General features: G+C 47.4%; 1 long non-coding RNA gene across 3 annotated transcripts; it reads right to left on the bottom strand.

Annotated features, from left to right (window-relative positions):
* Positions 1 to 20,137: 20,137 nt before the first annotated feature.
* On the bottom strand, positions 20,138 to 54,077 carry LOC119955941. Of its 3 annotated transcripts, none has more exons than XR_005458554.1 (4): positions 53,884 to 54,077; positions 46,277 to 46,344; positions 42,737 to 42,916; positions 20,138 to 21,502 (listed from the first exon to the last, which is right to left on the bottom strand). It is a non-coding gene; the product is annotated as an uncharacterized LOC119955941 (long non-coding RNA). The 3 variants fall into 3 exon arrangements; XR_005458552.1 differs by lacking the exon at positions 53,884 to 54,077 and adding an exon at positions 52,540 to 52,652; XR_005458553.1 differs by lacking the exons at positions 46,277 to 46,344; positions 53,884 to 54,077 and adding an exon at positions 52,540 to 52,645.
* Between the last annotated feature and the right edge of the window lie 18,012 nt (positions 54,078 to 72,089).

Here is a 72,089-nt window from a genome sequence, read left to right as displayed (position 1 = left end):
TCTACTTTTACTTTATCAATCCCTTTTGGTATTTCATATACCCCGATCAGATCCAATCTCATTCTTTTAAACTCCAGCGAGTATAAGCCCAAAGTGTTCAATCACTCCTCATATGTCAGCCTTTTCATTCCCGGAATCAATCTGGTGAACCTTCTCGAGACTTCCTCCTCCAATTCCACCACATTCTTCGTCAAATAAGGAGACCAAAACTGGACACCATTCTCCAGATGTTGTCTAACCAACGATTGCTACAACACCTCTCTACTTTTATACTCCAGCCCTTTTGCAATAAACGCTACCATTCCATTTCTCTTTTTAATTACCTGCAGGAGCAGGGACTATCTCAATGGGCAATCCCGTTGGCTGAAATGCTGGTTTGCGACTCCCGTTGTACTCTCCACCCCGTTTGGTTTCCCCGGGCCCTGAAAACCAGGTTGGAAAATCTTCCCCCCCTCCGGCATTTTCCATTTGTTCCCCTCATGGGCTTAAGCTGTTAGCTTTTTTTGTGCACCAAGTTGATGATAACATCTGTCGGAAAATATATACTCCCTTGTCTGTTTAACATGAGCTGGTGAATTGACCTGATTTTCTGTATCTGAGAAAAATTGATATCTGCAATGTTAAATCTTGGCAAATTTATTAAATGTATGGGGCGGCATTCTCCTTTTGCCGACGCCTAAATCGCGAAACGCGATTGGGTGGAGAATCGCTTCTGACACCGAAATAACGGTAGGCGCTGGTTTGGCGCCAAATCAGAATACTCCAGCAACCCGAAAATGGTGTAAATGTGTAGCTCGTCGCACAGGGTAAAAGTACAGTCGGCGTTTCATGGGCTGGTTTAGCTCACTGAGCTAAACCGTTGGCTTTTAAAGCAGACCAAGCAGGCCAGCAGCATGGTTTGATTCCCGTACCAGCCTCCCCGGACAGGCGCCGGAATGTGGCGACTAGGGGCTTTTCACAGTAACTTCATTGAAGCCTACTCGTGACAATAAGCGATTTTCATTTTTCATTTCATTTCACTAGCGGGCCTAATACCCGATGCTCTGGGACTTCCGTGATTCACCGTCTCCGATGGGCCATGTTCCCGATGGCGCGGTTCACTTGTTGTTATAAAAATCCTGAACCTGGCGTCCTGGTTGCTGAGCGAGAGAGAGGAGGTTAGGATGTGGTGTGGAGTGACTGCGGGCTGCTGGCCCAGACACCGGCCGTGCTGGCTGCTGTGGGGGGGGCCCCCTGGCATGGCCCGGGGGAGGGGAGGGGGAGGAGGAGGGTATGGCGGATCAGGCGGGGTGCTCCCCCCGTGGGATTGGGGTGGTGCCACTGACCACCACCACTGACCGCCAGGAGGGTGTCCGGCTCAGCGTCCCTGAACCTTGGCGCTCCTCTCCTTCCAGCCATCTTGTTGACTGGGACGGGGTGTGTTCGGAGAAGGATCGTTTAAGTGCGGCTGGGGCGTGTGAGCCTGATGTACGCCAATCACGGACCCGCCGAATCCTGCGCCGTTTCGCATGGAACTGGTTGCGTTCCACATGCCAATGGTGCTAGCCCATTTAGAGATGCTGAATCGGTGCAGCTGTTGCGCCATTTTCCTATCGTAAAACACCATGGGTGGGATTCTCCCGCAATCGGCGGGATGACCTGAGGCTGGCGCCAAGAACGGCATTAACCACTCCGGCATTGGGCTACCCGGAAGTTGCAGAATCCTCCCCACTTCCGGGGGCTAGGCCGGCGGCGGAGGGGTTGGTGCCACGCCAACCGGCGCCGATGGGCTGCCATGGTCCCGCGCATGTGCAGAACCGCCGGCGTGTTCTTGCGCATGTGCAGGGGGTGTCATCTCCACGCCGGCCATGGCGGAGGCCTACAGAGGCGGGCACGGAGGGAAAGAGTGCTCCCCGCAGATCGGTGGGCCCCAATCGCGGGCCAGTCCACCGTGGGGACCCACCCCCAGAGCCGGATCCCCGGGTGCCCCCCTCCTCCGGGGACCTTGCTAGACGGCCGACAAGCCACGCCCCGCCGTGATGGACCATGTCCATTTCATGCCGGCAGGACTGACCAAAAACGGGTGGCGCTCGGCCCATGGGGCCCGGAAAATTGCTGGGCGGGCCGCTGCCAACGGCACCCGACCGGCGCGGCGTGAACCCTGCATTTGCCCAAAAACCGACGTCGAAGAATTCGGCAGCCGACATCGGAGCGGTGGGGTGGGATTCACGGCGCTCTCCCGGCGATTCTCCGACTGGCGGGGAGTCAGAGAATCCCGCCCCACGGTTCCCACGTCGGCGTCAGCACTTAGTCTCAAAATCGGAGAATCCAGCTCATGGTAAATTAACTTTTGTCAAAGCTACGAATCCTTTTGAAGAGGAAAACAAACAAACTAATATAATCATGTAAGCAGCGTTGTTAATGCAAGCGTTAAAGGTGCAAAAGAATTATAACATAGAACAATAAGGAGAAGTTAAAGGTCAGCAGACACTGAGCAGTTAGAACTACTCAATGAGACAATTACTACAGATCTGGTAAAATTGCCAATGGGAGGGTTAGGCCATGCCCCAGCAAGTAACCTACTGATTAGATTGTCTGACTTTGAAGGAATACCAGCTTTAATGCTTAAACCTTATTCTAAGCTTAAGACTTTGTCTGCATCAAGCTGTTGAAATTAAGCTGATACCTGTGTAATAAGACATTTTGACAAAAGAGATGAAACCACAATGGTGTTTAAAACACTTAAAGATTTGTGTGCAGAACAAAGGGGTATAAGAACATTAAAACTAAAATCATCATTTGGACTTTATCCCAATGTAGAATTTTGGTTTAGAATCTTCAAACAGCTTTGAAATTCACACTCAAAATCAAGATCTCTTTGTCCTACATTCTTGATAGCTCAACATACATAAAATAATATATTACACACAACTCTCATTAAACAGCATATTTCTTCGCAGAGACACCGAGTGAGTGGGATGACCTAATCGATGTTGGCTCTTCTTCATCAATGTCAGTTTTTTTACTACGATTCTGTGGGTTTGTGCAATCTTTGCCTCTAAATTCTCTTCTCCAAGCATCCTGTTGTGGTTTGTCCAATCCTTCCTTGACTTGTAAATTATCCCCTGGTTTTCAGTCTGATTGGTTTGTGTCTCCTTACATATTACAGTGAAGGAAACAGGGCATCTGTGCCTTGAGTCAACCTGCAACTGGCTAGCTCCTTTACCAGAAGAACTGCAGGGAGGAGGGGGGAGGAGGGGGCGTGTGGGGGGGGGGGGGGGGGGAGCGGAGCGTGTTCACCATCTCCCAGGGATTGTGAACCTACATTGCGGCTGGGGTTTTCTGAAACCCCCTTGGAACTTTCAACCACTCCCTTGCTTACTTGACTGTCTTTTCTTGCACCTTCCCACTTCATAAGTTCAGAAGGTATTGGAGTAGAATTAGGCCATTTGGCCCATCATGTCTGCTCCACCATTCGATCATAGCTGATATGTTCCTCTCTGCTACCACCAATGTTACAGGCCAAGAGTTGGATTGCAAAGTCAGCCACTTTCCATCTTTCTCCAATTAAGTGTGTTGAGAAAAAGGCTTTGACATTTGAACCAATTCAGAGTCATCCGCAAGCTTGTCTCTCAGTTTTAACTTTTCATTCTTCCACATGAGTAATCATTGCTGCAGTTAATAAGTCCTTGAATTCTTCTAACAGAATGACTCCTCTGAGAGCCTCATAGGTTTCTTCTATTTTTAATGCTCCCACCCACCTATCACAATTACTTTGTTTAACCCTTTCAAGTTCAATGTAAGAGTGTCCAGGCTGTTTTCTTCCAATTCAAAACTTTTGTCTAAATGTTGTAGTGATCTGCATCACTGTATGCACACAAGGGGTTAATGTAAATACACTACAACTAAGTAACCACTGGAGGGAGCACTAGATATGTTTATAACAGACAGAAAGTCAGAAGGCCCCTCTTCACAGGAATGGCAGCCAGTGAGCAGGACACAGATAGACAGCTCTCATGTAACATCTAGTTTCAGCTCTGGAGAGAGAACAAACTGACATAATAAAGCATCTACTTCAACTGTAAGACTATGAGCTTTATTCAGACATAAGAAATAATATAAACGCATCTGGTTCTAACTCATAATCATTCGCTATAGATTTCTTCCTTGCATCATAACTTCTCAGACCATTCCCCTGACAAAGATGTATAGTTTTCACGGGCCCTGCTTGCAGGTTTACTCTCAGACCAGCATCCAAATAACTTGCGACTATTTAATTTGTCTTGCTACTTTCTCAAACAAATTTAAAAATGTCTCAATTCTTTTCAGGAAACCTTAGAAGCACCTGTGCAGACATAAGCATCTCCCCACTGGCTTCATATCTAGAACTGCTTCCTCCCTCACCTTGCTCTAGATTTTCTCATTTAGCGTCCAACATTTTAAGTTGAACTGATCTATTTTTCTCCCGTTCCTTTACTGCCGTTGCTGACTTCTCCTTTTCCAATTCCCTTTGAAAAGCTTTCTCTTTGTGTCTTTCTTCCCTGCGTCTCGAGTTCACGTAGTTTCATTTCTGTTTATTTTTACTTTTACTTTTCCTGCATCTCTAAATTCTTCATTTCTATTTCTTTCTGAAATTGGCTTTTAGCCAATTCAATTGCCTCACTTTTCTGAGAACATGGCTGATCAGGCCGAGATGTTTCAGCTGTTGCCGACGGTTCTTTTAGCCGACCTGTCAGAGGTTGGTTTCACCGGTAAGCTTGAAGCTGGGACCAGGTAGTGGGGGGGAGAGTGGAAGTTTTTTAACTTTGCTTTCAAGGAACTGCAGTGTGGCCCTCCCTGAGCTTGGTTGATTGCCGGAGTTTGATGGCTGTGTTTGTAGGTCCCTCTCTCCCTGTGTGATAATATTCTGTGTTAGGAGTTCTGTCTAGGAATTCTGATTTGGTCTGTCGCAGTTCAGTATTAATCAATAGGGATTACAGGTGGCCAATGTGACCCTGTGGCAAATGCCAAGTCATCTTTCAAATAAGCTTTCACTGAGCTGCTTAGTTTAGCTAGGTGGACTTCCCCAGTGACTCTCTGACAACAAAGACCCTCCCTCTTTAACTGTTTGCACCATAAGTTCAACTGGTTCAGATTCCTGTGGGACAGCCTGCTACATTTATCAGGCCTCCATCTCTCCTCCTGCTCGCCTCTGGCTTGCATTGCTGTTTAAGACAGTAATAGGTGCTGTTATGCTGTTAAATTCACCCCGCACTTTCCAAATCCTGTGCCCACTGTCACTAATTGGCCTTCAAACCCACCCTACAGCCAATTGGTAGCCGATCTCAGAGAGAATTGGGGCTGTGACCATCTCCACATACCCCTGAACCACTCCCACCTCTCCCATCCCCCTGCCCTCTCGCACCTCCCCTCCGCTGTCTCTCAACCCCTCTTATCCCTCTCGCACCCCCCTCCTCCCTCTCATATCCCCCTCCTGCCTCTCACAGGCCCCTCCTCTCGCAATCCTCCTCCTCCCTCTCGCACCCCCCCCTCACGCTCCTCCTCCTCCCTCTCTCACCTCCTCCTCCCTCTCTCACCCCACTTCTTGCACCCCCTCCTGCCTCTCGCATCCCTCCTCCTCCCTCTCGCACCCTCTCCTTCCTCTCGCACCCTCCTCTCCTCCCTCTCCAACCCCCTCCTCCCTCCACCCCTCTCCTCCATCTCCACTCCCCTCCTCCCGCTCGCACCCCCTCCCTCTCACATCCCCTCCTCCTTCTCCAACCCCCTCCTCCCTCTCCAACCCCCTCTTCCCTCGCACCCCTCCTTTCTCTCCCACCCCTCCTCCTTCTCAACCGACCCTCACTCTCACAGCCCCTCCACCCTCTCATTCCCCTCCACTCTCTCACACCCCTGACCTGCCTCTCGCATCACCTCCTCACACTCACACCCCCTGCCTCCTGTTGCACCCCCCTGCCTCTCGCACCCTCCTCCCTCTCGCACCCCCCCCGTCTTCCTCTCACACCCCCTCCTACTCACACAACCTCCTCCCTCTCACACCCCCCCTTTTCTCACCCCTCCACCCTCTCACACACCCCTCCACCGTCTCTCACCCCCTCCACCCTCTCACACCCCCTCCTCCCTCTCACACCCCCATGCTCCATCTTGGACTCCCCTCCTCCCTCCCCCCTCTCACACGCCTCCCTTCCTCTCACACCCCCTCCCTCTCTCGCACCCCCCCTCTTCCCTCTCTCGCACCCCCTCCTTCTTCTCACACCCCCATCCACCCTCTCACAACCCCCTCCTCCCTTTCGCACCTCCCTTTTTCGCACCCCCCTCCTCCCTGTCACACCCCCCCAACTTCCTCTCGCATTACTTCCTCCCACTAGCACCCCCTCCACCCTTTCGCACCCCTCCTCCCTCTTGCACCCCCTCCACCCTCTCGCAGCCCTCCTCTCTATTGCACCCCCTCCACCCTCTCGCACCCCCTCCTCCCTCTTTCACCCCACTCCCTCTAGCACCCCTTATCCCCCTCCTCCCACGTCGCCAATTACAATGCCTGCCTTCCGATAGATATAAAAATTGCCAGAGACATTGCATGAAGACTACCCCTTTAAGGATCTTTATGGACACATCAAATATATGCAGCACAATCATGTTGCAGCTTTGTAAAAGAAAATGCCCCTTTAAAGTCAGTTACAAATAACTACAATTCCATTGATTTTCAAGACAGTTACGACCGCTCAGATCAATAATACAACCAAGAAAGCACACAGATGCATAGCCGGTGTTAAATTTCAGAAAATAACATTCAGCAGTTTATATTCATCATCTCAGCTTCCAAGATTGAATCACGATCATGAGATAATAAACTCGAAGAAATATGAGCAGGAGTCGGCCATTTGGTTCATTGCAACTGCTTCACCATTCAGTAAGATCATGGTTGATCTGATTGTAGCCTTAACTCCACTTTCCTGCCCCCAATGACCCTTGGCTCCTTTGTCTATCAAGAATCTGCCTAAGTCGGCATGATTATATTCAATGGCCCAACCGACCCTCTGAGAAAATAAATCACTCCTCATCGCAGTCTTAAATGGAAGAATTCTTATTTTAAAATGGTGCCCTTTACTTCTCGATAACCCCACAAGGGGAAATATCCATATAGTTTCAACAGTCTCAATCTTCTAAACTCCAATGAGTATAGGGCCAAAACTTCTCAACCCTTCCTCAGAAGGCAAAACCTTCTCCCCAATAAACAGCCTAGTAAATGTACTCTGAGCTGTTTCCTGGGCAAATATGTCCCTCAAGGAAGGAGGCGAGGAGTGAGATCTTCTGGCTGTTCACGCCAGCGGGATCTGCCAATGGAGAATTCAAGCTGCAGATTTCCCGGTGGCATGGAGTGGATGTAATGAGAGAGCCCATTGACAGGGGCAAGATCTTCCGATCGCACCGCCGGCCAATAGTAGGCCACCTCCCGCAGGCAGGAGACATGCCATGGCGAGGCCGGAGAATCACATCCCAGAACTGTACACGGTACCGTTGGTGTGATCTCACCAATACACTGTACATAGAACATACAATGTAAAAGGAGGCCATTCGGCCCATCGAGTCTGCACCGACCCACTTAAGCCCTCACTTCCACCCTATCCCCATAACCCAATAACCCCTCCTAACCTTTTTGGTCACGTAGGACAATTTATCATGGCCAATCCACCTAACCTGCACGTCTTTGGACTGTGGGAGGAAACCGGAGCACACCGGAGGAAACCCACGCAGACACGGGGAGAACGTGCAGACTCCGCACAGACAGTGACCCAGCGGGGAATTGAACGTGGGACCCTGGCGCTGTGAAGACACAGTGCTATTCACTTGTGCTACCGTGCTGTATGGTTCGTAGAAAAACTTCCCTACTTGTATACTCCTTCCCCTTTAAAATAAAGGTTAACATTCTATTTTTCTTCTTAATTACTTGCTATACCTGCTTGTTAACTTTTAGTGATTCACATCCAGGGACACCTAGATCCCTCTGTTGCAACATTCTGCAGTCTCTTTCCGTTTAAAAATCTTCTGCTTTTCAAATAATTCTGCCAAAGTGGCAACTTCACATTTCCTACATTATACTCCATCTGCCAGATTTTGCCCACTCGCTGAATCTATCTAGAATCAGTTTACAGGGGCGGGATTTTCCGAACCCCCGCCGGGTCGGAGAATCGCCGAGGGCCGGCGCGAATCCCACCCCCGCCGTCTCCCGAAGTCTCTGGCACCAAAGATTCGGCGGGGGCGGGAATCGCGCCCCGCCTGCCGGCGCCCCCCCCCCCCCCCCCCCCCGACCCCCGGCGATTCTCCAGCCCGCGATGGGCTGAAATCCTGCTGCTGTCATGCCGGTCCCGCCGGCAGGAATCAAACCTTACTGGCGAGACCAGGCGGCGTGAGCGGGCTCCGGGGTCCTGGGGGGGAGCGCGGGGCGATCTGGTTCCGAGTGGTGCCCCCATGGTGGCCTGGCCTGCGATTGGGGTCCACCGATCAGCGGGCGGGCCTGAGCCATTGGGGCACTCTTTTCCTTCCGCATCCGCCATAGCCTGCATGATGGCAAATGCGGAAGTTGCCCCCTCCCCTGTGCATGCGCGGGGATGACGTCAGCAGCGTCTGACGCTCCGGCGCATGCGCAGACTTCCGCCGGCCGGTGAAGTTCCTTCAGCCCCGGCTGGCGTGGCACCAAAGGCCTTTCCCACCGGCCGGCGGGGCATCAACCACTCCGGCGCGGGCCTAGCCCCTCACGGTTAGGGCTTGGCCCCTAAAGGTGTGGAGAAATCCGCACCTTTGGGGCGGCCCGACGGCGGAGTGGCTCACGCCACTCCATCACGCCGGGAGCCCCCGCCCCGCAGGGTAGGGGAGAATCCCGGTCCAGGTGCTTTGGACGGAATTCTCCGTTCGAAAGACTGTAGGTGGGATTCTGCGGTTTGCTTGCCATGTTTTCCGATGTGGTGCGCCCACGCAGGCAGCGGGATTCTCTGTTCCCACAGGCAGCCATTGGGTTTTCCATTGTGGCCACCCCTTGCCATCGGGAAACCCACGAGCATGGCTGCACTCCCGGCGGACTGAAGGGTCCCGCCTACGGAGAATTCCACTGTATGTTCTCCCGCCGGAGTTAAATTGCGATTGTGAGTGGAAATCTTCCCCACATCGTGCATCAGCCCCCCCCATCCCCAGATTTTCTGCGTCCCCTCACTTCCCCCAGGTATGGTGGTGACCTGACCCACTCCCCACAGAGATCCTTTAAATAGGGTCCATTTATAGGCAGATCCCCTTGGAGAACCCGAGAGACCTCAAAAACCCCACAGGGACCCCCTCAAAAAAGGGCCCCCCACAGACCCTCCAGAATAGAGACCTCCATGGATGGAAGTTAGAGCAGTTCAGGCAGAGGCAGTGAAAAAAATCACTGCTGTCACATTCACCAGGGCATACACCTGCTGGCTCAGACAGAGGAAGCAACACATGTCAATTCCTGGAAAGAGAAAGCAGTCAGCTGTGGTTAAACTCCTCCAATCCTTGAGCTGCAAGCCATTCATTCATTTCCCATACTGGGCTGAGGTTGACAACTTCCACACAGTTGTTAGCATTGCTTCAGTCATTTTTTTCATGGTTCAGTAACCCCGAAGCGCTATGAACACAATGTTTACAAACATTAACCACTTCAAAGAGAGCGAAGTGCATTCCAATGAGGCGAGAGTGCTTTTGAAGTGCTCAGCTGGAATTGATAGCACTTAATTTTGCCCTTTGTATCTTCCTCACAGCTTGTTTCCCTACCTACATTTTTATCATCAGCAAATTTGACTACGAGACAGTTGTCCCCGTCATCCAAGTCATTCATTCGAATCGTAAATAGTTGATACCCTGACAATATTGACAATGTTCCATATTCTACTGAGCAGAGATTGGGCTGAAAGGGGGCAGTATAAGAGATCGAGGAAAGCAATATTTATTTTGGGTCAGGGTTCTCCAAGATGACATGCCTTGCAACGGAAACTGAGAACCAAATCAAACCTCAGCCAATAGATCCATATCAGTGGGCCTCATGGTAGCAGGTGGTTAGCATCAATGCTTCACAGCTCCAGGGTCCCAGGTTCGATTCCCGGCTGGGTCACTGTCTGTGTGGAGTCTGCACGTCCTCCCTGTGTGTGCGTGGGTTTCCTCCGGGTGCTCCGGTTTCCTCCCACAGTCCAAAGATGTGCGGGTTAGGTGGATTGGCCATGCTAAATTGCCCGTAGTGTAAGGTTAATGGGGGGATTGTTGGGATACGGGTTACGTGGGTTTAAGTAGGGTGATCATTGCTCGGCACAACATCGAGGGCCGAAGGGCCTGTTCTGTGCTGTACTGTTCTTCTTCTTCTATTGCTGGGTACTGTTGAAGACTGGCCAGCTAATGTTGGGATATGGAAGGGATAGATCCATTGCTGGGATTGAGATTCTTTGAGATTCGGCTTCTGATGGTCATCAAACTGTCAAAGCCAATGGTGCTCATGTGTAGCCATTGGTAATTCCCAAGTATTACCAATTCCATTTGTGCTTAAGCTCTCTTGGGTGAGTGTTCCTGAAGGGATATTGTGTACTGAATATTAAGGGCGCGATCTAACCAAAATAAATCAGAGTCCATTCTGGGCGGGATTAGGAGGGTCGTTCCCAGCACTTATAGAATCCCTACAGTGCAGATAAAGGCTATTCGGCCCATCGAGTCTGCTCCGTCCCTCTGAAAGAGCACCCCACCCAGGCCCACTCCCCCGTTCTATCCCTGCATCCTGCATATCTTTGGACACTAAGTGATAATTTTGCATCACCAGTCCACTTAATCTGCACATCTTTGGACTGTGGGAGAAAACCGGAGCACCCGGAGGAAACCCATGCACAAACTCCACAACTGGTTAGATCTCGCGAGGCGTAAAGACCGTGGGGAACCCGGGGGGAGGCATCTTCCAGATCTACTGGCCGCGTCGTACTCATATTCCAGCGGAATGCGGCGATAAATCGTGTCCCAGGTGAACAGAAACTGTAAAGATGTTTCAATACTTTGACTTCGAGAGATGATGATTTGTTTCCAAATTGTCAGACAGCTGGCTGACCAAAGAAAATGCATAGTTGCTTTTACGAGGTTTGATACGTAGTATTTTTTTAAAATCACTACTCACTGCAATTTATAAAATACCTGAATTCAAAAAATGTTCTCTCTGCTTCTGAGACTGTTTCATATTCCTTGCGTGACACTTTCCAGGAAATCAATTTTCCAGATGTACAAAACAATCATCTGCATATTTTGAATGCAGAAAACATCACTTAGCATTTAGAGGGATGAGTCAAGGATGGTGCTGTTTGCTAATATCTCCCAAAGCACTGTATCATACACAATCATGTTTCCTCAGAGCAAATGGATTGACACTAACGTAATTAGTTGACCTCTATTCAAAAATGGTCTTACAGGAAAAGATAGATCTGTGTGGGCTTGTATCCGTAATCAGTCTGATTTCCTCACTGCAGCTTGCAAGAACTTTCAATCCAGAACAATGTTATTCAGCATTGATTACTGAATTTTATATACTTGTGTTTGTATCCTTTATGGACATATCATTAACAAGGCATTTCAGCAAACAAATAGGCTCCTTCACAAAAAAATGTGTGTTGTAAATATACATGATACTCTCTATTCTTCAAGTCACAGATGACATTGCAGAGTGCTAATGGCTGCTTCTTTTGATAAATCTCGCAAAGCCTTTACCGTGCAAAACGAAATACTGCCTCAGGGGCTACCCACATCAAAATTGTTTTGATTGGTCTATCATTTTAGTAGGCTTCCATTTTGTAAGCAAATATGTGGGGAGGTTGGAGACTGGGAGGTCACGTGGATGCTGGGATGACGCGGGTACAAAAAGGGTCACGTGTCGGGAGTGCGGGAGAGCTCCCCTGGACGCATGCAGACACACACAACATGTCAGAGCTGCTCAGTATTATCAATAAACCTCTTGTTGGTGCCTGTGTGAAATACATGAATAAATAGTCAGTCAGAATTCATATGTCTTTTGGATACAGTACTTTAGAATTCAGAAAAAGGACACCTATTCATCTGTAGCCATTTTTATCTCAAAGTCCTTAAAGCATATACATGGGCAGCACTGGTTGACAGCTTTGGTTTCAACGGATGTTAAACAGATCTAGTCTGTGCCACACATAAAGTCGGGCTTTTTAAGTTTTCTTCATACTAAGGCAAGATAAGGGCCAGAATGCTCCAGTAGTTGGGATTCTCTTTTCCCGCTGGCAGCACACCCTCACCCCTGGGCTTCCCGGCGGCATGGGACGGCTTCAATGGAAAATCCCATTGACATGCAGGAGGACGAGAGAATTCCATCACCAGCGCCATCGAGAAACCTGGGGCTCGGGAACCGGAGAATCTCACCTATGTTTTTTTATCTTTTATAGTCATCAATGATACAATGTACTTATCCACTTTAAAGTGTATTACGTGTAAAATATAAAAGCAAATTACTGCGGAAGCTGGAATCTAAAACCAAAAAAGTGAAAATGCTGGAAAAGCTCAGCAGGTCTGGCAGCATCTGGAGGGAGAGAAAAGAGCGAACGTTTTGAGTTCAGATGATCCTTTGTCAAAGCTGGTTGGAGTGACAAAGGGTCATCTGAACTCGAAACGTTAGCTCTTTTCTCTCCCTACAGATGCTGCCAGACCTGCTGACATTTTCCAGCATTTTCTCTTTTGGTTACGTGTAAAATAGTTTTGTAACAAAATTGTAAATAAGTTGGTAAAGTGTAACGTTTCTTGTAGTTTTCTGCATGCAGTATATGAACCCACCTCTATTGTATTTTTTTGAATGTGGGAAGATACAATTTTTGAAGAAAGTCCCCCGGATCCTTATAATATCTGGGTCGTTATAAATTGACCAACAAATAATTTAATAGACTATCTGGGAAAAGGTAGTAGCTCTTAATAACTAGTTTCCTTGGGAGGATATGGTTCACTTTCCCATACCCCAAATAAGTTTCTGTGTGAAGTTACTGCCTTGAACTCAACTGCGGGTGTTGTTGTCATCAGTGATGTTGTCTGCAAGCAGCTTCTTTGCGAGAAAACCTAACGTTGGAATCTGCCAGCAATGAAATGAAAATGAAAATCACTTATTGTCACGAGTAGGCTTCAATGAAGTTACTGTGAAAAGCCCCTAGTCGCCACATTCCGGCGCCTGTCCGGGGAGGCTGGTACGGTAATCGAACCGTGCTGCTGGCCTGCTTGGTCTGCTTTAAAAGCCAGCGATTTAGCCGAGTGAGCTAAACCAGCCAATATCTGCATGCTGAATGAGCAATCAGAAAGAAGCAGCATAAGGTTGAGGCAGGAAACACATGTTTTCGTAGTACACATCACACGCTGCCCCAATTGCAGCGACCATCACTCACAGAACAGAACTGCAAGACATTCCCCGGAGAATCGCTCCGAATTGCACGTGCGCGGTCTACGCGGCGTGGGTAGGGGCCATTGACAGAGGCCCCGGCGGCGATTCTCTAAGGACAACTGGCCGAGTTCCCGACGGCATGATTCGAACCACGTTTTGCCTGTTGGGAACGGCCGGTGGCGACAGCGGCCGCCTGATGTGGGGGCGGAGGGATCATTTACGGGGAGGGGGGGGGCCCTCACTGATGGCCAGGCAAGCGATTGGGCGGCAGCGATCCGTGAGCCCGCGCGATCTCAGGGGGACCTACTTCGTCCATCATGGTCCGTGGTGTGAGTCCGCCACGTTACACAGGGTGGCCGCCACACACCACCACTGTGCGCATGTGCAGACTTCCGACCGGAGGTGCAGGGCCCCGCATCCGCAGCCAGAGCTGCGAGACGCACTCCGGGGCCTTGAATGCCCCCTGCAATTTGGTGAATTTTTACGCTGCGCGGGGACATAGCCCCATTGTTGGAGAATCCCTCTCCATGTGCTGGCAGCGTGTTAGTTGCCCCCCTGGGTGAGGGCAGACACATAGTATGTACAAGCTGCTCAGTAGGATCAATAAATCTTTATTGTCATTAGCCCCTGCTCCCAGTTGTTGCAACTAAACACTTCTACAAAGGTTATAAAAATATGAAGAATTTTTATCTTGTTTTTGTTTGATGGTTGTAACTTTAAATCTGTTATAATACATGCAGATTTCAAAAGATAGCTACCCAGCCTCAGCCATTGCTATGGCTTATGTTGTAAACGTTTCTGTCGGTATCGCTCCAGCAACAGGTACATAAGTGAGCAAAAGATTGGCGGAAGGGGCGTAATGTAAGAAGTTGTGAAGTTATACATGTTTGCCGCAAGAATCATGGAGCTGAATATTTTTTAACTGGAGAAAGGCTGCAGAAAGTTGCAACACAGGGGAAATTCATGGGTCCCCATGCATAAAGCACAAAAGGCTAGCATGCAAGTTCAGCAGGTAATAGGGAAGGTGATGCACTATCAACTACGACGAGAGTGGAGTAGAATCGAGGCTTTATTATACAGAGATGTGTGGCCTCCTACAGCAGCTGATGAATGGCTGCTGTTCGGAGAGCACACACATTTATACTCCCCCAACTGGGTGGAGCCAGCAGGCAAGGTTCTATCCGCGTACGTAGTACAGGGGCCTTACCGTAATACCCATATATACAATATAATACAACAATGGTGACTACCACATTCACCCCCTGTTAAAAATGAGTCCAGCGTGTGTGGTGGAAAACTATATGCATACAGATTGGTTTTAAAATTACAGAGAAGGTTACAAATTTAGACGATCGGCACCTTGATGTGTCGTTGAGAGCGCCTCAGTGCTGGTGGCAACTCAGGCATCGGCTTGGTCTTCGGTGATTCCGGGAGCGTGTCAAAATCCTCTTCATCCCCGGGTGGGAGCGAGGGGAGGACGGGTTGTCCTGGAGCGGGGGCTGTGGTGGGTTGCGCTGGGGAAGGGAGGGTGGTGCCGGGGCAGAGGGGGGGGGGGGTTGTGTAGGGGACCCAGCTGGTGCTAGGTCCCTGAGGAAGACTGTGTCTTGGCGGCCGTCGGGGTTCACTACGAAGGCGTACTGCGGGTTTGCGTGGAGTAGCTGTACGCTCTCAACCAACGCTTCCGCCTTGGCAGCCACACGTGTTTACGGAGAAGAACGGGTCCTGGAGCTACCAGCCACGTTGGGAGCGAAACCCCGGAGGTGGACTTCCTGGGGAAGGCAAAGAGACGTTCATGGGGGGTTTCGTTAGTCGCGGTGCACAGGAGTGACCGAATGGAGTGAAGTGCGTCGGGGAGGACCTCCTGCCAGTGGGAGGCTGGGAGATATCTGGACCATAGGGCCAGCTGGACGGCCCTCCAGACCGTCCCAATCTCCCGCTCCACCTGCCTATTTTCCCTGGGGTTGTAGCTGGTCGTCCTGCTCGAGGCAATGCCCCTGTTGAGCAGGTACTGGCGCAGCTCATCGCTCATAAATGAGGATCCCCGGTCGCTGTGGACGTAGGCTGGGAAACCGAACAGAGCGAAGATGGTGTTGAGGGCTTTGTTGGATGATGGTGGCAGACGTCATATCGGGGCATGGGACGGCGATGGGGAATCGGGAATACTCGTCAACCACACTAAGAAAGTACGTGTTGCAGTCGGTGGAGGGGAGGGGCTCTTTGAAGTCCACACTGAGGCGTTCAAAGGGGCTGGAGGCCTTCACCAGGTGCGCACGGGATGGCCGGTAGATATGCGGTTTACACTCTGCGCAGACTTGGCAGCCTCTGGTGATAGCCCTGACTTCCTCAATGGAGTAGGGCAGATTGCAGGCCTTAATGAAGTGGTAAAAGCAGGTGACTCCAAGGTGACAGAGATTGTCGTGCAGGGTCTGGAGTCGGTCCACTTATCGCTGGCACATGTACCTCGGGACAGGGCATGGAGGATGACAGAACCAACTGTCTATTTGTTTAACTGATGACAGTCAAGGTTAGAGAAAGGAGCAGAGGAATAATGGAGAAGGAAATAAGGGCCGGAATCCTCAGGTCGTTACGATTAAATTTTCCCGCTGAGAGCGTGGGGTAGCTACAATGGGAAATCTCGTTGACAAGCGGCAAGTGTAGAATCCCACCGGCAGCGAATGGCGCGCCGGCGAGAAACACGTGGCTGGGAGACCGGAGAATCTAGCCCAAGAAAATAAGAGTCATAAAGAGAAGTAAAGGAAAAGAAAAATTGAATCAACAGAAAAAGAGAAAGAAAAAGTAATGAAGCATTTTTAGAAATTTAAGTTTTACATTTTAAAAAACACCAGGAACAATTTACACCTTGTGCGATTGGGACTCCACAATTTCAATTGCTCCCTTTCTTGGCTGGCGAGGAACTAGAGAACTCTACATCGAGACATTAAAAAGCTCCCATATCATTCAATAGGAGTTCTTGTGACATGGCAAGTTGCGTCCCCAACTCTGAACCAGAAGCTCCGGGTTCAGTCCCACTCCAGCGCTTGTTGGCCAAGGAAGGCCATTCATAATTTGCCAGACAGGTTGAATATCAACCTACAAAATCCTTCCACATGCCAATGGCAGGCGGTAAGAGCGGAAGAGCTGGACAGCCATGCTTGATGTTCAAGACGCCCCTCCAGCGGCAAGAAAAAACAATGTTTAGCACTGTTGCTTCACAGTTCCAGGGTCCCAAGTTCGATTTCCGGCTTGGGTCACTGTCTGTGTGGAGTCTTGCACCTTCTCCTCCGTGTCTGCGTGGGTTTCTTCTGGGTGTTCCAGTTTCCTCCCACAGTCAAAAGATGTGCAGGTTAGGTCAATTGGCCATGATAAAATTGCCCTTCGTGTCCAAAAATGTTGGGTTGGATTATGGGGATAGGGTGGAAGAGTGGGATGCTCTTTACAGGGGCCGATGCAGTCGATGGGCCAAATGGCCTCCTTCTGCACTGTAAATTCTATGATATGGTCCTATAAGCCTCTGGCAATATGCTCGTGACTGGTCTCAGGCCTATGGGAACAGATGGAAGTCTTCTACTAGATGTGGGAAGGGAAACGACAGTAGTGTTAAGTACCAGCCCTACCTTTCTGAGGTTAGTTTAGTTCATTTTTACCACAAAAATGCACCACTTTCTTGATACTCATTTAAAAAAAAAATTTAGAGTACCCAATTCATTTTTTCCAATTAAGGGGCAATTTAGCATGGCCAATCCACCTACCCTGTACATCTTTGAGTTGTGGGGGCGAAACCCACGCAGACATGGGGAGAATGTGTCAACTACACATGGACAGTGACCCAGAGCCGGGATCAAACCTGGGACCTCGGCGTCGTGAGGCTGCAGTGCTAACCACTGCACCGCCGTGCTGCCCCGGTTTTCACAAAGTTGACAATGGAATTGTGCAAAACATCCAACAATTTGCAATGAATCCCAATTCATGCTGTAACCCGGCCTCATTCACACATCACCGTCCTATTACCAACTACCTTCTTACCTTGGTAAACGCAAGACTATTGTTATTCACGCCCTTCTCTGTCTGCAACACAAATGGAGATTCAGATTGTATATCGCAGCAAGGGGTTGAGGATGGGCTGAAGGGCCTTTTTTGAGTGCTGTAGACCTCTATGATTCTCTGATCAGTATGTCAGACACAAGCTGACGAGGGGCCTGATCCTGAATAAGGCGATAGTTTTTTTGAGAACCTCACCCTTAAAAGATAATTGGACCTGGTTGAAATACCTGGAGTAGAAGGAAAGTATCCATCCCCAGTCAGGAAACATCGGGCTCTGAAAGACGCTGGCATTTCAAGAGATAGAAGATGATTTGTGTGCTGAAATTTATGCTATCTTCATTCATGAAGCGTTTGGAATTTTGACTGTTCAAAGACTGCTATTTGCTCCAAGAGAATAAGACCTGTAACAGCATACATACATATGCACCCGTAAGTATTGATTCCTTTCTTTCTGCTCATCTTTCTTGCCCACTCGATATGATGGTGGCTTTTATTAATAGATGAGACACGGTGGCACAGTGGTTAGCACTGCCGCCTCACAGTGCCAGAGACCCGGGTTTGATTCTGGCCTTGGGTAACTGTCTGTGTGGAGTTTGCGCATTCTGCCCCGTCTGTGTGTGTTTCCTCCGGATGCTCCAGTTTTCTCGCACAGTCCGAAGATATGCTGGTTAGGTGGATTTGTCATGCTAAATTGGCCCTCGGTGTCCAGAGTTGTACAGTTTAGGCGTGGTTACGGTGATAGGGCAGGGGAGAGGACCTAGGTCGGATGCCCTTTGAGATGGTTGATGCAGACTCGATGGGCCAAATTGCCTCCTTATGTATTGTAGGGACTCTCTGGTCCTATGCTAAACCAAGGCCTCGGCCAGAATTCTCCAGTAATCCAAATTCTCTTTTCCTAGTGATAGCGCACCCCCCTTCTACGGGTTTCCTGACGGCGGGTAGTGGCCTCAATGGGAAATCCTATTGACAAGCAGCAGGAACGGAGAACCCGTCGCCAATGAACTGCGCACCGATAGAAAACACACAGCCAAGAGACTGGAGAATCTGTTTTCCTGTCTTCTCTCAGGTGAACCTCAAAGTTCCCATGGTATTTTATTGAAGAATTGTACGTGAATGCTATCCAGTGCCCTGGTCAATCTTTATCTCTTCAATAACATTGCTAAAAAAGGGTTATGATCTCATTGCAGGTGGGAGTAAGCTGTGCAAATATTAGCTGTACCTTTTCTTACATTACACCAACAATTATACTTGAAAAAACACTTGATGGGCTGTAAAAGATTTGGGGACATCCTGAAATCATGAATGGTGCTAAATAAATGGAAGTATTTCTGTAAGAGACAGAGGGTGGGATTTAACTAAATGGGAACAAGTCCCATAGTGAGCGTGTTTAGCCGTGTGTTCCCTGGCGTTTGCAGCACCGAGAAACACAATGCTATAATACAGCACTCACGCTAAATTGGGGGCCTCAGCGGGGAATGTGCGGCCAAAGCAGCACCTAACCCCGTTTTGTGCCGTGAGGAACTCCGCTCTTCACATATCCTCTGTATAGCGAGAGATCAGGATGCCAGCTTTAAATGGCGTCCTGATCTCTGGAGCACTCAAAGCGACCCCCGACCCGCCGTCCAGCCCCAAAGCACTATGGGAGTCTTCAGGTGGCACTGCCAGGGTGTCTGTGTGTCACTGCCAGAATAGCACCAGCAGTAACAGGGTACCACCCTGCACAAAGTGCATGCACCTGGGGACCTCCGGTCCCCTGGGAGGCCCCACAAATGCCGCTCTGTCTAGTCCCCATTTGTGAAGACGCACCTGAAGTCTCCGAGGCAAAGGGGATAGATCCCATGCCTCGAGATTCACATCGCAACTTTGTGGGCGGCACGGCACGGCAGCATCTCATAATAAAAGCCACCATCGTATCGAGTGGGCAAGAAAGATGAGCAGAAAGAAAGGAATCGATACTTACGGGTGCATATCTATGTATGCTGTTACAGGTTGCTTCACATCTCCAGAGTCCCAGGTTCAATTCCCGGCTTGGGTCACAGTCTGTGTGGAGTTTGCACATTCTCCCCGTGCCTGCGTGGGTTTCCTCCGCGTGCTCCTGTTTCCCACCACAGTCCAAAGATGTGCAGGTTAAGGTGGATAGGCCATGCTAAATTGCACTTGGTGTCCAAAAAGGTTAGTTGGGGTTACTGGATGACTGGGATAGGGTGGAGGTATGTGCTTGAATAGGGTGCTCTTTCAGAGGGTCAGTGCAGACTCGATGGGCCAAATGCCTCCTTCTGCACTGTAGGTTCTCTGATCTCACGAGATCACGCTGTATCTCGCGCAGCGTTCCGGCAGCGTAGATCCCGGGAGCGGGGTCTCCCGGTTCCGATCGGCGACACTTCGCCATGGCGAGCTGCTTTTCGGATGCAGTGTGGCCCTAAAATCGTGCCCAGAGAGACTTTTTTTGCAGAGTTTATTTTTTCTTTGCTTCTCATCATGTCAGAGCTTCTGTGAATCATTAACATGATATTTTTGAGGCTTTCATCATACAGTAATTAAAGTACAAAGCCATTAAGGAGGCTTTCCCTAAAGATCATTCTGCATTTATAGAAAGTAACATTGTAATGAAGCTTCCGATTTTCCCAGGCAATGTGCTTTATTAGAAAAACTGAATCGACATGAAAAGCAGATTTTTTTTTATTGTCACTTACTCCCCAACACTTCTAAATGCTCATTTTCTCACTTTCGAAAGTAGATCATCAGCTGTGATGATTGCAAAAGACTAATTCACTACTTTTCAGTACATATTGGAAACATGAATGGGAAAGGAATCCAGAATAAAGTCCGAGGGGCCTGATTTCAGGCTTCCTGGCCCCATTCCCGGAGCTGGCAATCTTCTCCGACACTTCATAAAGGTGCAGTTTACGAGTCTGCACCCTGCATTCCTGACCTGGCCAATTCCACTTCAAGAATAGGCGTCTCAAACACCCTGTGCAAGTTTTGACGAGATAGGCCAGTGATCAAGGACATGACATAGCTCCTCGGAGGAGATGTGAACTAAATTTGGGGATGTTTTAAAAGGTTTCCCCCCATATTTCTCATGCCCCCTCCATACTCCCATGCCCCCTCCATTACCCTGCATTCTGCATGCTACTCACCCAGTTTTCTGTACAGCAACAATGAACCATATATGATAAATGAAGTGGGAGTCTTTTAAAAAATGATTAGTTCACTTTGCTCGGTCAAAAAACAGTCACTGACTGGTACAACGCCTGACGATTTTAGGCCTGTTATTATTGAGTTTATATTGTCCAATATCAAGCCAGTTAATAGGTTTACAGCTCCATATCCCCAACATAATTTGGGCCATTGATGTGCAAGGAAAATTAGTAATGGTGGGAGATTAACAACATTTCATAAGAAGTAGATGAAAAGAACATGAATCCATTCTTATCCCTCTTCTAGATCTTCCTATGCCATGCAATATACAACAGCTGAAAAAACTTTGAGGGAATAATTTGCTCCCTGTCTTGACATTCACACATCAGGGAAGAACCTTCAAGCTTATCTGTGGTTCTCCACATCATGTCTTCTGTCACAAATGTGTAATTATATTACAGATTTTAAGGATGATAGTGTTAAAGGTACACTTCTGTATCCAAACCTTTCAAGAGAGTTTTAAAAGCCTTTTTTTAAAAATGGAAATATGGACATATAACCTGGCATCTTTCTCCATTCAAAACCTGTCAGACATTTATCTCTGGAGCGAACGACAAAGACCCATGAATCTTTAAGAGGTGACTTCTAAGGGGGCAGAAGGCAGGAAAACATATCAAAGGACCTCAGTGTAATTACTTTTCTTAGTTGTTTGAAAAAAAAATGACTTCTTCAAAATTAACACAGCAGCCATTTTTATGTTTTTGAACTGTATAAAGGAGGCTTTAAGGAGCCATTTTGTGTGACAGAATGCAGAAAACTTAAAAATACTGCAGGCTCTTCCCCAAAACAGCATGCTCGAGTTGCGTTTCCCTCTGACGCTGGGGGTCATTGAGTAAGGCTTCCAGAACAATCACTGCAGGTCTGCTGAGAAAAGAGAAACACAGCAATCTTCAAGTGTCAACAGTTTCCAGTGAGGAAAACATCCTACACCCTCTCCCGACCAATCGGGTCCACCTACAAAAGGAAATTCTGGCCTGGATTCTCTGGGTCATCGGGATTCACTTTTCACGCTGGCAGCACACCCCTGCCAGTGGGTTTCGCGGTGGCATGAGGTGGTTTCAATGGGAAATCCCATTGACAAGTGGCAGGATGATAGAATCCCACAGTCAGCGGTCGGTCCGTGGCCGAGAAACACGTGGCTGGGGGAACCGGAGAATCCCGCCTTCTGACTCTTCAATTTCACAAGCCATTATTCATAGCTCCTGGACAAAATCTCAACTTTCAATCATTTCACTTCGGAATTATTATGGGCCAGGGTTTAGAGACCACCAAGTATATCATGGAGTTTGCCTGACCCACAATTAGAATAGGTTTTGATTATGGGGAGCACAAAGGCCACTTTATAGGTGTGATGCAACAGAAAACTAAAAGTACTTTTAAACAAAAACAATGGGCGGGATTCTGTGATCCTGAGGTTAAATGTTGACGCCTTCGGAAACGGCGTCACATTTCTCGACAGCGTCAACACGGCCTCATGATCAGCAATGGGCTAGCACGGCACTGGAGCAGTTCACGTCTCTCCAGCTGCTGATCCCGGCGCCAACAAGGCGCCGTGGGATCTGCGCATGCAGAGTGGCACCGGCGCCAACGCTCGCATGCGCAGTTGCTTCCTTCAACGCGCCGGCCCTGACGCAACATGGCGCAGGACTACCAGGGGCCGGTGTGGAAGAAAAGAGGCCCCCAGCCAGAAAGGCCGGCCCGCCGATTGGTGGGCCCCAACCTCGGACCAGGCCACATCGGAAGCCCCCCCCGGGGTCGAATCCCCCCCCCCCCCCCCCCGGACAGGTCACCCCCCGACCCTTCCACGGCGAGTTCTCACAGGCTGAGAGCAGATGCGGACAGTGCCAGTGGGAGTCGGCTTTTTTACAACGCCCGCTCGGCCCATCCCTGGCTGAGAACCGGCGGGCTGGCCGCGTAGAGCGGCCCCCGATTGGCGTCATGCCAACCACACTGGAGAATCGCGCCCAATGTTTATTCTATGAATCCAGTTAACATTTTATAAACCCACAGTAAAAATCTTACCAACTACCAACATTGATAACCCTCAAAAAAGATACAGTACTCTATAGATAACTGTTAATAACTTTCCAAACAATATCCATAAATCTTTTTTAACAAAGACAGTAGGTTTGCATTCCTTTACAGAAACAGATATTACTTTGAAATCATCAAGTGATCTGGAGACATTTTTTTAGATTGCAGAGAGAGAGATCAATACACATTTGCTTGGTTTGAATGAAGCACTCCAACTGAAAGCAAAACTAAACAGAGAGCCAAAAAGAGCCTTCAGCTCCACCCACACAATGACATCACTGCAGCTATTTGATAAATCACACTTTTCTTAAAGGGACATTAACATGACAGAATGAAGGAATTCAAACAAAGGGCCCGCAATGATATTTTCACAAATGTTGAATTGAAATCTCATCCTTAAGTATCTTTTTACCTTCATCTGCATTTCAATCTTTATATCTGTATTTAGTTATTGATTTCATCACTTTTATTTAAGTAATTTTCAGTCATGGTTTTGCTGACCTTTATCTTGTTTAGGAATAGAGCTTGGCTGCTGGGTTATCTTTGAAAATGGAATCACCAGCAAATTAATAGGGGACTGCGCACGAGTTTGCACACATATGCACACACATGTGCACACACACACACGTGAACACTTGCAAACACACACACACACACACACACACGATGGGTAGGATTCTCTGATAATCGACACGATGGCTGGGTCCCGGCGCCAGAAACGGTGCAGATCATTCTAGTGTCGTGCCCCCCCAAGCGGCGCAAATTCTCCGACCTGGAATGGGCTAGTAGCGGCGTGACGCCATTCGCGATTGCGCAACAAGCCGCGGATGTGCGGCACAAATGATAGCAGGCGGCATCACAGCACAAAAGACGCCCCCTCCACCCCGCCCCCCCCCCCCAGAGATCCGACAAGATGGCCTCCTGCCGTGCAGCCCCGAGGTTCCAGGAGCGCAACATTGAGGCGCGCCTGGACGCAGTAGAACAGAGGAGGGAGGCCCTGTACCCCGGATGGCCGCAGGGTTGCCCCACGCCTCAGCCGGCGCCCATGGAGGGAGGTTCCAGAGGCCGTCAGCGCTGTGGCTGTAACACCAAGGACAGGCGCACAATGCCACGAGAAGGTGAATGACCTCGTCAGGGCAGCCAGGGTGAGTACCGCCCCCCCCAGCCCCCAGGCACACCCCCAGATGCAACCAACCCTAAACCTAACCCTAATGTGCTGTGTACCTATGCCAATATATGCACAACCGCTGGCCTGCATGTATATCACTGCCTAACACTGTTGCCCATATCCCCCATATTCCCCCTCCCCCATATCCCCCCTCCCCCATATTCCCCTCCCCATATTCCCCATAGCCCCCTCCCCATATTCCCCATATCCCCCGTACCCCATATCCCCCATATCCCCCTCCCCCATATCCCCCCTCCCCAATTTCCCCCGATCACCGCCCGCATGTCTAACCATGTATGCTGTATTGTGTATTGCAGGACCAAACGTCAAGGCACCCATCTCCGCGGATGCCGACCGCCCGCAGGACGCCCCAGGGCGGCCAAGAGAGGGACAGGCCCGGCCCCTCCGGCATGCGACGCCCACACAACGCGCCAGAGTGGCCACAAGATTGGGAAAGGCGCGGAGCAACACAGAGACAAGGCCCCCGTCTTGTGCGAGTGCAGCAACGCAGGCGTGTGACACCCAACGACGAGGGGGACAGCCACAGGACCCCGTCGCAGCCGAGCCAGGACACCACAACCCAGAACAGCCCTACCCAGGACAGCCCTACCCAGGACAGCCCTACCCAGGACAGCCCTACCCAGGACAGCCCTACCCAGGACAGCCCTACCCAGGACACCACAACCCAGGACAGCCCTACCCAGGACACCACAACCCAGGACAGCCCTACCCAGGACACCACAACCCAGGACAGCTCTACCCAGGACAGCCCTACCCAGGACACCACAACCCAGGACAGCCCTACCCAGGACAGCCCTACCCAGGACAGCCCTACCCAGGACAGCCCTACCCAGGACAGCTCTACCCAGGACAGCCCTACCCAGGACACCACAACCCAGGACAGCCCTACCCAGGACACCACAACCCAGGACAGCCCTACCCAGGACACCACAACCCAGGACAGCTCTACCCAGGACAGCCCTACCCAGGACACCACAACCCAGGACAGCCCTACCCAGGACAGCCCTACCCAGGACAGCCCTACCCAGGACACCACAACCCAGGACAGCCCTACCCAGGACAGCCCTACCCAGGACACCACTACCCAGGACACCCCTACCCATGACACCGACACACATGACACCGAAAGACAGGACAGTGACACACAGCGGACGGGTGGACACAAACCGGCACCCCAGGGGACCATGGATTCTGGGTCGGACGATGCTCATGACATAACGCCACTGCTATCTCCAACACCCTCCACCATCGCAGAGACACTCACCTCTGACATAATATACACATCAGTATATAATGGCGCAGACACACACTGACTGACACACTGCAAGGCCAATCAACACGCACAACACAGCAGCCAATCACCAGTTAGGGCACGCTCACTATAAAGCCAGAGGGCACTAGTTTTCCTGCTCATTCGGGATGCAGCCTCTGAGAAGGACAGAGCTCACAGCTTGCAGCACAGATCTTCACCATGTGCTGAGTGCACAGACTGGTCAGGATAGGTGTAGGTCTTTAGTTTAATCTAACATAGTGTCAACCCACAGTGAAAGTATGTTCTACAGTTTCCAGCTTAATAAAATAGTGTTGTACTATTACAAGTGTTGGTAGGCTGTATATGTTACTGCTAAGGTAAACACAGTCTTCAGAGATCTGGAGTACCCAAGACATCATGGTACCAGAACATGATGTTAGAACTTATTAGACCTACCATCAAGTGATCTGCCTTCCACCAGCCATCCTGCAAAAGGGACAGCGTCCACCCGCCCCTGCCGCTCCGCATCACCGGAAACCTCGGGGCCAACTGGGAAATCTTCAAACAACGATTCCAGCTCTACCTTGAAGCCACAGACCTGGAAGCTGCTTCAGACGCCAGGAAGATTGCTCTCTTCCTCTCCACGGCCGGGGACCACGCCATCCACATCTTCAACTCTCTCACTTTTGCTGATGATGAAGACAAATCAAAATTCAAGACAGTCCTCGTCAAATTTGACCGTCACTGCGACATCGAGGTAAATGAAAGTTTTGAGCGCTATGTCTTCCAACAGTGTTTGCAGGGTAAGGATGAACCTTTTCAATCCTTTCTCACCCAACTCCACACCCTTGCGCAGTCCTGTAATTACTGGTCCACCTCCGACTCCATGATACGCGACCAGATCGTTTTCGGTGTTCAGTCGGACCCCCTACGCCAGTAGCTCCTCAATGTTAAACAGCTCATCCTTGCGATTGCCATCGAGACCTGCGTTCTGTATGAACACGCCACTATATAAGGTGGTTTAATTTACACTGACGTGACCCGTGATCACGTCGCGATTCACGCCTAGCCGACTTTTGGGAGGTCAGAGAATTCGGAGGACGGCGGGGGCAGGATTCACGCTGACCCCCGACGATTCTCCAACCCGGCGGGGAGGGTCGGAGAATCCTGCCGCATGATACACAAACAAATATTATGCACACCCATAAATTCCTTGTTCATGGACCACTTTGAAGAAACGCCTTTTTCACGCTTGTGGCACTTTTGAGTGTTTCAGTGAGATCAGAACTCATTAAAAACCAATGAAGGAAATTCTTAACCTTCCACCTCATGGTGCAATACTTTGCTGAGAACACCCAACGGACCGCTGGATGATGTTTGGCGATGGTGCAAACAACATACGGTTAACTTAAATAAAACTCAATCTGCAGAATATATATTTTGGTTGCTTTCGTCTGTTTGACTATTCCATTCACAATTCTAACTGAAATTGAATTCTTCTTCACAGTACATAAATAGCCCAGAAAGATGGAGACCTTTCAGTAATGCTGAACCAGTACTTTGCTTTTCTTTTCTTCAGAGCAAAGATCATTTGTTCAGAACGTATAGAATAAATAAGTACTCGATAGGGCAGCACGGTAGCATGGTGGTTAGCAAAATGCTTCACAGCTCCAGGGTCCCAGGTTCGATTCCCGGCTGGGTCACTGTCTGTGCGGAGTCTGCACGTCCTCCCCGTGTGTGCGTGGGTTTCCTCCGGGTGCTCCGGTTTCCTCCCACAGTCCAAAGATGTGCGGGTTAGGTGGATTGGCCATGCTAAATTGCCCGTAGTGTCCTAAAAAGTAAGGTTAAGGGGGGGGGTTGTTGGGTTATGGGTATAGGGTGGATACGTGGGTTTGAGTAGGGTGATCATGGCTCGGCACAACATCGAGGGCCGAAGGGCCTGTTCTGTGCTGTACTGTTCTATGTTCTATGATAGAGGATTTTAGGAGTGGTCTCCTGCAGTGTTAAATTATTGACCCAAGAAAATTAGCATTCAGAGGTGATTTTTTTTTTGCCACGGTCTCAGCGTCTCCAACATGCTGGAAAATCAATGCCATTTTAGTTTCAGTTCAGATGGAATCGGAATGAAATTTTAAACTACTTAAAACCTTTTCATGAAAAGAGCAGAAGAATGATGCTGAAGATCAAACCTTTGAGGACAAAGAAAGATTCCAAAGCCTCATCTCTGCAAGGGCTCATATTTCTGGGGAGTCAACAATTTGCTCCTGTTGGTTTTAAGATATGTCTTTTTCAATGTAGGTGCTAAACCTGAGAGAAATTCAAAGGTTTCTTTCAGGTACGTGCAAAGAGCAGTGATGTCCTCCTCGCCACTTTGGAACAGCCAAAACATGACACAAAGTTATTGAAGAAATGAAACTCATTTTTATAATATACTTTTTTTTTGAGGATAACCAATTTTTCGCACAAGAAATGCTATATGATTTATGGTTCCACATTCTGCTTGTTAAAAGACACGATTTGCAATTCAAATAAGGGGAGGAAATTGATTTTCTTTCAACGTATCATGCAGGCATGCCATCCTCCTGAAGCAGTGTTTTGTTTTTTTTAATGTTGATGAACAGCTTCAATTTCATCCCATGAGCCAGGTTACATATTTTATCTTTTGCGGCTGACTAGAATTTAGCTCTCGTGCTTTTGTATTTAGTCCAGACAATTATTCTGACTCCTGTCTGTTACACAGAGTCGAACAGGTGATTTACACATGCACACATGTGCACAGAACAACCTCCGAAAATAAATGATGTGGGAAAGAAGGAAAAAGGTCATTCATTCGTCAGAAGCCTTTGTTAGATCGTATACAATTTTAACTGCCATGGACTTGATGTATCTAATCTTTTCTGGGAAGTGCACTCAAAGAAGAACTTACAGGATGATGGGGGTCTTCAGGAATTCCTTCTTGCTATCAGAAAGGGACTGAATAAAAATGGCAGGATATCAATACATGATGGAACATTGCCCATATATTTGAAAATCAAAACATCTGAATTCTCCAGGGTCAATTGTATGGTCTTGATACACAGGAGCCAGGGCAACACCGTAGCACAGTGGTTAGCATAGTTGATTCACAGCGCCAGAGTCCCAGGTTCAATTCCCAGTTGGGTCACTGGCTGTGTGGGGTCTGCAGATTCTCCCATGCCTGTGTGGATTTCCTCCAGCTGTTCCGATTTCTTCCCACAGTCCAAAGATGTGCAATTTAGGTGGATTGGCCATGCTAAATTGCTCTTAGTGTCCAAAAAAAGGTTAGACTGGGTTATGGGGATAGGGTGGAGGTGTGGGGCTTAAGTGGGGTGCTCTTTGCAAGGGCCGGTGCAGACTCGATAGGCCGAACGGCCTCCTTCAGGACTGTAAATTCTATGTTCTAATGTTTTATCTTTATCTTTAACATTTTATCATATTCTTAATCAATACTATTGTGTTTGCTTTTGAAAGGCTTAATTGATGCACATTTACTGATGTATGATGCGATTCCAATCCAAGTATTTGGGAGAAAAAAGTCATTCTTAAGTTCTGCAGTCACAACCTCAATTAAATAACTCGTTCACATTTCCATCACCAGCACCTATAAACATTTGAAGAACCACCGAAGTCAACACACCAGTGTTTTCTCAGGTAAGCAGAAATGCTTCAACGCTGTGCATCTAAATTCCGTGTGTATTCAAATGCTCAATCCTGAAATTATTCTCCTCAATTTGTGTTCGTCTTCTTGGGAAAAACTTCCCAGTGATTGAATGCTCTCTGTAAACGATGAATAATTGCACACAATTGTTCATTTTTTCATTTCCAGGTTTGTCAGATGCGCACATTTCCCAAATTAATGTCTGTTGCAGGGCATTTGTCGATATTAAAAGCCATCTGCTGTTCCTTAGCCCATCTGCTTACGTTCCCCAGTTACTTTGGAAGCCCAGTAATATTTTATATAGTGGTCATTAAGGTACACAGGTTCAGATCAACAAGCTTGATAATATTTGCTGGCAGTGTGTTACTCCACGTTGTGTGGAGGATAAAGCCCAGAAGAGATGCTGAAGAAACTACATCTGTCATCGGTCCCTGAGAAAGTTCTTTTTTATTTATTTTCATCTGCTTTCAAGTTGATTTTCAAATCATCTTGCGATTTGGTCCTGAAGTGGGTAACTTCGGCAAGTGACTTGCCATTCTTCCAGCCCAGCTGTGCACCCAAAGCAATGTTGATAATGCATACAGAACTATTTGCAACTTGGAGGTCCAGCAACACTGTCCATGTAAATAAAGTGGATAGCGGTGCCACAAAAATTAATGAAAATGAAGGTGAAAAAATTCTGGAAAATTTGTTGTTGTCTAATTTGAGATAACTTAGGTGTGTTGCATTAGGGGCTGGTTTAGCACACTGGGCTAAATCGCTGGCTTTTAAAGCAGACCAAGGCAGGCCGGCAGCGTGAGTTCAATTCCCATACCAGCCTCCCCGAACAGGCGCCGGAATGTGGCAACTAGGGGCTTTCACAGTAACTTCATTGAAGCCTACTCGTGACAATAAGTGATTTTCATTTCATTTTATGCTATCCTAAATGCTGCAGCTAAAGTCACAGAAGGGTGCATGATATTGTACAGATCAAGGTAGTAATGGACGTTGGGCATTGCGGTGCTGAATTGGCAGTTAAAAATTAGCCGCCCGTCAAATGCAGCACTTGATTCTATTCTATATTCAAATCAACACAATGCCGCTGAATATTGGATGTGAAGAATAGTGGACTGCAGATAATGTCAGCTTTGAACCAGAGCTCAAGATGAATTTATGCCACAATACTTCTCAAAATTTCTTCCATCATACTATATTCTCCATTATCAATATCCTGAGCAGAGATATGACCGCTTTTCAAGTGACGTGAAAAGCTTCTGTTTTTCCCAGCTGGAAATTTCCAATGGTAATTCGTCTTCCTTGCATATTGTATGATCTCATATTCTGAGGAATTACAAAGACAAAAGATCATCAGCGGAATTCTCCGTCGGCAAGATCCTCTAGTCTGCCGGCAGTGCACCCAAGTGTTGCCCGGTGGTGTGGGATGGCCATAATGGGAAACCCTATTGACCGGCTGTCTTTCGGAACTTGTGGGAGGAAACCAGAGCACCCGGAGGAAACCCACGCAGACACGGGGAGAACGTGCAGACTCCGCACAGACAGTGACCCACGCCAGAATCGAACCTGGGACCCTGGTGCTATGAAGCCATAGTGCTAACCACTATGCTACCGTGCTGCCTTGCATATTTTCCAATGGCTTTCTACATCTGTTCTAAACTCTACGCAGTAACAATCTCTTTGCAAATAAAATTGTATTCTCTCAAATGGTAGCACTTCTTCATCCATTAACAAAAGGAAAATACTTTTCTTATGAGACAGCCTACACCTGGTTGAATAAATGGTAAACAACTTTTTTTTCTCCATATGATCCTGCTGATCATTTGTTCTTTGCATTAAGTATACCCCTTGACAGTCAAATGGTCCAATGGGTACCAGATGATGTGATTAACTTGTCAGTAGGTTATTAGTGTTATTTGATAACAAACTTAGAATCAAAGAATTTACAGCGCAGAAGGAGGCCATTTAGCCCATCGAGTCTGCACCGGCCTTTGGAATGAGCACCCTCAACCCTATCCCTGTAACCCAATAACCCCACCACCTTTTTGAGCACTAAGGGGCAATTCCTTTGGATTATGGGAAGAAACCGGAGCACCCGGAGGAAACCCACAAAGGCACGGGGAGAAAGTGCAAACTCCACACAGACAGTCATCCGAGGCTGAAATTGAACCCGGGACCCTGGAGTTGTGAGTCAGCAGTGCTAACCACTGTGCCGCCATGCCACCCAAAAGCAAAACTGATCCTCTTCTCATCTCAGTAATGTCCGCAACGGTGAATATTCCAGCAACAGTTACTTTCTAATGCGGGGGTGGAGGGGGGGTGCATGGTGTTGGGTGGGTGCAGAGGGGGGGGGGGGGAAGCATGGTGTTGGGGGGTGCAGCGGGAGGGGGGCATGGTGTTGGGGGGCATGCAGAGGGAGGGGGGGGCATGGTGGTGGGGGGTGCAGCGGGAGGGGAGGGGAGTGTTAGGGTGTGAGGTGGATGTATTAACTGGAATGATTTGTGGCAACTCAACTTGTGTCTTGATAACAATGAGCCAATTACACACATGCCAAAGATGGAACCTGGGACTTATTTTTCATTGATAATTTAAATACAGGTCAATAATCAATGCCCATGAGATTACAATAGGAGCATGATAAAAATCAGGCATGAACTGTTTTTTAGAAGTATGTAAGCTCAAGGAAATGCACAAGGGGATGAAATTTTAATTAACTTTATAACAAATAGGCACTTAATTTTATCCGGGAGACGGTTCTGCTTCATTGCCCATTTCTTTGTTACAATCAGAGTTTAGAGAAATTCTGTAGAGATAGCAAGTTTCGGAGACGTTGGCTAATCTGCTTTCAGATGTCTTTTTAATACAAGTACAATTCATATTTTATGTAACAATTCCATTTATTCCCACAGATGAACTTTTTTTGTGCTTTTCTTGCTTGATTCCAACAAGTTCCTGAGAAAAGCTTGATCACCTAGTTAAATACAGGTTATTAAAAAGGTCACCAGCTTGCATATAACTAATACATCGTAATCCCTGAAGACATGTTTTGACAAAAATGATCACTGTTCTGCTCAATCTAACTATGAATAGATAGTCCCAGGCTGAAACACAGATTTGCATAACAGCGATACTTCTCCTAAATTAACAAAAAATATTCATAGCTTCTCTCTTCAACAAGGTCGGCTTTTGTCTGAACACAAGCGTTGAAAAAAATAAAAAGGAAACAAGAAAGAAAGAGAAAAAAGTAAAATTACCAAGCAAAACGAGTGAGGCAGGAGAAAAATAGAGAGATGAAGTGAAAGAGGGAACAAAGAAAGAAAAGCGAGAAAGGTCAGAAAGAGAGTAAGGACAGAAAGAGAGTAAGGACAGGGAGAAAGAGAGATGGAGGACTGGAGGGGAATAGAGGGAAAGAAAACATAAAATGAGAACACGTGCATAAGAGCAAAGCGAGACATAAAGAGAATTAGCGAGGAAGCTAAAAAGGAGCAGAGAGAAGGAAAGAGAAACAAAAAGAGGAAGGTGAAGCAGGAGACAGAGCAAAGGAATGGTAGAAAGAAGGGCAATAAGAGACTAAAAGAGAAGAAAGTTGAAAAAAGAAAACAAAGAAGAAAAGGAAAACAGTAGAAATTCCATTAAATTGCGGATTAGCCAAATACAGCAAAACCAGTGTCAGAGATGTCAGAATGTGAAGCGCAAGCCATGGTCAAGGGCAAGTCGAGGCCTGAATTTTGACAACTGGACGATCAGCCTGACTTTGGCAGGAAATAAGTGTTGCTGTCACAGATAGAGCACCTTCCGTCTAAATTTAATGGGCGACAGCCAATTAAATGACTGCTGCTGGGGTTGTCATCCGATTCAAGGTGGCAGCCCACCCACGGCAGCTGCCAGCCCAATCAGAGTGCAGCCAGCACAGCCATGCTTCCCAGGAGCGGTAGCCACTTTTGGGCCAAGTGGGAGTGCTGCAGTCTACAGAGGGTTGGTCAACATTTCCAGGCTGAGCCCTGGAGGGGACACTCCTCCGGGGATATTGTTGGGGTGGCAGGTGTTGCTTTCTAGGCCCTCGCCCTCTTTGCTTTTAGGATCTTCCCTCCCACCTATCCAAGGGCCACAGCTGAGAGGCAGTCTCTATTATGTTAGCGGCCTCCCCACCTGATGCGGGAGAGATCTGCTAGCAGAGAATTGCACAGTATAATGGCCCTTAATAGGGCCTTTAAATATTTAAATTGGCTGCCCAGCTCCTTGGGGTTGGCAGACTGTCTGATTCCAGTTCTGCATCGTTAGAATTTTGCTCCTTCTGCCACATCCCAGGAACAAGTCAAATTGCGCCCCAGGTTTCCACAATCTCTTACACTAATTTCAGCTGCATTGCACTGGGAGCAGCCTCTTGACAAAACTGGCCACAGTCCAAATTAATCACCATTGAGAGTTTCTGATAATTGCACCAATTTACAGAATGCTTAGCTTTTATGTTGACCCATTTTCAGCTTTATTAGCACTCAGAAATTTATTGAGGAATGATCAATAATGTAAGATAGGAATAACAAACGATTATGTTCTGAAATGCTGTCCAATTTAGATAATTTGTCGAAGATCTTTGGCAAAGGGGCCTGAGCAGAAACGACTTCGTTTCAGAAAAATAGCAGAATTCTGAGCATGATTTGCAGATTTATTGGGCTGGATTCATTGTTCCTCCAGTCGCATGTTTCTCGTCGGCCTGGGGTGACTTCAATGGGGAATCCCATTGACGAGTGGCGGGAGTAGAGGATTCCGCCACCAGCGAATGGCATGCCGCCGAGAAACATGAAAGACTGGAGGGACCGGAGAATCCACCCATAAAGAAAGAACCTGAATTTAACATAGCACCTTCAATGGCTGCAGCTGAAGTAATTTTGATGCGTAGTGATCGCTAGTAATATAGGAGTCGCTGCAGAGAATTTGATTCCAGGAAGCTTGACTGCTGTGATGACTCCTGAGAAACATTTAGCATTTCAAGCAACACAACTAATTGGCTTCAATTACTTCTCCTGCTGAGATTGTCCAGTATTTTCTGTCTTTGTTGTTAATGATTTCTCAATCCATTTGAACTACTGATTTTAGTTTATTTAATAATCGGTCGATAAGGTGAAGCAATTATTATTCAACACTATTTAGAAAACTTTTCTTTACTTTCAAGGTTTTTATATCCAGTAAAAAGGCACCTTAGGCTCTCCATTCTCTGCTATTTACTTTCATTATTTGGCTGCCAGAGTTCACAGTCAAACTTTTTTGGAGTGAAAGAAACATCGCCATATTGCAGGGATCGAGAATGACTAATTGAGCGACCGAATATTTACAACAAGCAATTCTTCCTTACAAGTCAGTAATTGCTGATAATGCCTTGACAAACAAAACAGTTCGATGGACTTGATATCTCAGTGAAGCCAAATTTTATTTTGATTGCAATGTAAGTATTTCTCCATTGCAATACATATCACATAATCACAGAATCCTTACAGTGCAGAAGGAGGCCATTTGACCCATTGAGTCTGCACCGACCCTCTGAAAGAGCACCCTACCTAGGCCCAATACCCCACCCTATTCCTGCAACCCCACCCTATGAGACAATTTAGCACGACCATTCCACCTGACCTGCACACCCTTGGACTGTGGGAGGAAACCGGAGCACCTGGAGTGTGATGTTGTATGAAGTAAATAATGGCATGGTGGGAAAACTGGTCAACTACTGGGTACAATGTAAGAAAAGCTGACTCCGCATGACCTAAAGCCTGAATAAGGTCAAGCTGATCCGAAATGCCTGGGCTCCGCAAATTCTGATAAGACTAACTCGTCATAACCCAAAGCAGTCTAAATACAAGATAGGGCCAGAGTCTCCTCCGACTCTTAAACATTCCATCCAAGTATAAAATAATGATCTGAGTGACGGGACAGAGTCCTGAAAGGTCAGCAAGGTGACACCTGTTTTATGATATTGCTTATGTTTGTACTTCTGATCGAATTCCTGACCAAGCTGTAGTCACGTAATCCTGATTCTGATAATGTATAAATACTGAGCTGATTCTCTGTGAAAGCGCGGACTTGAGTAGGAATCAGCAGAGACACTCTGCTCTCCGACCTCAACTTTCAGCCATAAACTGCAGTCTGTTTGAAAATAAAATCTTGTTATGTTTTATTAACGAGCGTTGTTGAATCTTTCTACCACAGTCCAGAAGCGGGAAAAATATTGACTTCTACAGGAGGAAACCCACGCAGACACACGGAGAATGTGCAAACTCCACGCAGTCACCCAAGGTCAGAATTGAAACCGGGCCCTGGCACCGTGGGGCAGCAGTGCTAATCACTGTGACCCCGTGTTGCCATGAAAGTCTCCATAGTCCCAGAGGACCATAGGCTTCTTTCCCTTTGAGAGAGGACTGACTGTTGGTGGTTTAACCTGAAGATCACTTAGGCGAGGGGCAAGGTGAGAACGCAGAGCCTTCATGAATAATCTCAACCGGTGTGGGAATTGAATTCGATCTGTTGGCATTATTCTGCTTCACAAACCAGCCATCCTATAGATTTTGGAGTGTTACATTTATGATGATCAACAGATCAATGCAAGTAAACTATTTGACTTAGCTAGCTCCCGAGCATAGCTGTTTGATTTTACTTATTTATTCGTTTGAAATCACTGAATTTAAACTATTTTGGCAAGATACGTAACCTTTAATACTGAGCTTAATTTTACCATCTTTACTGTGTGTGACCTACATTTAACACTCGGCCCAAAGTAATAGGGTTGTCTCTCCATTGCCTTTGAAATGACCCAGCAAGCCATTCAGTTCAAGGTTAATTAGGGATGGAAATCAAATGCTGGCCTTGCCATCGATGCCAACAGCCCATGAGGTGGCATGGCAGCACAGTGGTGAGCAACGTTGCTTCACAGCACCTGGGACCAAGGTTTGATTCCCGGATTAGCTCACTGTCTGCACATTCTCCCCGTGTCTGCGTGGGTTTCCTCCGGGTGCTCCGGTTTCCTCCCACAAGTCCCAAAAGACGTGCTGGTTAGGAGAATTGGACATTCTGCATTATCCCTCATTGTACCCGCACAGGCGCTGTAGTGTGGTGACGAGGGGATTTTCACAGTAACTTCATTGCAGTGTTAATGTAAGCCTACTTGTGACACAAATAAAGATTATTATTAAAAGAATGATAAAATGTGATGAGATCAGTGCACACAAAGATCCCGAGAGCTCTGTGGCAGGAATTGTACCTTTCCCAACATCAATTTAATTCCAGCAACAACTAATGGGGTATCCCCAGCACCTGGCACCAACAATGCAATCAAGCAGGCGAATTAGCCAGTCATAGAACATAGAACAGTACAGCACAGAACAGGCCCTTCGGCCCTCGATGTTGTGCCGAGCAATGATCACCCTACTTAAACCCACGTAACCCGTATACCCATAAGCCAACAATCCCCCCCATTAACCTTACACTACGGGCAATTTAGCATGGCCAATCCACCTAACCCGCACATCTTTGGACTGTGGGAGGAAACCGGAGCACCCGGAGGAAACCCACGCACACACGGGGAGGACGTGCAGACTCCACACAGACAGTGACCCAGCCGGGAATCGAACCTGGGACCCTGGGACCTTGATGAATTCTCACAGACAGCAAATCAGGAAGTAAAATGGACTGAATATCCTTTTCCATCATTTTAGAGAGAGGAAAGTAAAGATTGGAACGAAGGCAGAAGTTGAAATATCATAAAACTTTTCAAAACTATTTTTATCATTGATGGAATTTTTAGCAGAGAATGGAGAAATTTGACATTCCAGCAATTCGTTTTTTGGGACCAGAGAGGCTGTTTAACGGTAACTATGATTTAGTCCACCATAGAAAATTTTGTTACAGCCTTTACAGTTAAAGGCATAATTTTACAGCATAATTAATAGCATAAAGGGATGACGGAAATTCATGTGAAATGAAGTGATTATGAAATATCCATCAACTGGGACTTCAACTGTGAGTGGAGTCACAGATTTCTGTGTTTAACTGCACATGTTCAGATATTAGACGTTATCACCAGTTTGACAAATATGCTGACGGTGATTGCCGAAAGTTTTTCCATCATTACAACCACAAAGATTGGGCCAATAAGACATTTTGCGAGGAAGTACACGACTGAATCAGGCAGTGCATTGAGAGACTCAGCTTTTAAGAGACCAACAAAAAAACATTCATGAATTACTCTTTGACAAAATTCCTGGAGCTACGTGAAACCATATACTCTTGAGCTTTAGATTTCAGATTCAATCATCTTACATAATGACAATTGTTAGTGATGTGTTGGGCAGGCTGGGTCTATGTGGTCTGCGTTTGATGCAGTGTAGCGAGAGACAGATTTCCAACACTTGATGAGATGCAACACGATTTTATTTAACATCTAACTATTTTGCATGTTCAACTGTGGGTTGACACTATACTGACTTGACTGGAGACCTGATGCTAGCCTGACCAGACTTACTGACTACCACATTGTGTTTGCACTGGCTATGCTCACGAGCTCTGACCGTCTCAGAGGCTGGATCCCGAGAGAGCGGGAAAACTGATGCCCTCTGACTTTATAATGGTCGTGTCCTGTCTGATGATTGGCTGCTGTGTTTGTGTGCTCACTGGTCATCCTGTGTGTCAATCACTGCATGTCTGCACTCCATTATATACATGGGTGTATATTATGACAGTTAGGTCCGCTTTTTTATGTGGGAACTCAAGGTAATTTAGATTGACAGTATCCAGGTTAACTTGAATCAGCTCCAGAAATAACTGTACTCGAATCCATTTATCCAACAGCAAGTCTCACGGCCTTAATCTAAAAATTCATAAACTGTATCAAAGGAACAATGATTGCGGAGGTGCTCTGTGCGTGTTGATTCTCTTGGTGTTTTACTGTTAGAAGTAAAGGTAGATCAAAGGCAAACAGCAGTTTCTCAAATAATATGAAGAATTTCAGGATTGATGAGCCACACATCTCCGTCTCTTTCAAGCCTTCTTGGAGGTTGTATTTTCAAAGGTGGTGGTGTGCTGCTGTCTTGAACCATTGCAGTTCCTGTGGTGTGGGTACACCCACTGGGCTATTAGGGCAGGAGTTCCAGGATTTTGACCCAGAGACAGTGAAGGAACGGCAGTATATTTCCAAGCTAGGATGTTGAGTGTCCTGGAGGGCAGCTTCTGAGTGGTGGTGTTGCCATTTATCTGCCGCCCTTGTCTTTCTAGAGTTGAATGTCATGATATTCAAAGGTGCTCCCTAAGGAGCCTTGGTGAGTTCCTGCAGTTGCATCTTCTAGATGGTACACATAGCTGCCAATGTTTGCCAGTGGGGGAGGAAGTGAATGTTTGTGGAAGGGTTTCCAATCAAGTGGGTTGTTTTGTCTGAGTTGATGTCAAGCTTCTTGAGTGTTGTCGGAGTTGCTCTCCATCCATGCAAGGGGCGAATATTCTCTTGCACTCCTAACTTGCGCCTTGTAGATGGCGGATAGGTTTTTGGAGTTAGGAGATGAGTTATTTGCCCTTGGAATACTAGTCTCTAAACGTTTCTTGTAGCCACAATATGTATATGAATAGTCCTGTTCAGTTTCTTGTCAATCGTAATCCCCAGGATGTTGATCGTAGGGAATCTAACAATGGTAATGCCATTGAATGTCACGGGATGATGGTTAGACCCTCTCTTGATGGAGATGGTCATGGTCTGGCACTTGTGTGGTGCAAATTTAACTTGTCAGCCCAAGCCTGGGTGTTCTCCAGGTCTTGCTGTAGTTGGACATGGACTACTTCAGTATCTGAAGAGTCACGAATGGTGCTCAAAATTGTATACTCTTCAGTCCACTTCTGATATTATGATGGAAGGAAGATCATTTCTGAAACAGCTGAAGATGGTTGGGCCCTGGGCACTACCTTGAGAAACACCTGCAATAATGTCTTGGGACTACAATGATTGATCCCCACCCACCACAACCATCTTTCTTTGTGCCGTGTATGACTCCAACCAACAAAGGGCTTTCCACTCGATTCCGTTGACTCCAGTTTTGCTGGGGCCCCTGTCAATCATAGCAAGAGTGTTTAGAAACATTGTGGTTGACATCAAATCAGGGTTATGGAGATGCCTTCAGGTGTGAAGGGAAAGGCAAACACTTGTGTCAATCACAGGCCAATGAACAGTATTGCTGTGTAAAATTGAACAGATGATTTGATGGGTCACGAGGGTCTGATGGGTGAATTTGATGGGGAGGGCCAGATGTGGGGGGGGGTTTCTGATGTGTGGGCAGGGGAATCCCGCAGGGCCATTGGGGGAAAGCACCCCCCCACCCTGGCAGCAGTAGAGCGCCACCAGCATTACCCTGACACCTTTGACAACCGTCTCCCCCGCTACTCTGCCCGGCTTGGACTCCACCACAGCAGGGCTACACTTGATCAGCTTCGCACCATGGCCTGCCTGGTATAATTCCTGATGAGAGGATCAAACCATCGCTGTGTTGGGGGGCAGGGGAGACTTGGGGTTCAAGCCCATTAATTACATGTATATGCATGCTTTACTTTAAATTACATGTTCCCGCCAGCACGAGGCATTTAGCGCACTGCTGCCAATGGCAAGGGCTCTGTTTATAGTCACAAGTTGGTGCCAAATCCGTGTTTGAGAGATGCTCCAATCCCCACCCAGTCTGGATTCCCGATTGGAGTGCAAGTTAATGGAGAACCCCAACCAAGATGTTAAGGTGTTCAGGTGAATGAAAAAGATTCCATGGCAAAGGGCGAGCAGGCTTTTGGGACAAACTGAGGGTGCAACAAGATGATAAATTCACTCTTTGGGTCAGAACTTTGCAGTAGAGCAGCAGATTTGTTTCCTCATGGCAGAGGTGTCTCAGACCAGGGGGCACAGATTTAAGGTGAGGAGTTTAGAGGGACCTGAGGAAACATTTGCTTCAACCCAGAGAATGGTGGAAATATGGAACACGCTGCCCTAGATGGTGATGGAGGCAGGTACACTCACGACGCATAAGAAGCATCTGCACGAGCACTTAAAGGGGGCGATTCCCCGCTCCGTGGACCAAGTGCCCGCACTGTCGTGAACGCCGTCGCGCTTTACGACGACGCGAACATGGCCCGAGCACAATCTATTCTGGCCCCCATAGGGGGCCAGCACGGTGCTAGAGTGGTTCACGACACTCCAGCGTCCCTACGCGGCGTAAAATGGGTGCCGCGCCAACCCACGTATACGCAGTTGGAGCAGCTCAATCCTGCGCATGCGCAGTTGGGCCGTGCCATCCTGCGCATGCGCGGGGAACTTCTTACGCACACCGGCCCCGACGCAATTTGGCGTGGGTGTTCAGGGGCCGGCCGCAGTGGAATGCAGGCCCGGGTGGGGGGAGAGGCCGGCCCGCCGATCGGTGGGCCCTGATTATGGGCAAGACCCCTTCGGAAGCCCCCCCGGTGAAGCAGCCCATCCCCCTCCCCACAGGCTGCCCCCCCCAACCCCCGAGCGTTTCCGCAGAGTTCCCACTGGCAACAACCAGGGGTGGACGGCACAGGCGGGACCCTGTCGTGTCGGGGAGGCCACTCGGCCCATCCCCGGCGATTCTCCCACGCGGCATGGTGGGGGAAGAATACTGCCCAAATTGTCAAGGCATAGTAGGCCATAGACCAAGTGCTAGTAAATGTGATGAGTATAGGTTGGTATTTGATGGTAAGCATAGTATGGTGGGCTGAAGGGCCTATTTCTGTGCTGTATGACTCAACGACATGTCCAGAGACGGTGGGGGGTGGAATTTTACAGACCCACCCGAGCAGGGGCAGGCCTGGAAAATGAGATGCGCCTAAACACCCTTGACTCCAGAGGGACTTGAAGACACTGGGCGTGCTTCACCAAGCCCATTGCGCTCAGTGTAGATCTGGACGCAATGGGTGAATCACAAGCGAGCCACAGATCACCTGCTGGGCGAGATCCAGGTCTGAATATTTAAATTAACCAATGATGGGACGTCGGACTCACCTGCTGCCTGCGGCTCACCAGCCACATTGTGAGATGCCAAGGTGTTCAGGTGGCAGTGCCAGTGTACTCAGGTGTCTGGTCAGGTCTGGTGGTTTGGGGGGGGGGGAGGGGCTTGGCAGGAGGGAAAGCGGGTGAGGAGTGGTTCTCGGGGGTTGGGGTTTCTGTAAGGTTGAGGGCAGTGACAGAGATCTAAAAAGATGCATGGAGGGGCCTGAACAGGGCAGGGGTTGAATATCGGGATTGCCGGAGGAGCCTTTCCTGCTGGCGAGCTGAAAATCCCTCTTAAGTGCGGCATCGGCAGAGAGAATCACGCCGAGGCCAAAAAAATATAAATGCCATTGAATAACAGGGTATTTCTCTGCGCAGCAGCCACCGAGAAACACCAACACTTTAACTTGAGTCCACTGAATCATGCCCACTGTCAATGGTGGGGTCTGTAAAACCTTGCCCATTATTTCTCAAGACCAAGTGCTCATTAGTATAATTGACACCTGCAGTGTCGAGCCCTCATATTCAGCTCTGAAGTAATTGCTGTTTATTAGTGACAATAATAAATGCTACAAAACACAGGTCACGGTTCAACAAATAATCAGGTTTCAGGTTCCTGAAAACATATCAACCTAACTAATTAGAAATATCAAAAAGGTGGGAACGTTGAGCATATTCCCTCAGGAACCGTGCCAGTTAAACTATCTGATCTGAAATGCACTGCCTGAAAGGATGGTGGAAGCTGATTCAATGGTAACTTTCCAAAGAAAATTCGATAAAGATGTGAAGGGAAAACATTTCTCGGAGAATGAGGGAAGCTCAAAGAGTGGTACTTTTTGGATGGTTCTATCAAAGAGCTGTCACAGACATAATAGGAAGAATGGTACCTCAATTCGCTGTATCAGTCTATAATTTCAGCTCACCTGCTTTTCAGAAGTGTCATTGTGCAATGAAGGTTTGGCGAATTGCTCAAATTTAATTTAAACTTAAAATGAATAACTAATAACTCTTTTCAAATTAATCTTTATTCGGTGCAATACTTCTGACAACATTTCATTCTCTATTCCTGACTATTCACTCTGAGGAAAAGCCATTGGGATCCGAAATTGGACACAGGCGGGGTCTTCTGGTCATGCCGATGCGTACAGTATCTCACCTGTTCCGTCACCTGGAAATCCACTGCAGACGGAGTGGGGGGAAGAGGGGGGGGGGGGGGGGGGGGGTTCGAATCCGAAGATCCTGCTGGCAGAAAGGGGCAAAATATCCAGGCCTTTGTTTCTCCTTCCTCGGATGCTGCCAGGCCTGGCTGGGTTTTTCCACCATTTTGTTTTTATTACTCCCTATTCACAGCTGCCTGTGGCCATCATTTTGTCGAACCATATTTTCAGCTCTATGTACTTCCTTTCTTTGTGTTTCTCGACTGAGAGCTCTGCCAGATTTCCCTGCCTCTTCCTTTCCAGGATCCTGTGTCAGAACTCGTGTTACTCCGTGGCCTCACCTCATTATCTTCCCTTGGTGTTTTGTAAAGTCACTTGTAAAGTCGTAACTAAATTACCAATTGCCTTTTGTCATGTGGGACATGTGTTGCCTTGTTTATGAGGTCAGGACATGGATATTAAACCTCGTTCACTTTCCTGTATAAATATTGCTCTTTTGCTGACATTATTCTTTTGCGCTGACATTATTCTACTATCTACTTCGTACTGACAACACTTCATTTTCAATTGATTCCAGTTAAGTAATTGGTGCTGCGGCATAGGCCAACTCTGTCAAAAGTGTTCTTTCACTTGGGGAGTGCCAGTTCAAGGTTTACTAACTGGCTGGACGTTGGCATTCAGAACGATATTATGAATGGGAAATCATACTGCACAGAACTAAACATATGTGGGTGCAAATGGCAAAAGTAATGAGTAAGTAACACAATCACTTCATCTTACCTGAAAGACAAGCGCTGTCAGAAGCGATATATAGCAGTTGTCCAGCTAACTACAAGTGAAAGGGATTGGTTGAGGCAAACATTTTACAGAAGTAGCTTGAATCCACATCATTATTTTAAGCTGATTTGCATCACTTTAGCGTCTCACTGGATAGAACTGTCAGCACAGTCCGATTAAACCCTGGAATGGAAACAGTTGAACATTACAGGCACAAAATTACTTGTCAAATAGAGAATTCGCAACTGCAGTATTAAGATTCACAGCACTGTTCGGACTTAAAGCTTGAACAAAGTGTGAAGTTGATACTTATCACATAATGAGTCAAGATTTGACTGTGCTGAATCTCAGCATGTGGTAATGAAAAATACCAAGCATGAATTGGGAGAGAGCAGTGGAATGTACTCCAAATGCCCTGTCCCATTTTAATTTGGAGATCCGGGGCTGTTAAAAGCACATCCGACTGGCAGAATGTCATGTTCTGAAGTTTTGAACCAAAAAAATATTGGACTGATCTTTTTTTTTAATAAATATTTTATTGAGGTATTTTTTGGCATTATAACGGCAACAATATAAACAAGTATATGAGACTATAAACTTAGTGCAAATACCACCTCCCTCCCTAACAGGTCCCACCATTAATTAACTCCCTAATCTACGCTAACCTAACCCCCCCTCTGCTGATGATTAATTTCCGCGAAGAAGTCGATGAATGGTTGCCACCTACGGGCGAATCCCAAACAGTTACCCTCTCAGGGCGACCTTGATTTTCTCCAAACAGAAAAAGCTAGCCATGTCCAATAGCCAGGTCTCCGACTTCTGGGGCCTTGAGTCCCTCCAAGCTAATAGTATCCGTCTCCGGGCTACCAGGGAAGCAAAGGCCTGAACGTCTGCCTCTTTCTCTTCCTGGATTCCCGGAACCTGCGACAACCCGAAAATCGCCACCTTTAGACTCAATGCCACCCTCGTTTTTAATACCTTGGACATGACATCAGCAAATCCCTGCCAAAATCCCCTAAGCTTTGGACATGCCCAGAACATGTGAACATGGTTCTCTTGTCCTCCTGCACATTTTGCACACCTGTCCTCCACCCAAAGAATCTGCTCATCCAGGCCACTGTCATGTGGGCCCGGAGAACGACCTTGAATAGAATCAGGCTGAGCCTGGTATATGTTGTGGACACGTTGATTCTACTCCCAGTTCTTCCCCCCACTTGCACTTCAGCTCCTCGGTCTGCGTCTCTTCTGATCCCATAAGTTCCTTGTAATGTCAGAGACGCTCCCCTCTCCTACCCATCCTCTGGAGACTGCCCTGTCCTGAATCCCCCTGAGCGGCAGGAGTGGGAAGGTTGATACCTGCCTACGTAGGAAGTCCTGCAAATATCTAAATTTGTTTCCACTCACCAACGCAAACTTCTCCTCCAACACTCTCATACTCAGAAAGCTCCCCTCTATAAACAAGTCCCCCATCCTCTCAATCCCTGCTCTCCGCCATATTCGAAAACCCCCATCCATCCTCCCCGGGGCAAACCGGTGATTTTCGCAGATTGGGGACCAGACCGATGCTCCCACTGCTCCCACATATCTCCTCCATTGCCACCAGACTCTCAGGGCCACCACCACCACGTGGCTGGTGGAGTATCGTGCCGATGGGAAATGCAGAGGCACCATGACCAGCGCCCCCAAACTTGTGCACTTGCACAAAGCCGCCTCCATATGCTTCCATGCCGACCATTCCCCATCACCCACTTCCTGATCATGGCTATGTTAGCCGCCCAGTAATAGTTGCTAAAATTCGGCAGCGCAAGCTCGCCTGCTCCCCAACTCCGCTCAAGCATTACCTTCCTTACTCGCGGGGGACTAATCTTCTCATCCAATGTCATCTATCCCACATGTGAAATAGAATCGATACAGTGCAGAAGAAGGCCATTTGGCCCATCGTGTGTGCACCAACCCTCTGAAAGAGCACCCTACCTCGGGCCTCACCCTATCCCCTGTAACTCCACCTAACCTGCACATCTTTGGACACTAAGGGGCAATTCCACGTTGCAAAATCGCCTAATCTGCATATATTTGGACTGTGGGAGGAAACCGGAGCAGCCTGAGGAAACCCACGCAGGCACAGGAAGAACATGCAAACTCCACAGTCACCCAAGGCCAAAATAGAACCCAGGTCTCTGATGCTGTGAGAATGTAGTGGTAATCACTGTGCCACCATGCCACCCATAGTTGATAGGTGACAGGCAGAGGTGCATACAGTGCCAGCCGTGTGTACCATCTGCAGAGTGCACTGCAGAAACTCATCAAGGTTCTTTTGGCAGCACCATCAAGCCCACGACCACTACCATCTAGAACAGGGATGGGCAAACTACGGCCCGCGGGCCGCATGCGGCCCGCCAAAGGTATTTCTGCGGCCCACCAAGTCACTAAAAAAAAAAAAAAAAAAAATTTTTTTAAAAAATTTTTTTTTTTTTTTTTTTTAAATTTTTTTTTAAGGTTAATGGGGGGGGGGGCTGTTGGGTTACTGGTTTACTGGTAGGGTGGATACGTTGACTTGAGTAGGGTGATCATTGCTCGGCACAACGTCGAGGGCCGAAGGGCCTGTTCTGTGCTGTACTGTTCTATGTTCTATATGAGGCGCCCAGAATCATAACCGGGTGAAGTAATTATTTTACTTTATATACGTACTATGCGGCCCTTTGTGAATTGTGAATTTCTGAATGTGGCCCTTGCACGGAAAAGTTTGCCCACCCCTGATCTAGAAGGATAAAAGCAGCAAATACCTGGAAACACCACCACTTAAAGGTCCCATCCAAGTCAATCACAGCCTTGACTTGGAAATATATCGTTATTCCTTCATTGTTGCTGGGTCACAACCCTGGAAATCCTCCCTAACAGCACTGTGGGTATACCTACAGCTCAGGGACTGCAGCAGTTCAAGAAAACAGCTCACCACCACCTTCTGAAGGGCAACTAGGGATGGGCAATAAACACTGGCCTAACCAAGGTGAGTGATGGGGTGTGGTAATTCAGGCAGTGGCTGAGGCTGGTAATGCAGCTGGTGTGATATGGTAACTGAAGACGCATTCACTGACCCTGACCATTCACATTTCGCAGGCAGTGCGAGAGTCCATGGAGGTCAACAGCAGGAGCCCAATCCCGAGGAGCCAGATGCAGTGCTGCATGCAATTCAGTGATTTCACATGAATGGTCAATGTCATTGAATGCATCTTAAACCCCGCATCCCACCAACTGCATTACTATCCTCAGCCATTGCCCAAATTGCCACATCTATCAATCAGCCTCATGATTACCATACATGTACTTCACTTCATCCTCTCACACTTGCTGTGCTGAAAGCCTCATGCCCACATCTCACTGTTAAACACACTGCCAGCAATTCAACCATGACACTGGCACCACCCAAACAGATTGCACAATACTCACTGGCACAGGTCCCTGTTGCTTGCAGGACAGAGTGCTATGCAACTGGAGGCAGCAGGAACTAACTGGATAGGAGTAGCCATGTCTATATATCCTTACCTCCATGGAGGAGTTGATGCTGGCCAACGTTTGGATGGTCTTTACTGAAGCTGTGGCTGGCAGTAGGGCTGAAACCATCAAAGATGACAATATCATTATATCTAATCGTTCTTCTCATACATCCTCCCATAGAATTTACAGTGCAGAAGGAGGCCATTCGACCCATCGAGTCTGCACCGGCTCTTGGAAAGAGCACCCTACCTCCACTCTATCCCCATAACCCAGTAACCCCACCTAACACTAAGGGCAATGTGGACACTAAGGGCAATTTAGCATGGCCAATCCACCAAACCTGCACATCTTTGGACTGTGGGAGGAAATTGGAGAACCCAGAGGAAACCCACGCACACACGGGGTGAACGTGCAGACTCCACACAGACAGTGACCCAAGCTGGGAATCGAACCTGGGACCCTGGAGCTGTGAAGCATTTAATAGTCGCACCCGGTATAAGAAAGACACTTCTTATTTTTTACCACATCCCCACAACACAATTCTAACCCTGTCTCTTTCCTCTTTCAGATATTCAAGAGGCATAGGGCGAAATTCTCCCCCCCCCCACGACGGGTGGGAGAATAGGGGGAGGGCCTTCCCGACTTTTTTGGCGCCCTGCCGCTATTCTCCCCCCCCCCCCCCGGCCGAAATCCCGACAAGAATCGCTGCCGCCGTTTTTTTTACGGCCGGCAGCGATTCTCAGCTGTTAGAAGGGCCGAAGTCCCAGCCCTTTACGACCTTTTTACGAACGGCAAACACACCTGGTCCTGCCGTTCGTAAAAACGTCGTGACAAACTCGCAAAAAATAACCATGGCACCGATTGGCACGGCAGTACCACGGCCGTGCCAAGGGTGCCATGGGCCCGCGATCGGTGCCCACCGATCGCGGGCAGCGGGCCCGATACCCGCGCACTATTTGTCCTTCCGCCGCCCCGCAGTATCAATACGCGGGGCGGCTGAGGGGCAACCCGGCCTGCGCATGCGCGGGTTTCGCGCAAAAACGCGATGACGTCACCCGCGCATGCGCGGGTGGAGTCTTCCCACCTGCGCATGCGCGGCTGACGTCATATGACGCGTCAGCCGGCGCAAACTCCGGCAAGCGGGCTTAACGATTTTCGTTAAGCCCGACTTGTCGGAGCCTCCGACGTCGGGCTGCTAGCCCCGACGGGGGACCAGAATCGGTCCCCCGTCGGGAAGGGGCGCGATGCCGTAAAACCCGCCCGGGTTTTACGGCAGTTTTACGATTTCTCCCGTTTTGGGAGAATTTCGCCCAGAATCTGTCCAGTCAGTGGAGGAATAATAAGAAAGCGAACTGTTGAAGATAAACCATCATTACATTTCACACTCACAGCAACGAGTATAGGTACTGACACCAATTTAGAAGGCAACACAAAGATGAGATCTGCACTTGGTATTCTACCAATCAAACATGGCCCACAGCTAGAACAGGGAGCAAGAACAGCAATTCCCCAGAGGGCGAGGTCACAAATGAATTCTGCTCAGAGGATTCAGGTGAGCCTTTTGGGCAACCTACAATGATGCATTTGTCAAACGAAGTGCATTGTGAAGCCTGCAATAATGTCCGTCCTCAACATCAAGGAGTAGAGAGAAATCAACTTTGCATCAGGTTTTGGGCAGAGCTTTGAGTGCATCATTTCCAAAATGGAAGTGGTGGGCTACTCAATAAATGCACTTATGGTGATAATTATAATGAATGTCAGGCTTGACAAGATGGCTATGTTTTAAATTGTCTGCATTAACTTAAAGTGAAGCAGAATGTTCTAAATAGGAGGGATGGTGGTCATACTAAACCCCTGCTTAGAGACTGGTCCAAGTGATCTGATGGCCATGAGAAAAAAAAACAATATCAAACCTAATGATAATAATAATCGCTTATTGTCACAAGTAGGCTTCAATGAAGTGACTGTGAAAAGCCCCTAGTGATAATTATTGCACCTTGACACAGAAGTGGGACTGTAGTGTTTTTGGAGAGTTACAGAAATAATGAGAGAGGGGGAATGCAGCTACTGTTGTGAGAAGCAGGGGACAACTGTGTTTGTGTCAACAACTAAGCAGGATGCTGGGAAATGCTGGTTCTCTGTTTGAAGAGTATGGAAAAAACTGGAGTTTTTCAGATTTAATGAACAAGGAGTTGCCAACGTGGGCCTTGTTGGTGGAAGTTGTTCTGGCATACTCTGGCTGAGTGAAAACAATTCTCTATTACACTGGAAGTTTTCACCTGGGCGTTCAAGGGATAAATGAACCACTGGAAAACTGTGAGTAACTTGGGACTTGATCCTATAATGCAAAATATCTACCAGTGGTGTGGTGCACAGTGAAAGGAGTTGCATGACATATTTCAATTCTGTTGATTAGGTAACACAAATATACATCTCTTTACTTTGGCACATTAATTGTCTGTTAATTAATGTTTGATCTCTGTTGATTTTAGTATGTTTGTTACAGTAAGAGTCTTAAAACATGAAATCTTGTCCTTCTGTTGTTTCTGTTGTTTGATTGGGAAATGTATCTCATTTAAAAGTTATTGGTCTCTGTGGGGATCATATTACTAACCACGATGCAACATCTAATGACTGGTGTCTCAACTTCCATTGTAGAACGAGCGTCCGTTAACTTGTATCTGAATGCGGCGGAGGGTTTTTTTTGTGTTCCAAGTTTATTTATTTTTTAAACTTTTGTTGCTAACTTTTGCCAGTTATTTTCTGCCATTTTAAATTCTATGTGTCCGCGGAAACTAATGCTTGTCTTGTGTATTGTGGCTTTACATTTAATGGAGTGGTGATGGTTATTGAAGATATTGATAATTTTGCTTTTGTGCGAGGCCAAATACGCCATGCCAATGCAAAAACAGAAGACAATGGACTGGATTCTCTGTGTCCCCCAGCCATGTTTTTCTTGGCGGCATGCCTATCACTGGTGGCGGGAATCTCTACTCCTGCCGCTTGTCAATGGGATTTCCCATTGATATCACCACGCACGGCCATGAAACCCACTTAGGCAGGAGCACTGCTCACGGGAATAGAGAATCGCAGAAGCTGGAAAATTCCGGCCAATGTTATTATGCGACTATATGACCTAATAAAGGATTCAGTGAGAATGAAAAGAGAGGCCTTGAAATTCAAAGAAAATCTCAAGAAGAGCTCACAGGAGATAAATTATTTTGACCATCTTTCCCGCTGAGAGGCCTTCCCCTCCTCCACCTTCCATCACCTCTTCTCATTCTTGTCTAAATCATGTTATAACGCAAGGGAGACACCCACTGGTGCATCCATGCCTGAGAGTAACTGGCTTACTCAGACTCCTTGAATGCGACAAAACGTCCGTCAGCACCTGCCACACCACTCTCTGTAGATTCTTGCAAATTTAAACAATGATGGTGAGCATTAAACACATGTGGAATCATAACAAAAACCAGAAGAAATCAACCACTAACTAACCTATAGGTAGTTCCCCATCTATCGAAACACTACTATTGGGTCGTTTTTCCTGTTGCTTTGCACTATTGATTTTGGACTATGGAGTAGGCCAGGCCAAATAAAGGTAGCAGATTTAATTCCATAAAGGACCTTAGTAAACCAGATGGGCTTTTCGAGCAGTCCAGTAATTTTTTGGTCACCGTTATTTATATTAGCTTTTTAATCCATATTTATTAAATTAACTCAGTTCAAATTCTCCTGTGATGGAATTTGAGTTCCTGAATTATTGATTTGACTAGGCCCACAGCACTCTCCTACCGGTCCCTGCGGCCAACGGCAGATTTACAGCATATGGGACTATTCTCCGCTTCCCAGGCCGGGTGGGAGAATTGCGGGAGGGCCGCTCTGGCACCCCCCACGATTCTCCCACCTCCCCCCCCCAAAATGGCGTGTCGCGTTTTGCGACACGCCGCTTGGAGAATCGGCGGTCACCGTTTTTCACGGCGACCGGCGATTCTCCGGCCCGAATGAGCCGAGTGGCCTGACAATCCCGAACTGTTCATGCCGGCGGCAACCACAACTGGTCACTGCCGGCGTGAACAGCGTGCGACAGGTAAGGGTGGGGCCTGTGGGGGCGGAGAGAAGAACGAGCGCCACAGGCGTGCTCGTGAGGGGACTGGCCCGCGATCGGTGCCCACCGATTGTCGGGCCGGCGTCTCTGAGAGACGCACTTTCCCCTCCACTGCCCCGCAAGATCAAGAAGCTACATCTTGCGGGGCAGTGGAGGGAAAGACGGCAACTGCGCATGCACTGGTTGGCGCCGGCCAACCTGCGCATGCGCGTCTGACGTCACTTAGGCGCCGCCGGCCATGTCATTCTCGGCGCGCCGCGCCTTGACGCAAGCGTCAAGGCCCGGCGGCCGAGTTTCTCCCCATGCCGCTCCTAACCCTCCTAGGGGGGGAGAATAGGGGGCGAGGAGTGGCCTCCGATGCCGGCGTGAAACACTCCGGGTTTCACACCGGCGTCGGCCGTTGCGGAGAATTTTGCCCTATGTATCTCAAAGTATTTATTCCTCACTTTTTCAACACAGGCTTATTTCAGAACTATGTCAGATACAAAGCCTCCTTCAAATTCTACTTCAGCAAACTCGCAAGCACATTGAAACAGATTGTTTTGTAGCCACCGAAGATGGCCATTCCCTAAATACAAAATGGAGGACCGTAAAGCTTGCAGGTTAAAATGGACAATTTTTACAGCACAAGCAGGCTGCACCAAGCCAATGTGTATTCTGTCTGCTAAGAGAGCAGACAGCACCGAAACGAACATTCTGCATACTAATGAGGCAATCTCTGGGATAGTTAACATAGTAATGGAACAATCCCAGGGACAATGGACACAAATAGAGAAGTGATTGCAACAGGGAAATCAGACACCCCGGCACCAGCGGGTTCGAAAACAAAGCACCTGAAGGCCCACCCAGTAACCGAGGGACAGCCTCAGTATTGGGGGGATTCAAACAAATCGATTGGGAAGAGACCCAATCGATTCCGAGCAGGTAAAGGGGTCCGCCCAAAAGGGCGCGAAGCCCTAGGACCTATAAAAGACAGGTCCCACACTTAGTTCGTTCTTCTTAACCAGCCCTCCTCTCTGGACCAGCATCTCGACCAGCTTTTACCAAAGAAGATCTTGACCAAGAGAGAGGAGAGATTTGGGACAGCAGCTGCCAGCAAGTAAGTGTCTCACAACGATCGCTACCAGAGATAGACACTCCTGACCCCTTTTTAACCCGTACCAACCTGAAGTCTGCAGACCAGAGCAGAGCAAGAGGCCTTGTCCCCTGATCCGGCAGTTCCCTTTGAGATAAGTATTGGTTTATTTAGCAGTAGGAATAGTTTAATCCTCTTAGCGTGTGCATGGGTAGTATTATAATTGTATTATAATAAACTCAGTTGTTTGGACTTACTAATTGGTGTATGGTTTTATTGCTTTGAACTTGACCTTGAAACTTGTGGCGGTCATAGAATAGAGTCATAGAACAGTACAGCACAGAACAGGCCCTTCGGCCCTCAATGTTGTGCCGAGCCATGATCACCCTACTCAAACCCACGTATCCACCCTATACCCGTAACCCAACAACCCCCCCCTTAACCTTCCTTTTATTAGGACACTACGGGCAATTTATCACGGCCAATCCACCTAACCCGCACATCTTTGGACTGTGGGAGCACCCGGATGAAACCCACGCACACAGGGGGAGGACGTGCAGACTCCACACAGACAGTGACCCAGCCGGGAATCGAACCTGGGACCCTGGAGCTGTGAAGCATTTATGCTAACCACCATGCTACCCTGCTGCCCATATCTTAACGATACCTGCTGACACCAGAGCTAAGTAATGAAACAGCCACAAATTGAGTGTTAAGCACACTCACCCAGAACGAGCAACAGTTTTTAAACTAATGATGTAGTTGCTAAACCAGTTGAAAGAAAAGCTTTCAAGGAAATACCTATAATCTGTTTATTTACCAGCATTTAACCTGCATTTCATTACCTTCCTTTCCTGGACAGGCTCTCTGCTCTTCAAAAATTGCAATTTTGCTTTCCATATATGAATAGTAGTTGAATTTCATTGCAAGGTACAAAGGTATTTAAGATCTTCCACAATCAATAATTCAACAGAATAACTAACTGACTCTTCGACAGAGAGTTAATCCAATGAGAAGCAACTATTCTGTCAGCCAAGGACTGCCGAATTTAGCTTAAACACATGGAACCCATCCATTATTTTAAGCAAACTCTCGATATTCAAAAACAAGCTGTAAAAGCTGACTCACAAACTGTCTCCTCTACTCAGTCTTCTTATCAGGCACATTTCTCATTATGAGAACTGCAGCTTTTATCAGTGGAATTCTTTCCCTGTGATCGTCAACGTTATCAAACATTATCCAGAGTATTGTGTCGCAGACTACTTATTACGTGATCCTTCTAATCGCTCATTGAGCCGTAATAATGTAGCACCAATGGGACTATTTTATTGGAAATCCTGGCAATGGTGAAATCTGTGGGGAGCCAGGAATACAGCAAAACATCACTGACCAGATAATATTGCCAGCTGAACTTACGTCGAGAGCAGAAGCGATACAGCTTGTTCTACTGAATTAAGATAGGCGAAACCCGACGGTTTGAAGGAAAAATAAAGTGACTTTATATGCTAGCTTCACAGTAAAGTGGAAAGGGTTTTGCTGCGACTCAAAAACTCACATGCAAACAGATTTACCTCAGTGATGGACAACAGCTCAAGTGGAGGAGTAGAAGTGAAATCTTGGAGTCCACAAGTGTCCCATTTTCAAATTATAAATTCAGCCCAAAGTATAAACGCGATCTTTTCCAGTTAGGATTCGGAAACGAAGGCCGGAATTCTCCCGCCGTTGCAATTCTCTTTTCCTATCGGCAGCGCATCCCCACCCATGGGTTTCCCAGCGGAGTGGGGTGGCTTCAATTGGAAATCCCAATGATAATCAGCGGGAGTATAGAATCCCACCGCCAGCGAACCCGCTGGGGAACCAGAGAATCCAACCCGAAGGGGGGTTTGGGGGGTGGGGTGGGAGGGAGGGGGTCAGCTGCTGAAATTCAGAATGCTTCATAATCATTTTCAAAACTGAGAAGCGATCACATTTTGGAACAGCTGATGTAGATTGAGAATCCAACACCTTCTCAGTTCCGCCTGCGAAGGTTCAATGCAGCTGGAAATTGCTTGTATGCCTATTATCCAAATATACTGATTTGTTTATTGGCAATTTTCTTATCCGTCTCAGCAGCTTGTGTATTTTCTAAAAGTGCATTAGAAAGGGTAATGAAAAGCTGAGGTGGCTGAGGAGTAATCTTCATGATGCCAACTGGTGAGTAAATGCCATAGAAATGTTAAATTGAAAACACCACTACACAATAAATCATAAAAAATCAGACACATGGGGTGCAGATACATGCTAGTAAAAGGCAAGATTACGAATGTTGTTAACAAGGCTTTCTTCATACAAGGACTGATCAATGCATTGAGTGGACTAATGGGTAAAGTAGTTGTGGAGGATCATTCGAGTAACAGATGAATGTGAACTGGATCTTCACAAAAAAAAATCAATAATACTATAAATTAATCGAAATGTTGAAATGTCACTCACCCTCTCCATGAAAAAAGATTGCAAATTAGCCCAGCTTCTTCCACCTCATCTATATTTCTTTCATCCTGATGTGTCAGGTATTTTCATCCATTAGTGCCTATCATTTTTCTCATCAAGTTGGCATATCGGGACAGAAGGACAGGATGTTTGTTATTTATAGATGTGAGTTGTCCAAATTCAGCAGATCTCTTTAAAAAAAAGTGCAAAACCAACATTGAAGGCAGCTAGTTAAATATTATTCCCAATCTGTTAGGTAATCTCAGGGTGAAAGTGTTGGCTCTGTAAATGTTTTCCGCTCACTGGGATTAGCGAGGGAAGAAACAGAAAGGATTCCTCAGCTGTCCGACACCGGGAGCAATCTCTGTTGGAGCTGCAGAGATCATCCAACCAATGAGCTGGGGATGTGTGTTACCGTGGAGACTTCAAGGATAGAATAAAAACAAATGGAATTCCTCTGCCTTACAGTGTGTCTCAGAACAGAGGCCAATAGTGGCAGGCTCCCATGGCATTGACTGTTGCAGCATTCATCCCAAGCATTTGCTTTCGATCACATTGGCCTGGCAAAAATCCACTGTGAGTGACGATACCCCACAACCAGGCCTGCCCACAATAGATCCATCACAGATGGAGGAGAGGTTTGATGGAAGTGTAATTAGTTATGACAGGTTTTCCATTAGCTGACGGTACAAGGATTAAGGGACACAGATTTAAGGTTTTATGTAAGAGAAATAACTTTTACGGGGAACATAGGAACAGAGGAATTAAGAGCAGAAATAGGCAATTTAACCCTTCGAGCCTGCTCCACAATTCAATCAAAGCATATCTAATCTCCTCCTGGTCTCAAATCCTCCTCCCCACCTGTTTCCCATATCCCTTTAACCTGTTTTTTTAAATCAAAAATATATTTATTTCCTTCTTTAAACCGTTTAATGACTCATATTCCACTGCACCATGGGGCAGCAAGTTCCACAAATTCACCACGCTCTGCGAGAAGTAGTTCCTCCTCATCTCAGTTCTAAATCTACCACCTCTCAACCTAGATCTATGGCCTTTCATTCTAGATTGCCCCACAAGGGGGAGCATTTGGTCTACGTTTCATTCCCTCTTAATACTTTATAAACTTCAGATCCTCTCTCATCCTTCTAAACTCCAGCGAGTATAAGCCCAAACATTTTAATCTGCCTATTAATGCGGATTGTGATGGTCCGGAACTCTCTGCCAACATAGATGGTGGAAGCAGAGACAGTGAATAATTTCAAAAGGAAACTGAATGTGCACTTGGGTCAATAGACATACCGAGTAACGAGGATGGAGCAGTGGGATGATACTGAATTAAGACTCTATAGAGAGACGACATGAGCTTGATCGATCTATAGAGTGCATGTTCTATGTTCTATGATCGAATGGCCTGCTGTGCCTTAGTGAGTTAACGGGGTAGATCTTTGTTCCTGATACACCTGGCGTGAGTTGGAAATTTTCCCAGCTCAGGAGAAAGTACTCCATTAAACCCAATATTTGCTTTTCAAACTAGTGCCGCAATACTGGATTACTGGAATATCGTCTGGCCATCCTTCCAGACAATAATGAAATGAAAAATGAAAATCGCTTACTGTCACAAGTAGGCTTCAAATGAAGTTACTGTGAAAAGCCCCTAGTCGCCACATTCCAACACCTGTTTGGGGAGGCTATAACGGGAATTGAATCTGCACTGCTGACCTTGGTCTGCTTTACAAGCCAACTGTTTAGCCCACTGTGCTAAACCAGCCCCTATTCTCTCATTGGAGATATTTGTTGCTTTGCTGCTGTGTTTATTTTATTTCCAACAACTTTTTTGCAGTAGCTGGTAAGTGTTGAATAGTGAGGGGATGCATATGCTTCTGACTCATTGATGAAGTGTAAATCCTCTAAATTAGTTCCTTCAACTGGTATCCTTGATATTATGTCTTCAGCCTGCTACCTCCTATGAACATACACCATTCCAAATCTCTTCCAACACCTTGTGGTGCACCAAGGCAGACCTTCTTCTTTTTCCATAGCTACTAAATCCTGGAACAGTTCTGTCGCCAGGGGCTTATAGCGTGGGGCCACTCCGCATCATGCATGGCTGAGGAGGGGTCTTTCCCATGTTCGATGTTGGCTGAAAATACTCAATCTGTTTGACTGCGTCATGAATGGCCTTACTTGGTCCAAGCCCTGGGATGGGATTCGAACCCGAAACTCCTGGCTCAGAGGCAAGGATGCTACTCACTGCACCACAAGACCTCCAGCGTAGTCTCTATTATAGACACATATCTCATTAATTTTAATCTGAAATGCTGGATTTAAGGCAACACCTTTGTGATGTCTTTCATGTTCAGAAGAGTCACTGATCTGTTTCAATTTTAAAAAGTCCCATCATGTTGTCTGAGAATGATTTGTTTGCCCACTTTGCTGCCAATGCTTCCTTTTCAACTGTGGCATAGCTTTTTTTTGTTTTTTGTGAGTGACCTTGAGACGTAATGTTTACCATCTCTAAGCATTGAAATAAAATCTCCCTCAGACCTGTAGTCAAAGCTGCTACTATGGTCTGAAGTTATGGGTTGTAATATGCCAAAGTTTCAGAGGAGATTAAACAACTTTTAACATATTTTCAAAAGCATTTTGCATGTCCACGTTCCAGCAGCACTGTTCACTGTCTCACCAGCTGTCTCAAAGGTCAAAGACCTCTGACAAATTTGATAGCCACTTCTCCACTTGCTTGAGCATTGCGAGGAATATCTGAAGTTCAGTTACGTCCCTGGGTTGTGGAAACTCTGATTAATTTTGTTTTTGTGGATCAACTATGATTCCAATGCCTTGTACTGTGTGACCTTGTACTATGTTGTAAATGTGGTCAGCAATCTGGGGCGGGATTCTCCGACACCCCACAGGGTCGGAGAATCGCCGGGGGCCGGCGTGAATCCCGCCCCCGCCATCTCCCGAAGTCTCCGGCACCAGGGGCAAAATTCTCCTCCCCCCACGCCCAAACCGGCGCGATGAGATTCACGGCTGGCCGCTGGGAGAATCGCCGCTCGCTATTTGTAACGGGCGAGCGGCGATTCTCCGGCCCAAATGGGCCGAGCGGCCTGCCCAAAACGACAGGTTCCCACCGGCGTCGTCCACACCTGGCAGCGGGAACAGCACGGGAACACTGGGTAGGCAGCATGTAGGAGGGAGAGGGGGGTTCTTGCACGGGGGGGGGCATCAAAAGGGGTCTGGCCCGCGATTGGTGCCCACCGATCGACGGGCCGGCCTCTCTAAAGGAGGACCTTTCCTCCACTGCCCCGCAAGATCATGGTGACATGGTGACCAATGATATAACTGGGCTGTACCATGCTCTCAATTTCACCCTTGATTTTGTGCAGGAGTTGGTGAGGGGCTTTCCTTGGTGCAAAGAGGCAAACTGGTTTAGCGTTAGCCCATAGCGTGACATGGTGCTCAGTCTTTAGTTTCCCCTGGCCTGTAAATCATTTTGAAAATTCATTTTTTAATGTACTGGCCTGGATTCTCCAATCCCCGCCATTGGATTCAGGGTTGCAGTGTTCCCAATGCGATAGAGAATTTGGTGTTAAGGGGAAAAACGGGATTGCCATTTGCAATTCCCCAGTCCGCCACTGGTAGTGGGATTGGGGTTCGTGACCGCGTGCCAGCAGGGGGATGCAAATGGTCTTGATGACCATTTGTCTCCACTTAGTTGACCAAGCACCAAAATCACCAGTCCTCTGGGGTGGGAATCGCCTGGGCGGGGCTCACTACTAGTATTTACCGGAGTGGTCCTGTCAGGGTGGATCTCACCATGGGGCAAGGGGTAAACCCTGAAGGGAGTTGCCCCCAAAATCCACCCTCCCCACCCACAATCCGAGACTTCAAAGAGAGTTAAGCACTGTCAATTTACAGCTCACCACTTCAAAAGCCTTCAAGCATAAAGGAGGGTATGGGTAATTGGAATGCACTTAATTCTCTTTGAAGTGATTGATGTTTGTAAACATTGTGGTCAGAGCACTTCAGAGTTACTGAGCCATGAAAAAGATGAATGAAGCAAGACTCATAGCTGTGTATGTGGGAGTTCAAATCAGTTCCAATTCTTCTCCGGTGGGAGAACATAGAGCGGGTTTCTCCATCCCACCGGCTGGTCAATGGGGTTTCCTATTGTGGGGCAGCCCCATGCCGTCGGGAAAAATGGAGAATTCCGATGACGGAGAATTCAGCCCATAGTCTCCCAAACGGTGAATCCTGGCCACTGTTGTAACACGCATCAGCAACGTAAGCATGCCGTCTTCACCCTGCTGGGAGCCCAGATCAGGAAGCAATGCAAGAGATTCCCAAAAAATTTCATGATTTTGAATGAAATAGACAGGTTTGAAGATTTCTCTACCATTATACTTCAACTTTGCTATGAGTTGTCCGATGTCTTTCAATATAGTCTCAATAGAAACCTATAATTTGATAGATGAGGGTTGCAATCTAACTTGCTTGAGCTATTTTGCTTTGTTGGCTAAAACAGAAATTCCTGCACCTGTGTCTACATAAGAACATAAGAACTAGGAGCAGGAGTAGGCCATCTGGCCCCTCGAGCCTGCTCCACCATTCAATGAGATCATGGCTGATCTTTTGTGGACTCAGCTTCACTTTCCGGCCCGAACACCATAACCCTTAATCCCTTTATTCTTCAAAAAACTATCTATCTTTACCTTAAAAACATGTAATGAAGGAGCCTTAACTGCTTCACTGGGCAAGGAATTCCATAGATTCACAACCCTTTGGGTGAAGAAGTTCCTCCTAAACTCAGTCCTAAATCTACTTCCCCTTATTTTGAGGCTATGTCCCCTAGTTCTGCTTTCACCCACCAGTGGAAACAACCTGCCCGCATCTATCCTATCTATTCCCTTCATAATTTTAAATGTTTCTATAAGATCCCCCCTCATCCTTCTAAATTCCAATGAGTACAGTCCCAGTCTACTCAACCTCTCCTCATAATCCAACCCCTTCAGCTCTGGGATTAACCTAGTGAATCTCCTCTGCACACCCTCCAGTGCCAGTACGTCCTTTCTCAAGTAAGGAGACCAAAACTGAACGCAATACTCCAGGTGTGGCCTCACTAACACCTTATACAATTGCAACATAACCTCCCTAGTCTTAAACTCCATCCCTCTAGCAATGAAGGACAAAATTCCATTTGCCTTCTTAATCACCTGTTGCACCTGTAAACCAACCTTCTGTGACTCATGCAGTAGCACACCCAAGTCTCTCTGCACAGCGGCATGCTTTAATATTTTATTGTTTAAATAATAATCCCATTTGCTGTTATTCCTACCAAAATGGATAACCTCACATTTGTCAACATTGTATTCCATCTGCCAGACCCTAGCCCATTCACTTAACCTATCCAAATCCCTCTGCAGACTTCCAGAATCCTCTGTACTTTTCGCTTTACCACTCATCTTAGTGTCATCTGCAAACTTGGACACATTGCCCTTGGTCCCCAACTCCAAATCATCTATGTAAATTGTGAACAATTGTGGGCCCAACATGGATCCCTGAGGGACACAACTAGCTACTGATTGCCAACCAGAGAAACATCCATTAATCCCCACTCTTTGCTTTCTATTAATTAACCAATCCTCTATCCATGCTACTACTTTACCCTTAATGCCATGCATCTTTATCTTATGCAGCAACCTTTTGTGTGGCACCTTGTCAAAGGCTTTCTGGAAATCCAGATATACCACATCCATCGGCTCCCCATTATCTACTGCACTGGTAATGTCCTCAATAAATTCCACTAAATTAGTTAGGCATGACCTGCCCTTTATGAACCCATGCTGCGTCTGCCCAATGGGACAATTTCTATCCAGATGCCTCGCTAATTCTTCCTTGATGATAGATTCCAGCATCTTCCCTACTACCGAAGTTAAGCTCACTGGCCTATAATTGCCTGCTTTCTGCCTACCTCCTTTTTTAAACAGTGGTGTCACGTTTGCTAATTTCCAATCCACCGGGACCACCCCAGAGTCTAGTTTAAGCTCTGTGAGGTGTCCATCCACTTTAGGTTTAATACTCCAGTATTTAATTTCCATTTCATTTACTCTCCCGAGGAAAGTTATATCCTTTATCTGTGGTTCTCCCACTTCTTGTATGTGGTTCGGCTTGTGCTTTCCCTCTTTGTTGTGCTTTCCCTCTTAAGGACTACAATGCTCCCACTTCATCTTTTCCAGGGGACTCCACCTTTGCCGCAAACAAAAATTCGATTTTGTCTTCTATGCTCAGTTTGGCTCATAATAGACTCTATGGGCAAAATTTTCCGACCCCCAGCAGGGTCAGAGAATCGCCCGGGGCCGCCGAAAATCCGGCCCCCGCCATGGCAGAAATTCTCCGCCACCCGGGAATTGGCGGGGGCAGGAAACGCGCCGCACCGAGCGGCGAGCCCCCTGTGGCGATTCTCCGGCCCGCGATGGGCTGAAGTCCCGCCGCTGGGAGGCCTCTCCCGCCTCCGAGGCTTGAACCACCTCTGGTGGCGGCGGGATCAGCGGCGGGAGCGGCCCACCCGTGGTCCTGGGGTGCCCCCACGGTGCCCAGGCCCGCAATCGTGGCCCTCTGATCGGTGGGCGGGCCAGTGCCGTGATGTCACCACCAGTGCAGTTGCCGCTGATGTCACCACCAGCGCATGCGCGAACCGGCGAAGGCCTTTCAACTAGCCCCGGCGCCGGGCGGCGGGTGTCAAAGGCCGCTGGTGCCGGTTTTGGCACCAGTCGGCGTGGTGCCAACCGCTCCGGCGCGGGCTTAGCCCCTCAATGTGAGGGCTTGGCCCCCAAGGGTGTGGAGAATTCTGCACCTTTGGGGAAGCCCGACGCCGGAGTGGTTGGCGCTACTCCGCTACGCCGGGAACCCCCGCCCCACCGGGTAGGGGAGAATCCCGCACCACTGTCCGTTGACCTCAAGCAGGAAGTTCTGGTCCCCAGTCCGGGGGGTGGGATTGTAAAATCCCACCTGTAGTCCTTGTATACTGGAAAATAAAGCCTTCACCAGAAAAGAATTGTATGTGTAACTATTTTGATGCATTTCCCCCACAATCCACAGACATCATCACAAAGTTGCACTGCATTAATAAATAAAAACAACTCTTTTGATTTTTAATAAACTATTAATTTCTTAGCAATCGCTGTGTATCTTCAACATCCCCTTTGACTGAAGCAGTGCATTTAGTATCCCTTTCAGTTTTACAGTAGTGATATCTCTGGAATACTTCCTGGTTCCATAAACCCAAGCACACAGTTGGTTCAATGGAAGAGCAAAGAAGAAAATACTGTATTAGGGCATCACTTTTGAAATGGGAAGCAGAGAGGGAATTTGGGAGGCAACAGAAGGAAGGGCGAAAGAACTTTGACAAAGAGTCATCCAGACTCAAAACATTAGCTCCGTTTTCTCTCCGCAGATGCTGTCAGACCTGCTGAGAGAGTCCAGTACTTTCTGTTTTTGTTGGGAAGTGAGAAAAGATGAGGTAGGGATGGAGTGAGGGAGGGAGAGAGTTAAAGGAAGAGGAGCAGAATGACTGAATTTGTGACTGCAGAATGAATGCTGTGAAATCTAGAAACTGTTTGCTCTGACACCTCTGTAAATTGCCAGTAATACTTTGCCCTCCAGGAACTTCTTTATCTTTTTCAGCATACGTTTCTGCTTTCTTCTCGCAATCTTCTTATTCATTCAATTGATGCAGACCAGATGCAATCAGCGGTGCCAATATATTGCTGATTGCTTCTCTCATAGTCCACTCTATATATGTGGCGTAATGGTGTGCAAGATGCCTTATCAGAGCAATTAGGTGTTTTTAAATACAAATGAACATTTCCTCAGTTTCACATTACCCTGGTTGTTCAGGAAGAGAATAGTGACCTTCCCCAAGGCTTCAGTCATTGTTGCTTGTAAGCATGGTTCCGCTCGAACTTGAATCAACCCTAATGTTTCTTCCCTTGCAGTGGAAATGACTTTTGCCTCAATTCAATGACTCATCTGTTAATGGCTATTCTATTGTCAGCATTAGTAGATGAAGAATTGTTGGAAAAGGCATATATTGAGTGTTCTTATGCCACAGTGAGTTAGATCTCCAATGAACGTTGTTTGAAACTTTGGCTGCTCAAACGGAAAACATTTGTAAGTTCTATTTGACCACATTCTCAGTCAGTACTTTTTAATGCTTGCCTCAAGAACTCTGCTCTACTCGGCCATAATCTGATTGAATGGCAGAGCAGACTCACAATGCTGAATTGCCTACTTCGGCTCCTGATTCCTATGTCCCTATGTTCAATCGCAGTCCTAAATTCACACTCTTTCAATCATTTGCCATTTCACAACATTTTCTTTCCGTTTATCTGCTTCTGTCACCAAGTGTTCATATGTATATATTATATATATATGTATATATATTGGGCTTGATTCTCTGGACCTCAACTGAGTGTTTGTTGGCAGTGCGCCATTTACTGGCTGAAGAATTCTCCTGTCCCGCCGCTGGGTCAATGGGATTTCCCAGTGAAACCATCCCATGCTACCAGGAACCCACAAGGGGGGTATACGGCCAGATCCCAAGAGAGGATCCCAAAACCCCGGAGAATTCCGGCCACTATATATATATATATAAATAATTACAACCAGGGCATTTTTCGGCCATGGCTTAGCAGGTAGCATTCTCATCTTGACACAGGAGTGTTTTGGTTCCAAGTCCCACTTCAGAAATGTGAACATATAGGCAGGAATATTGGGCGGAATTCTCTGCAACGCCCAAGGTTTCACGACGGCGTCGGAGGCCACTCCTCGCTCCCTATTCTCCCCCCGCCAGGGGGCTAGTAGCGGCGTTCTGTAAATCTTAGCGCACCGAGAATGACGCGGCCGGCGGCGCCTAATGACGTCAGCCGTGCAGGTTTGCCGGCGCCAACACGCGCATGCACGGTTGCCGTCTTCCTCTCCGCTGCACGGCAAGATGTGGCGGCTTGATCTTGCCGAGCGGCGGAGGGGAAAGAGTGCATCCCTTGGAGACGCCGGCCCGACGATCGGTGGGCACCGATCGCGGGCCAGTCCCCTCCCGAGCACGGCCGTGGTACTCACTCCCCTCTCCGCCTCCCCCACAAGCCACAAACTCACCTTTGGCGCCATGTTCACGCCGGCAGCGACCAGATGTGGTTGCCGCCGGCGTGAACAGGTCGGGAATGGCAGGCCGCTCGGCCCATACAGGCCGGAGAATCAGGGGTCGCCGTGAAAAATGGCGACCGGCGATTCTCCGAGCGGCGTGTCGCAAAACGCAACACGCCATTTTCGGGGGGGGGGGTGGGAGAATCGCGGGGGGTGCCAGAGCGGCCCTCAATGGGAAATCCCATTGACCCAGCGGCGGGACCCTGCGTGGGAGCGGATAATTGCGCCCATTTCTCAAGGTGGGTAACGTGAGTCAAAAATATTCCCACCTCAGCCTGCTTCAATGCCCATTGGCCAATGATGTACAGTTTAGAACAAATTAACCTATATTGATAGAGATGTGTTTTTAAAAAAAACTTTTTAAAAGTAATTAATTCTTCACTTTCTACTTTGTTAAAAAAGTAATTTCACGAGAAGGCAGTAAAAATGGCAATCTTCCAGGCCTTTTAATGTGTCAAACTCAAAACAGGCAAGCACTTATAGCCATTTAATATCAAGGGGCAATTATTAGATTATTTTGTTGGAGATGGTCCAAACTTGTGTGACACAAATTTGCCATTGTGTAAACAAACATTGAGTGCAGAGTTTAGAGTGCCTGAGCTGTCAATCAAGCAATGTTTCCTCTGGTGCTCAGCTGTTTCAACAAGAGTAATGGTTGTCTGGTCTCCCGGTCAAGCATACATAATGAGGATTGGCTGAGAGGTCAATAAGCTCAGCCCCAGGATATCACTGCAGGAGTTGCTCAGGATAGTGTCCGAGGTCGAACCATCTTCAGCTGCTTCATTAATGAACTTCCCTCCATCAGAAGGTCAGAAGTGGAGTTTGCACTGATGATTGCACAATGTTCTGCACCATTCACGGCCCCTCTGCTACTTAAGCAGTCCGCCTATAGGCAGGACGATTTGGGTAACATACAAGCTTGGATTGATAAGTGGCAAATCAAATTTGTGTCACACAGGTTTGGACCATCTCCAACAAAATAATCTAATCATTGCCCCTTGATATTAAATGACATTACCAGTACTGAATCCCCCACCGTCAACCTCCTGCGGGTTAGTATTTATCTGAAACTGAACTGGACCAGCCATAAAAATACTGTGGCTACAAGAACAGGTCATAGATGGGGATTCCGTGGTGAGTAACTCACTTCCTGGCTCCCCAAATCCTGCCCACCATCGACAAGGCACAAGTCAGGAATGTGATGGAATAGGCACCAGTTGCCTGGATGAGTGCAATTCACACTCATGAAGCTCAATACTGTCCAGGACAAAGCTGCCCGCTTGACCATCCCTCCATGCACCAGCTCCAACACCACACTCTCCACCATCGACACACAGTGGCAGCATCCACAAGATACATTGCAGCAAATCATCAAGGTTCCTTCAACAGAACCTTCCAAACCCGTGACCTCTACCTCCTGGAAGGACAGCAGATGCATGGGAACACCAGCACCTGGAAGTTCCCCTCCAAGTCACACACAATACTGACTTGGATATTGTCATTCCTTCACTGTCACTGAGTCAAAACCCTGGAACACCTCACTGCGGCCGTACCTACACCACATGTACTCCAGTGGTTCAAGAAGTTGGCTCATCACCACATTCTCAAGGGGCATTAAGGATGGGTAATAAGATAATGCCAGCCTAGTCAGAAATGCCTAAATACCATGAAAGAATAAAAATTAAGTGAAATGTATTTTTATTAATGTAGCAGGATGTTATGAATTACTTTTTAAAGGTTTCTTTGTTTTTACACATCCTACTTTCACTCTCAGGTTCACTCATTCAGAACAGTGTATAGTGGGTCAATGTGTATAGTAAGTGACCTTGCATGGGATTTTCTTCCCATTTCGCAGCGTGTTGTGCAGTAGCGAAGGGCGGCTCACCAGTAGTCGGCGGCGGGATCCTTTGGTCTTTCCGTTGTCAATGGGGATTCCCACTGAACGCACTCCTCATTGCCATGAAACCCATGGTGGGGGTGCACCATCAATGGGACGGTAAGATACTGCCAAAATGAATGGCCTTTGGGGAATGTGAAAAGCCTTTCGGAGTGGATAGAAGGGCATCGTTTGGCCTGTGGTGCGTTATAGGATATGGGAGCTGGGTGGAAGGGCTGAATTCGGCATTGGGGGTATGAGGGGCCATAAGGAGTGGGTGGATGGCATAGCTTGGCGTGGGGGCATGAGGAGGATCTTTTGAACTCCCCTTTTAAAAGGTTCTCTCAAGCAGACGAGACTAGACTCCTCTGAGGTGCCATGAACCACGACTCTTTCAAAATCTGGCCTGATTCCATGAAAATTGTGGAGGTATAGGATATGCCTATCTCCACAATGGAACCAACCCATCGGGAGTGCTGGGGGCAGGCTTTTGTGAAAAACCAGCTCGCAATCATGAAATCCAACTCGGTGAAAATTCAGCCCAGAATCTAGGATGCCACATTATGGTACTGACCCACTGTTGTCAAACCAAGACCCAATCTTCCCTCTCAAGTGTAAGCAGCAAATTTGTGGCACTATTTTGAAGAAGAACAAGTGAGTTCTCTTTGATATTCAGGCAAATATTGTACCTCTCAACCAATACCATTGCAACCAATTATCTGTTATTGTATCTCTGCTGTGTGTGGGTTATAATACTTAATACCCTTCAAAAAGTATTTGACTGTAAGGCACTTTTTGTGATCCTGAGGTAAAGAAAGGCTTTATATAAATGCAAATTCCTTCTTTCTGTGATACCTCAAAAATAGCCCAACTGGAAGTTGCGAGTGATCCCACTCACTCTAAAAATTATCCCTCCTGTTCATCAACACAGGACGCTTTAAAAAAAAATCCGTGATAAATATCTGTAAAGCAGACTGTCCTGACGTATGCAGTAAGCTAAAAGATTTTCACACACTGAGAATAAAGATTAAAGAAAAACTTCTGGAAATATTTGGGTGCCATACTGATGTGTGCTTGAGCTGTCAAAGTTGTTAAAATTGAGCAAACATTACCGTGCTAATTTTAGGAGTTAAGCCTACTGTAGTGCGGCACGACCATTGGAAGCAAGTCATTTCATGGACTGAACTTACTGAGAATCATAGAATCCCTACAGTGCAGAAGGAGGCCATTCAGCCTATGGAGTCTGCACTGGCCCTCTGAAAGAGCACTACAACCTAGGCCCATTCCCCAATCCTATCCTCATAAACCGACCTAATCTTTTGGACACTGAGGGCAATTTACCATGGTCAATCCACTGAACGTGCACACCGTGGGAGGAAATCGGAGCACCCGGAAGAAACCCACACAGACACAGGGAGAATGTGCAAACTCCACACAGATGGTCACTCAAGGCAAGAATCGAACCCGGGTCCCTGGCGCTGTGAGGCAACAGTGCTAACCACTGTGCCACCCCCATTTACACTTGTGAAGCAAATGAATTATCCTTGTGAAGTGAGTCTCACCTGGTTTAGTGCAACTTCCACAGAAATGAGGAGTGTTGCTGACTGCAGCAATTTCATCTAGTCGTCTTTTTTTTATTGAACCTGCCATGTAAATGCCATCAGTCATTATCCTAAACTAAACAGAAATAAACAGATGGCAAGGCAACATTTCAACAGCTGTTGTCTATTTAAGTCAACTACAGGATACACAGTTCGAGGAACAAACTGCATTTCTGGAGGATGCAATAGTTAACTTCGAGGGGGCCATTCAAGATTGTTTGTGCCTCCACCAATTTTAAGATGAGATAGCCACAAGATGACAATGGACAAATGTCAAGAAGGAGACGATCCGATCATTCTGCCCACTAACTTTGGCCGGGATTCTCCCCTACCCGGCAGGGAGGGGGGTCCCGGCGTGTTGGAGAGGCATGAACCACTCCGGGAACGGGGCCGCCCCAAAGGTGCGGAAGTCTCTGCACCTTTAGGGGCCAAGCCATCACATTGAGGGGCTAGGCCCGCGCCGGAGTTGACGGGGCCGAAAGGACTTCACCGGCCGGCGTAAATCCGCGCATGCGCCGGAGCGTCAGCGGTTGCTGACGTCATCCCGCGCATGCGCAGGGGAGGGGGTATCTTCTGCCTCCGCCATGGTGAAGACCAAGCCTTTCCATTCACCTGAAGAAGGAGCCGTGCTCCGAAAGCTCGTGTTTGAAACAAACCTGTTGGACTTTAACCTGGTGTTGTAAGACTTCTTACTGTGCTCACCCCAGTCCAACGCCGGCATCTCCACATCACATTTTCACCAGCACAGACCATTTGGTTTAACCCCAGTGTGACCTGTCCTTCCTGAGAAGGATGTGCTGGCCTTGGAAAGGGTCCAGGGGAGGTTCACAAGAATGATCCCTGGAATGAAGAGCTTGTCATGTGAGGAGTGGTTGAGGACTCCGGGTCTGTACTCATTGGAGTTTAGAAGGGTGAGGGGGAATCTTATTGAAACTTACAATGTATGAGAGGCCAGAGTGTGTTGAATTTGTGGAACTCTTTGCGGCAGAAGGCTGCAGAGGCCAATTCACTGCTTGTCTTAGACAAGAGGTGATTTATCTCTGTCTGAAAGACAGAGATAAATAGATTCCTGATTAATAAGTGGATCAGGGGTTATGGGGGGAAGGCAGGAGAATGGGGGATGAGGAACATCAGCCATAGGGCAGCATGGTAGCACAGTGGTTAGCACAGTTGCTTCATTGCTCCAGGGACCCAGGTTTGATTCCCGGCTTGGGTCACTGTCTATGTGGAGTCTGCGTGGGTTTCCTCCAGGTGCTCCGGTTTCCTCCCACAGTCCAAAGATGTGCAGGTTAGGTGGATTGGACATGATAAATTGCCCTTGTTGTCCAAAGAGGTTAAGTGGGGTTACTAGGTTACGGGGATAGGGTGGAGGCATGGGCTTAAGTAAGGTGCATTTTCCAAGAGCCAGTGCAGACTCGATGGGCCAAATGGCCTCCTTCTGCACTGTAAATTCTATGACCTATGATTGAATGGCGGAGCAGATGCAATGGGCTGAATGGCCTAATTCTGCTCCTGTATCTTATGATCTTATGGACATCTGCCTTAAGCTGTTCTCCCAGCATGTCTATTCCTTACTTTCCAGTCATGAGGTGTTACACAGAACTGAACCACCCCAGCCTCACGGGCAGCAAAATAATTCGGAACAGTTCAATCACGCACACTCACATTTTTTGAAGTCCATTCTTAAAATGAGAACAAATGCAAGGTGACTCATCACCCCCTCACTTTATCACCTCCTTTGATTAAAATAAGAAAACCCAATTGAGTTAAACTTTTCAGCTTGATGCAGAACTGTGAGTAGGGTTCCCAAAGCTATTTTCTGGGTAAGTGCTGTTTTTTTGAAATCCTAACAGGAAACAAATCAATTTTCTCAAGAAAGTGTATATGCAGGTCAGATCTTCAACACACTTGATGCAATTTTACCAGCTGTTCACTCAGCAGTCTCAGTTTCATACGAACATCTGTAGACGCCTAAAATGCTGATTCCTTCTGCACCCAAGGGGTTATTTTTAGCAAGAACTTTAACTTTTTGGGTATTGGAACATTTCGACAGTTGACAGTTTATACATCTTCCATCACTTTGTCCTCAATAAAAGTGAAAGAACAGTTAATGGATTCAGCTGAAACTATTTTTAATCTTTCAAGCTGCTAAATATTAACATTTATATATATATACCGTGTTTATTGTACTGCAGCATATGCCAATGGGAAATGCTGTAACTTTATTGTTGGATCAGGATTTCAGAAAGCCATCGCAATCTCTCTATGGATGAAATGAGAACCTTTCTCAAAACCACATAAACCAGGGAATGCAAATCGCAGTGTGCTTGTGTAGTGTATGACGTAGATATGGGATTGAGTATGGGATCGCCCATGTTATAACGTTTGTATATGCAAGAGGATACATGAACCACACCCAGGCTCAGTCGCATTTTGGACAGAGCCGTGTGTGCCAGCAATCATGGAGCTACTGCTCGCTTGTATCCTTTATTGTCCATTTGTAAATATAAGCTGGGTGTCTTTTATCTAAAAAAAAAACCTTTGTGTGCACCACATTAACCCTACAGTGCAGCAGGAGGTCAGTCAGCTTATTGAGTCAGCACTGACACCTCTGGGTAGGGGTGAATCCCACCCAGGGAGGGGAACATAGAACATAGAACAGTACAGCACAGAACAGGCCCTTCGGCCCTCGATGTGCCGAGCCATGATCACCCTACTCAAACCCACGTATCCACCCTATACCCGTAACCCAACAACCCCCTCCCCCTTAACCTTACTTTTTTTTAGGACACTACGGGTAATTTAGCATGGCGAATCCACCTAACCCGCACATCTTTGGACTGTGGGAGGAAACCGGAGCACCCGGAGGAAACCCACGCACACACGGGGAGGACGTGCGGACTCCGCACAGAGAGGCCATGGATGGAGTTTAAAACAAGGATTAGGAATTTCAAATCAAGATGTTGCTTGACCAGGACGCAACGTAGGGCATGGGGGGGTTGGGTGAACCAATACAGCTCTGCGAATCTGTTGTGGGCAAAATTACGTGACTCCCAAATTTCCTTGCTCGTTCCTTGGTACCGCAATTCCAGTACCTGCTCACTAAAACATCTTGATTTAGAATACTGGCTCCACAATCACCCACCCACCCTAACCCTCCCTCCGCCTGTCAAGGTGGAATGTCATACACACAGATTTCCTGCAATTACATTGGTCCAAATTGGTGTAAACCTGGGACCAGAACTGAAGTGCCAACATGTTTTTTCTGATGCTTTAGAGCTATTTTTGAGAGATTGTCTTATTAGTTTTCCTTCAATGATTGTTGTTCCGTGTTTACGCCGTTTGGAAGGCATCAGTATTAATCACATTAAAAATTGCACCCTCCCACGGTTGCAGGTTCCTGAGCATGCTGTGCAAAATTTACATGAAGGATGATTTGATAATTTGAAACTTTCATCCTGACAGAAATAATATCTGGTTTGCGTTTTTGATCTGCAACGTTTTCTGTTTGTTTATGTCCATTTTTATGTTCCAGTATGTAAATAAGATTGCGGTAGGGGAATTATTGGAGAAAATTCAAAAGGAAAGAATCAATCTCCACTTGGGGAGGCAAAGTTAGATCAGGGATAGTCAATGTGGCTTTGTCAGAGGGAGGTCATGCCGAACAAGTTTGGGACGTGATTCAATGAAAGATATCCTATGCCCGGTTTTGGGCGCATTTAGCGGGTTTTCTCTCAGTGCTGCAACCCCACTATTCAACAGAACTTTGCCATTTTTTGGGTCACGGTGAGGAATGCCCCGTTGAGGCCATACATTAGGAATTTGCTGCACTGGCAAAGCTATTTTTAAAGGGAGCCCCGATCTTTCGATCCCCCTCAGCACACCGACCGCAGCCTCCAAACCCGCCCACATCACCTAACTTACTTCTTCAGCAGTCCTCAATCCCCCCTCCCACACCATCTTTTATGGGTAAGGCATTCCTGGGCCTGACCCCTGGTATGGGCAACCTGGCACCTGGGCATTTTGACACTGACAGCCTGGTACCATGGCAGTGCCTCTGTCATCTTGGCAGTGCCACCAAGTCACTAGGGTGCCAGGGCAGCAATGCCAGTGTGCCAGGCTGGCAGTGCAATATGTCCAGGCACCTGAAGGAGTGCCAGCATGCCACCCTTCCCTATTCTCAACCACCCAGGCATCTCAAATGGCCTGGGAGACCTCCCCCTCCCAAATGCCATTATGACTGGTCCGCGTTTGTGTGAACCAGTATTAAGCGGCTCCCTAGCAAGGTCTCCCAGTGCGACCGGTGAATCCTGGGCCCCCAGGAGTATCCGGTGAATGCATATTTAAATAAGCCTTATGGCTCAATTAAATATGTTGATCTGGTTCTCGCCCAGTGAGAGCGAGATCAGATCGTGACATTTTGCGAGGGTCGGTTGAATCTTGCGAGGCATCTTGAGCATACAGAATCTCGCAAGCGGCCTCTCGCGAGAGTCAACGGCCTCGTCATGCCTGTCTTGATTGGATTGGATTAGATTTGTTTATTGTCACGTGTACCGAGGTACAGTGAAAAGTATTTTTCTGCAAGCAGCTCAACAGATCATTCAGTACATGGAAGAAAAGGGAATTAAACAAAATTCAAGAAAATACAAGACAATACATGAGAATACATAATAGGGCAACACAAGTTATACAATGTAACTACATAAGCATTGGTATCGGTTGAAGCATACAGGGTGTAGTATTAATGAGGTCAGTCAATAAGAGGGTAATTTAGGAGTCCGGTGACAGTGGGGAAGAAGCTGTTTTTGAGTCTGTTCGTGTGTGTTCTCAGACTTCTGTATCTCCTGCCCGATGGAAGAAGTTGGAAAAGTGAGTAAGCCGGGTGGGAGGGAACCTTGATTATGCTGCCCGCTTTCCGCAGGCAGCGGGAGGTGTAGATGGAGTCCATGGATGGGAGGCAGGTTCGTGTGATGAACTGGGCGGTATTCACGACTCTCTGAAGTTTCTTGCGGTCCTGGGCCGAGCAGTTGCCATACCATGCTGTGATGCAGCCCGATAGGATGCTTTCTATAGTGCATCTGTAAAAGTTGGTAAGGGTTAATGTGGACATGCCGAATTTCCTTTGTTTCTTGAGGAAGTATAGGCGCTGTTGTGCTTTCTTGGTGATAGCGTCGACGTGAGTGGACCAGGACAGATGTTTGGTGATGTGCACCCCTAGGAATTTGAAACTGCTAACCATCTCCACCTCGATGCAACGTTGACAATCACACCCTTAATTGAATTTTTTGAAGAGGTGATTAGGTGTGCAGATGAGGGTACTGCAGGTGGTGCAGTTTATATGGATTTCAGCAAAGCATTTGACAAGATCCTTAACTGGGATTCAACGAAACTTGGCAGATTGCACACAAAACTGGCTTACTGGTAGGAGACAGAGGGTGTTTGTAGTTGATAAACGGTTTGCTGTGTATTTATAAAGTGTTAACTGAATTCATTGAATAAACATTGCTTTGTTTTAAACATATTTTAGATCT

Source organism: Scyliorhinus canicula, chromosome 21, assembly GCF_902713615.1.
Source record: "Scyliorhinus canicula chromosome 21, sScyCan1.1, whole genome shotgun sequence".
NCBI classification, from domain to species: Eukaryota; Metazoa; Chordata; class Chondrichthyes; order Carcharhiniformes; family Scyliorhinidae; genus Scyliorhinus; species Scyliorhinus canicula.
The sequence above is the reverse complement of the archived record's forward strand: the minus strand, read 5'-3'. Positions and strand labels throughout refer to the sequence as shown.